The sequence below is a fragment of the Aegilops tauschii genome, chromosome 6 (genome assembly GCF_002575655.3).
Source record: "Aegilops tauschii subsp. strangulata cultivar AL8/78 chromosome 6, Aet v6.0, whole genome shotgun sequence".
Taxonomy (NCBI): domain Eukaryota; kingdom Viridiplantae; phylum Streptophyta; class Magnoliopsida; order Poales; family Poaceae; genus Aegilops; species Aegilops tauschii.
The window spans coordinates 346,008,940-346,081,028 of NC_053040.3; the positions used below are offsets into that span (position 1 = coordinate 346,008,940).

Here is a 72,089-nt window from a genome sequence, read left to right on the forward strand (position 1 = left end):
TATAGTAGTCCCACCGTCAAACTCTTATGGCTAAGTGAAAGTGTTAAAGCAATATAGTCCGATTGCCTCGTTCGCTGCGCCATCACCTCCTTAATGGACCAAGACGTTGGATCAAGTGTGAATACGCATTTTTGCAAACACCCCCGCATTATATGCGTGGGGGCTGAAGCCGACGACTGCAAACTTTCAGGTTATATACATATATACATAAACGGCCGCACAGGAGGCATCATAATACTTTCAGGCAAAAGTATAAACACAACCTTTATAATTTAATAGCATTGTTTTTACAATCGGGATACATGTCACTTGAACATGATACTCTTCGAGCACTGAGCCTCTATAACACGAGCGCCTTCTAGGACTTCTTCAAAATAGTGCTCGGCCGGGCCTCAGGTTGCAATAGCGGTGGCCTCCATCTCTGCCCAGTATGTCTTGACATGGGCAAGAGCCATCCGTGCACCCTCTATGCACGCCGACCTCTTCACGGCGTCGATATGCGGCACAGCACCAAGGAATTGTTGCACTAAGCCAAAATAACTATTCGGCTTTGGTCCCTCTGGCCAAAGGTGATCCACGACTGACCTCATAGCAAGTCCGGACAACCTATGGAGCTTGGCCCACTCGGCCATTTGTTCATTTAACAGCAACAGACGCGTTGGAGTGCTGAACTATGACCAGAACAACCTTTCTACTACATGATCTTTCTGATCTTTGAAAAACTTGGTCGCATCAGCGGCACTCGCTGCTAAATCCAAGTACGCGTCTGCAAAACTCCATAATTTATCCAGAGGGGCATACTTCGGGTCTCCAAACCTCGTCCACAACTAAAAGGGCTTCCCAGCCGCGATATCTCCGGCATGACGGAGTTCCTCCTTCGCTGCTCTGACTTGCGAGCGGGTTTCCTTGGCCGCTTCCATGGCCTCCTTCAGGTCCGCCGCCTTCGCTTGGCTTTCCTTTTCAAGAAGCTCATACCAGCCGGCGGCATCTTTCAGCTCAACAGCCATCTTGGCTATTTTCTCTTTGCTCTGGCAATGCGCAGCCTGTTCGACCCTTAGCTCTTCGACCACCTTCAGGGCGGCCGCATCACTCTTCCTGGCTTGTTCCTTGGCCCGGGCAAGTTCTGCCCGAAGGGTCTCCACGGCGACAGCTCCATCTGCAGTCACAACATATTATAGATACTAGCATCATGCTCCTCTTAATATGGGTTGATCATAGGAGAATACATACCCTGTGCCCCGTCAAGCCGCTTGTTTACAAGCACGATGTCGGCATCTACCGCATCAAGTTGCCACTTCAGTTCGGCAAATTCACCAGTCCGGCTAGCCACCGGACCCTCGGCCGCCTGCACGTCAAGACAGCATGGTTATTACCTGGGACTATGATCCTTTAGTTGCCATCTCGTTCGACAGCAACCAGAGTCTCAGGGGCTACTATCTGCATAGGGCACACCTAGCGTGTGCGGTACCGTCAAAATATATATTACTTTGCGTACCTCAAAGCCCCTCAGCAGGCTCATAAAAGCTTCATGCAACCCGCTTTCGGCGGATGAAATCCTCTCAACCACCATACCCATTAGCGTACGATGCGCTTCTGAGATAGCCGCTCGCTCCAGAAGATTCATCAGTGCGTCTGGTCGCGCACCGGACGGTCCCAGACTCTTTTTGTTGCTCTCCTTAGGAACCGGATACTCCGGACTTCGGGTGGCCGAAGGGTTACCTTCTGGACTTGGCAGATCAGGAGAAACCCTCCGTGACGACACTTCAGGGTCGTCCGCTTCATGAGGCGGGGAGGCATGGGGAGGCGTTTTGCTCTCCATCATCTCCGGAAGAAGATCCCCCGAAGACGAACTCTGTCGAGAAGGGCTACGATCCGGACTGCAAGACATATGTCTCGGTTATCATTCTAAGAAATGAAGCAGGATATATTTATCGAAAGTACTTTTGTTTACTCACAGCTCGATGGAGGGCTGGTCCCCTTGCGGGTACTGTACGGTAAGGATGCCCTCCGGGGTAGGACCCTCTGACAAAGGTTTCTTCCCTCGCTTGGAGACCATTACTTCCAAGTCTTCAGAGGCGGTCCTCTTCCTTCCCTGGGGAGAGGGAATTTTAGATTCTCCCCCCCGGTTATCCTCCTTCGCGGAGGCACTAATTCCCCCGGTTTGGATGAATAGTGAGTGAGGCTCGCTCTCGGCTTCTTTGTTCCTCCCTTTATCTTCCCCCGATGGCGCTTGATAAGGCGCAAGCTCAAGCATCCTGGCTAGTACAGGATCCGGTGAGCCTTCGGGAAGGGGGCCGGACACCTGATCATCTTCGCCTTTTTTATCCAGTCCTGGTCAAAAGGCGACTTTTCAGAATGATGTTATGATAAATTAAAAGACAACGTGTTTGGCTGCGGAATTACTTACTTGAGTGTCTGGACGATTGCAGTTCAGACCCGCATCCTCGGAGGTGTCCGGACACTCTATTTGTGATCCGAAGAACGATCTGTACATCTCTTCGAGCGTCATGCCAAAGAAGTGCTGAATAGTTCGCGGTCCTTCCGGGTTGAACTCCCACATACGGAGAGGTCGACGTTTGCAAGGCAGGGCTCGACGAACTAGCATGACTTGCATTACCTTAACAAGGCTGACATCTCTCTCGAGGAGATCTCGGACGCGACTCTGCAATGTCAGCACATCATTTACTCGCCCCCAGTCCAGCCCCTTGTTGATCCATGACGCCAGTTGTGGCGGGGGGCCCGAGCGGAAGGCAGGGGCGGCTACCCACTTAGTACTCCGGGGAGCTGTGATATAAAACCACTCCCGTTGCCATAAACTGGACACCTCCGGGAAGGAACCCTTTGGCCATGGAACATCGGCGCCTTTGCTTATTACGGCACCTCCGCACTCTGCGTGTCGCCCCTCAATCATCTTCGGCTCCACATTGAAGGTCTTGAGCCATAAGCCGAAGTGTGGGGTAATGCGGAGGAAGGCTTCACACACGACGATGAACGACAAGATGTGAAGGATGGAATCCAGAGCCAGATCATGGAAATCGAGCCCGTAGTAGAACATGAGCCCTCTGACAAAGGGATCTATACTAAAACCTAGCCCTCGGAGGAAGTGAGAGACGAATACGACACTCTCGCCAGGTTCGGGAGTGGGAATGACCTGCCCTCGAGCAGGCAGCCTATGCGAGATTTCGCCGGTCAAATACCTAGCCTCCTTAGCTTCTTGATGTCCTCCTCTGTGACAGAGGAGGGCATCCACCGACCTTGAAGGTTGGATCCGGACATGATTGTAGGTCCGAAGCGCCTGGCCTGAGCCTTGGGTGTTGGAACTCGAGGTGGGGGAAGGATTCGATTGAGCGCGAGAAGAAGGGGACAGGCCTAGGCCCCTTTATAAAGAGGATGAATATCAAGCGTCCTCCGCGTGGCCGTTTGGGACTTGCCTAAAATTGAGGAGTCATACCAACAGGCACGATTGGGTTACCCATACCCGTATGGATGAGAATCCCGTGAAAAAAGGGACACGATCTCTGCTTCGACAGGACGTGCCAATAAAAACCGCCTCGCAACACGTGCAGTGGCAGGCTCGGAAAAATGGTTCGTCATGACCAGACCACGGCAGTACGTCACGTTATGAAAAGCTATCAGCAGATTAGATTTTTGGAAATATTATTCTCTCTACGGTGGTATGTGGAATTTTTTTTTGCAGAGCCGGACACTATCCTTGTGTTCAAAAACTTCTGTGGAGTATTCGAAGGAGGAACCCGCCTTGCAATGCCGAATACAATCTACGTGCCGGACTCATCGTCATTGAAGCCTGGTTCAGGGACTACTGAGGGAGTCCTGGATTAGGGGGTCCTCGGACAGCCGGACTATATCCTTTGGCCGGACTGTTGGACTATGAAGATACAAGATTGAAGACTTCGTCCCGTGTCCGGATGGGACTCTCGTTGGCGTGGAAGGAAAGCTTGGCAATACGGATGTATAGATCTCCTCCCTTGTAACCGACTCTAGGTAACCCTAGCCCCCTCCGGTGTCTATATAAACCGGAGGGTTTAGTCCGTTGGACAACAACAATCATACCATAGGCTAGCTTCTAGGGTTTAGCCTCTACGATCTCGTGGTAGATCAACTCTTGTAATACTCATATCATCAAGATCAATCAAGCAGGAAGTAGGGTATTACCTCCATCGAGGGGGACCGAACCTGGGTAAACGTTGTGTCCCCCGCCTCCTGTTACCATCCGCCTTAGACGCACAGTTAGGGACCCCCTACCCGAGATCCGCCGGTTTTGACACTGACACCTCCTGCTTGGGAGCCTCCTAACTACTCCTGGTCGTCAGCGGTCTCCACGTAGTAGCAGGCATCGGCGGTGGCATCTGGCTCCTGGGCTCCGACATCTGGTTGCATCAACCGGAAAGAAGAAGAAAGGGGGAAAATGGGGAGCAAAGCAACCGCGAGTACTCATCCAAAGTACTCGCAAGCAAGGATCTACACTACATATGCAACATTATCAAAGGGAGGTTGTATATGTGGACTGGGCTGCAGAAATGCCAGAATAGAGAGAAGGCCTAGTCCTATCGAAGACTAGCATCTTCAAGCAGCTCCAAGCATCTTGTAGCATCAGAAGAGATAAGAGTAGCATAAAGTAAAGTAGTAGTAGTGTTATCAACCTCGGCCAGAGATCCTTTCTCGACTCCCTGCGAGAAAGCAATCCCAGAGCCATACTATCCAGTTATCATCACAATCCGTTACTCATCACAAGTATCCAGTTCTAGTTGTATCGACCGGGATACAACTCCAAGTGTCCGTTACCGTAGGCAGGCTATCGATAGATGTTTTCTTCACTGCAGGGGTGCACCAACTTACCCACCACGCTCGATTAACTCCGGCCGGACACACTTTCCTGGGTCATGCCCGGCCTCGGCCAAACAATACGCCGCAACCCGACCTAGGCTTAATAGAGAGGCCGGCACGCCGGACTAAACCTATGCCCCCAGGGGTCATGGGCCATCGCCTCGGGAACTCCTGCACGTTGTGTGGGCGGCCGGTGAGCAGACCTAGCTACCTCCTTCAACAAGGTAGGTGCTTACGCAGTCCAACCCGGCGCGCGCGCTCAGTCGCTGACGTCTATTAAGCTTCGGCTGATGCATACGACGCAGAACGCCCATACTATGCCCACGTGATGGTTAGTGCTATCAGGCCAGAGGCCCCTCGGATCAAATATCCAAATCGTAGTGGATTAGGAACACGCGGTAACAAGCAGAGACTCACGAAAGATGTGACCCCGTCGCGCCGTCTCGAGGACTTGCGGCAAGGGCTAAGAATGCCCGGCCACGACTCATAATTATCTCGCGGGCACCCTCCAGGTCAACCCGACTCCACATCACTCGCAATTAAGCTCGCGCGGGTACCCCTCAGGGCCGACCCGTCTTTAGTAACAGGGTTCAGTGTAAAGTCATAGTAACCAAAGTAACCGTGTGTCTAACACCAAGGGGGGAACCTGAGGAATCACCCTTGACGGATTCCACTTGATGTAATCATCAAGGTGAACGTAAGAGGAACCACCCATGAAGTTCACACTTGAGGGGTTGCACGACAGAGTCGTATCGGAAGTGGTTAAGGCGGAATCACCCCCGATGACCACGGCCGAATAGCTACACTACAGGTTTAACATCAGAAGTGCTGTAGAGGTCTCACCCTCGGCACTCGATAGTAACCTAGTAGTGTCGAGCAACTAAGGAGATAGTGATGTGCGGTGCCGGGGCCTGGTCTTCGATCCCGTTGATCGGGTCTTCAATGATGAAGCAGGGGCAACAAGGACAAGGTGGGGGTCACTGGTGGATAACTAACCAACCTATACTAAGCAGTTTAGGATAAGCAGGTAGGTAACAATGAGCAGGTTACAAAAGCAGGCTATGCATCAGAATAGGAGCAAACAATAACAGTAGCAAAATCTAATGCAAGCATGATAGAATGGAATGGGCGATATCGGGATGATCAAAGGGGGGCTTGCCTGGTAGCTCTGGCAAGGAGGGGTCGTCGGTGACGTAGTCGATCACAGGGGCAGCATCGGTCTCGGGGTCTACCGGAGAGAATAGGGTGAAGAAACAGTAAATATAAGCAAACAGATGCAACGCTAAGCATGACATGACGATAAGCAGAACTAGGGTCGACCTAACGTAGTACTACACGTTGCAGACGGAGGGGATAAACATCTGAGGATGAATTCCCGACGTTAGGTGGATTCCAGAAAAAGGAAAAGAGGGGGAAAGTTCCAAGTTCAGCATGCTAGGGTCATGTGACAGATGAACGGACCACGTATTCGGATTCGTTGGATTTTTCTGAGCAACTTTCATGTAGAAAACATTTTCATCCGAGTTACGGTTTATTTTTTATGAATTTTCAAAGATTAAAACATATTCTGAAATTATTTAAATTAATAGAAAATGAATATGACGTCAGCATTGCGTGGGGATGATGTCAGCGGTCAACAGACTCGCTGACCAGGTCAAAACTGACATGTGGGTCCAAAGGGACCCACATGTGAGCCTCTGTTGGCTTAACGGTGGATTAAACTAACCTAACATGGTTAATTAGGGGTGTGGGCCCCGGGTGTCAGTGCGTGTTTAGGTTAATCTAATTACTTTTATTTACAAATATGTTTTTAGACTAATTAACAGAAAGGGGGCCCACATGTCAGGTCAACCATGCACAGTCAGCACAATCGACCCGGTCAACCAGTCAACTGGGCCCGCGGGACCCAGCTGCCAGTGACCCCGACGCGGCCACGTGGGCGCCATGTTAGCGTCGGTGCCGGAACAGCTCCGGCGAGGCTATCCGCGGCGGCCGAACGCCGGAGACGGATGGAAAACGCGTACGGGGCACGGAAAGAGGTGCCGCTAGGCGCGTTCGAACGGCCACTCGACCGCGCGTCGAGTGGTGGTGGTGGCATCGCCGGACCTGGCCGGAAACGTCGCCGGCGATGAGGTCCGCGGCGGAGCGGCTACGGTCGACGGTAGAAAAGGAGTTGCGGCGCGCTACAGCTCAGGAAAAAGGGCTGGGCGCGTGCTGCGTGACGCGGTGAGGCTAACAAGCATACGCCCGTGACCATTTGGTCACCGGAGACTCGCCGGCGACGAGCTCCGCGGCGCTGCGTTCGGCCAGAGAGATGAGGGAGGAAGAGAGGCTCGTCGAGTGGCTCACACGATGGCCCGTGGTGGTTTAGGAGCTGCAGAGACGTCGCCGAAGCCGAAGAAGGGCGGCGGCGACCGGAGACGTGGACGAAAAGGGATCCGGCGCTTTGGTGCTCCCCAACTCCAGCTGAGGCCACCGGTCAATGGAGAGGACGACGGTGGAGCTCCCCGACAGGTTGGCGAGGCGCGGCGAGGTCGGTAGCCGCGAGGACGGGCGAGGCACGGCAGCGACCGCGTCGGCCTCCTCTCCAAGATGAAGGAGAGGGAGAGGGAGAAGGGGATCTGGATAGCGAGGGGCGAGGTGAGTGGGGTGGCAGACGAGTGGGAGGCGAGGGAGCCGAGGCGTCGGGGCGGTGGAGGCCTTATCCCGTTCGGCGGGGACGGCGAGGTGGTCGGGCGGCGACGAGCCCCTGTAGCGGCGCGCACCGGGAGAACAGAAGGGAAAGGAGAGCGACCGGGGAGGGAAACTGGGCCTAGCCGGCTGGGCCTGTCTCTGTGGCCTTAGGCCCAGGGGCAGGGGGTTCCCTTTTTCTATTTTTTTAGCAGCTTTTGCATTTTATTTTAGCCACTAATGACTTGCAAAATTATGCCACTGGCCAAAACAATTTCAAGAATTAAAGTGCACTGTCACAAAAATATTGTGAGACTTTTGAAATAGTTTTCCAATTTTATAAATTAAAAAGGCATTTAATTTATTGCTTAGGTCAGTGCTTTAAGTAGTTTAGGCCACTCAAACCCTTTGCAAAAATGTTGGTTCACCACCAATATTAGTTGTTGATTATTTGGCACATGATGAACATTTTAGTTTTCATGTTTGAGCATTTTGAATTTTACTCATAATTTGAAATTGAATTCAACTGGAATTTGAAAGAGAGAGGAGACAATGATGATCAAACACTTGTTTAGCAAAATGATTAACTTAACCCCAGGGGTTACTGTAGCATCATTACACCGGGGTGTTACATTGATCCTCTGGCGGCTCGGCCCAAGTAGAGACGAGGCCGTGCGCATTGAACTCCGGCATCATGGCGATGATGTCGTTTTGGCGTGAGTTATTGCTCAGCGGGACCACCCCCGCCGGCAACCCGAACAAGGGCCCCTTGGCAGCCTTGCCGAACCGCTCGACCTTGCCGTGGCGGTTCACGTCAAGCTGGAAGAGCCGCGGGCAGAAGTGGGCGTGCCCCATCACCGTGAGATTGTGGTCGAGGCCGGGGCGAAGCCTCATGATGTCGGCCGCATTCGTAAAGAGCCAGGTCGACCTCCCGTTGTTGTGCAGTGGAGCGATTCGGCGGCGGATGAAATCCTCCCCGATCATCTCAAGGGGGATCCCGGCCTCGGTGAGGCGAAGAATCCTGGTGGTGGCAACCGTGAGCTTCGTGTCATCGGCGTCAACATTGCTCCAGTCATTTCTGCGAACCGGCGGCGCCCGGCGAACCCGGCAGAAATCATGTGGATCATCCTCCTCGATCCAGCACCACCGGCCCCGCCACTCCTCCCACCTCTCCTTCTGGGTGCCCTCCCGGTATGTCCCCTTGGACCTTGGGATCCAGGCGACGCAACCGGGAATGGCGCCCCCCTTTTGGATCCGAGGGAAGAAGTAGTGGCGGAAGATCGCCGTGTTGGCGGCGAAACCCTCGCAGAGGTGCGCGAAAAGATCCATGCACGCCACTGCATTTGGAGTAAAATCCAGAAGGTGGAAGCCGTAGGTGTGCATGATGTCATTGAAGAAATCAGAGAAGGGGGGACTGAGGCCGCAGGAAAAGTAGTCGACGAAGAATGGGTACCGATTCGGGCCGGCTTCGGCGAAAGCGCCGGGATGACGCGCGTGGCTGGATGCCCCGTCGTCTAGCTCCCCGTCTTGCACCCCCACAGGTGTTTGAAGTAGTCCCGGAGTTCGACCGCGTCAACCGTCGACGGAAAGTAGGCGTGCTGCGTTCGCCGCACCGCCAACTCGCTCTCCGGCGACTCCTTCTCCCCGGCATCCTTGGCCGCCCCCTTGCCTCTGCTGGTTTTGGGCGCCATGGCAGTTGAGGAGGACAAAGGCGTGGCGGCGGCGAGCGGGAGCTAGAGCTTGAGAGGGAGGAAGAAGGGGATGGTGGTTCCAAGATTGGAGAGGGCGCAGGGATAAATGAGCAGCGCGCCCGCGGTTATTCCTTTTTACGGGGAAGGCGCGGGCCGCCTCTTTCCCCATTAACCGATGCATGCATGCGGAGACCGCCCCACGCATGACCCCCACGTCACGCACGACCCTCCACGTCGCGCGTTCAACACGGGTCGTGGGGAAGCGCAGCGGACGAAAAGTTACTGCGGTAAAATCCGCCCCACCTGCCCGCGCACCGTTCTGGGCCTGGCCCAACAACGCGTCGTGTTTATGTGTGGCCCAGGCCCGGGGGCTCCTATCGGTGTACAAAAGTAGGGGCTCTCCTTTTGACCCCTTTACTTGTGCACGAGAGTCAGAGCCGCGCCCACGACCACACTGAGTGGGGCAGGGAAGGAGGCCGGAGCACAGGACGATCGAGGCAACCCCAAGACCCAGAAACACTGAAGAGCAAAAGGGCGAGGTGGACTCCCCCGGCAAGGCCCTTGCCGGGGCGGTCTCCGCGGCCCCGGCAAGAGCCTTGCCGGGGCAGCTCGCCGGACACCAGCAGAGCGAGCCACCCTTGAGCCTAAGAGTTCCAAGCACTGCCAACAACTACATTGGGACCAAGGCTCGGGAGGCACCTCTGTGACGGCATGCAGATCTTCGTCAAGATCATAAACACACGAGATCAGATGAGGACCAGAAGACGACGACCCTCGGCGGGATCCCAGCCAAGGAAATCCACAAGACCCCCCGGCAAGCGCCTTGCTGGGGACGACTACAACGCCGCGGCAAGACCCTTGCCGGGCCCCCGGCAAGGCCCTTGCCGAGGGCATCAGCGGGACCATTGTAACGCCCACGATGCGGCTATATCTCCCACGTGTCGAGGCACGACTTAGAGGCATAACCGCATTGTGGTTTTGTCGCAAGAAGGGTCATCTGCACACAATCCCATGTAATGAACAAGAATGGGATAAAGAGTTGGCTTACAATCGCCACTTCACACAATACATAAATAAATCATACATCAATCAGAGTACACACATAGGTCCGACTATGGAACCAAAAGAAAAGAAGACAACCCTAAATGCTAGATCCCCGATCGTCCCAACTAGGCTCTGTTGGGGAACGTAGTAATTTCAAAAAAATTCCTACGCACACGCAAGATCATGGTGATGCATAGCAACGAGAGGGGAGAGTGTTGTCCACGTACCCTCGTAGACCGATAGCGGAAGCGTTAACACAACGCGGTTGATGTAGTCGTACGTCTTCACGATCCGACCGATCAAGTACCGAACGCACGGCACCTCCGAGTTCAGCACACGTTCAGCTCGATGACGTCCCTCGAACTCCGATCCAGCCAAGTGTTGAGGGAGAGTTTCGTCAGCACGACGGCGTGGTGACGATGATGATGTTCTACCGACGCAGGGCTTCGCCTAAGCTCCGCAACAATATTATCGAGGTGTAATATGGTGGAGGGGGGCACCGCACACGGCTAAAAGATCGTTGATCAATTGTGTGTCTATGGGGTGCCCCCCTGCCCCCGTATATAAAGGAGCAAGGGGGAGGCCGCCGGCCAAGGAGGAGGGCGCGCCAAGGGGGGAGTCCTACTCCCACCGGGAGTAGGACTCCTCCTTTCCTTGTTGGAATAGGAGAAGGGAAGGGAGAAGGAGAAAGAAGGAAGGGCCCCCCCCTAGTCCAATTCATACTAGTCCATGGGGAGGGGTGCGCCCACCCTTTGGGGCCTTTCTTTCCTTTCCCATATGGCCCATTAAGGCCCAATACGAATTCCCGTAACTCTCCGGTACTCCGAAAAATACCCGAATCACTCGGAACCTTTCTGAAGTCCGAATATAGTCGTCCAATATATCGATCTTTACGTCTCGTCCATTTCGAGACTCCTCGTCATGTCCCCGATCTCATCCGGGACTCCGAACTCCTTCGGTACATCAAAACACATAAACTCATAATATAACCGTCATCGTAACGTTAAGCTTGCGGACCCTGCGGGTTCGAGAACTATGTAGACATGACCGAGACACCTCTCCGGTCAATAACCAATAGCGGAACCTAGATGCTCATATTGGTTCCCACATATTCTACGAAGATCTTTATCGGTCAGACCGCATAACAACATACGTTGTTCCCTTTGTCATCGGTATGTTACTTGCCCGAGATTCGATCGTCGGTATCTCGATACCTAGTTCAATCTCGTTACCGGCAAGTCTCTTTACTCGTTCCGTAATACATCATCCCGCAACTAACTCATTAGTTACAATGCGTGCAAGACTTATAGTGATATGCATTACTGAGTGGGCCCAGAGATACCTCTCCGACAATCGGAGTGACAAATCCTAATCTCGAAATACGCCAACCCAACAAGTACCTTTGGAGACACCTGTAGAGCACCTTTATAATCACCCAGTTACGTTGTGACGTTTGGTAGCACACAAAGTGTTCCTCCGGTAAACGGGAGTTGCATAGTCTCATAGTCATAGGAACATGTATAAGTCATGAAGAAAGCAATAGGAACATACTAAACGATCGAGTGCTAAGCTAACGGAATGGGTCAAGTCAATCACATCATTCTCCTAATGATGTGATCCCGTTAATCAAATGACAACTCATGTCTATGGCTAGGAAACATAACCATCTTTGATCAACGAGCTAGTCAAGTAGAGGCATACTAGTGACACTCTGTTTGTCTATGTATTCACACATGTATTATGTTTTCGGTTAATACAATTCTAGCATGAATAATAAACATTTATCATGATATAAGGAAATAAATAATAACTTTATTATTGCCTCTAGGGCATATTTCCTTCAGGCTCCACTACTGATCATCAGGAAACGAAACATAGTAACGACCAAGGTCTTCGTCGAACTCCCACTTGAGCTCGATTGCGTCATCTGCACTAGTATCATCGGCACCTGCAACTGTTTGGAAGTATCTGGTGAGTCACGAGGACTCAGCAATCTCACACCCGCGAGATCAAGACTATTTAAGCTTATGGGTAGGAAAGGGTAGTGAGGTGGAGCTGCAGCAAGCACTAGCATGTATGGTGGCTAACATACGCAAATAAGAGCGAGAAGTGGAGCAACGGAACGGTCGTCAACTAGTAATGATCAAGAAGTGATCCTGAACTCCTACTTACGTCAAACATAACCCAAAAAGCCGTGTTCACTTCCCGGACTCCGCCGAAAAGAGACCATCACGGCTACACACGCGGTTGATGTATTTTAATTAAGTCAAGTGACAAATTCTCTATAACCGGACATTAACAAATTCCCATCTGCCACATAACCACGGGCACGGCTTTCGAAAGATAATACCCTGCAGGGGTGTCCCAACTTAGCCCATTATAAGCTCTCACGGTCAACGAAGGATAAACCTTCCACCGGGAAGACCCGATCAGTCTCGGAATCCCGGTTTACAAGACATTTCGACAATGGTAAAACAAGACCAGCAAAGCCACCCGAATGTGCCGACAAATCCCGATAGGAGCTGCACATATCTCGTTCTCAGGGCACACCGGATGAGCAATCCGTACAACTAAAACCAGGCCTCAAGTTTCCCCGAGGTGGCGCTGCAAAGGGCTCGAGTTTGGACCAACATTCGGAGGAGCACTGGCCCGGGGGTTTAAAATAAAGATGACCCTTGAGTCTGCAGAACCCAAGGGAAAAAGGCTTAGGTGGCAAATGTTAAAAACCAAGGTTGGGCCTTGCTGGAGGAGTTTTATTCAAAGCAAACTGTCAAGGGGGTCCCATAAATCACCCAACCGCGTAAGGAACGCAAAATCAAGGAACATTACACCGGTATGACGGAAACTAGGGCGGCAAGAGTGGAACAAAACACCAGGCATAAGGCCGAGCCTTCCACCCTTTACCAAGTATATAGATGCATTAATTAAGATAAGAGATATTGTGAAATCCCAACATATCCATGTTCCAACATGGAACGAACTTCATCTTCACCTGCAACTAACAACGCTATAAGAGGGGCTGAGCAAAAGCGGTAACTTAGCCAAACAACGGTTTGCTAGGAAACGTGGGTTAGAGGCTTGACATGGAAATATGGGAGGCATGATATAGCAAGTGGTAGGTAGCGCGGCATAGCAATAGAGCGAACAACTAGCAAGCAAAGATAGAAGTGATTTCGAGGGTATGGTCATCTTGCCTGAAATCCCGCTAGGAAGAAGAACGAGTCCATGAAGAAGACAAACGGACGTAGTCGAACGAATCCTCACAACTCCGGAATGAAACCGAAGCTAACGAGAGAAGCAAACCGGAAAGAAGCAAACAACATAGTAAACAACCACCACATACACATGGCATGATTCACAAACAAGTATGATGCATGTCCGATTTAATGAGGCATGGCATGGCAAAGTGCACAAACAATACTACAAATTAAGTGCAGCTCAATATGCAACAAATTGCATATTGAAGAAACACCACATCAATTATTTAGTTCTCTCTCGTTTATGTACCCAACAATATTAAATGTTATTAAACATGGCAAGGGGTGAAGCATAAGTAAACTAACTATTTAGGCAAGTTTAAATGAGGCCGGAACAACAAACAACAATTCCGGAAAATCCTCATATGCAAATTTAGCAATTTAATGGAAACAACAAATATAAACATTATAAATGTTGTTATCATGATGCGGATGACATATGCAAGTTTTAAGCAATTTTATGAAAATGTTGACATGAGCATGTTATGAAGCATTTGGTCACCATGGCGGAACGAAAGTGGTGCCACGGCAACGACAACGAAAATGGTGCCACGACAACATTCCGATGATCCGATAACTCATTGAGATACCGGTGCAAAAGAGCAAGTGTGCGGATGTGCGAACCATGCAAAAGATGGTGGGGTGATCCCGATTACCGGGTGTCCCACATGTCGGTGGCATGGAAACAAGGAACGCGCAAGCGACAACTGGGACACGGTGCAAACATACGGTGCATCTCATGCATTACATGCATTCGTCCATGGGCATCGTTCCGGCGGGTATACCTTTGAAGTGTGCGTTTTCGAGGCGGAACGAGTTCGGTGGTAATGGAAGTAGTTGTTCACGGGTCGCCGAGGGAAGTAGTGGTACACGGCGACGGTAGTTGCACACGGGTCTTCGGCGACGGTAGTGGTACACGTTTTCGTAGATGTTCGGGGTCGTCGGTAGAGGTACTTGACGTCCACGGGGTCGACGATAGAGTTACACACGTTGTCGGGGTACTTGTTGTTCTGGTCTTGGCGTCCGTAGATGTACACGGCAATCGTAGTGGTACTTGGCGGTTCCGTGTAGTCGAACTTGACGATCCGAGGGGGTACTTGGCACATCATCGTGTAGTTGTACATGGGTCAAACAGAGGCATTGACACATCTGGAGGGGCATCGAGGGACTTGTCAAGGCCCTGCCTCGGGAGGTCACCGGAGGTGCGTAGAGGCGGCAGAGATGGTGTTGCGCGGACGCGGGCACAAGACGGGTGAAGGGGTGGCGAGGTGACCAGAGGCGCGAGGAGGGGGATCCTGGCCGCGACAAGAGAAGGTAGCGGGGCGACGTCCTTGTCGGACGGAGATGGTGCAGGCGAACCATGGCGAGGCCGAACGTGGGTCTCGGGCAGGAGGTGAAGAAGATGGCAGGGACGCGATCTCCGACGAGAAGGCGAAGCAGAGGAGGCTGGGGTCGAGCACGGGCCTGACAGCGGGTCGACGCGGCTGGAGAGGCGATGGCAGGGATGGCCTGGACAAGGCCGGAGGTCGGGGAGGGAGCGGCCGATGGCGGCCGGACCAGGAGTCGAGGCGGCGGACCTCCTGCTCGGCGACAGACGAAGCAGCAAGGAGGAGGCGAGATGGCGTTACGGTGGAGGGGAACTCACGGGCACACCATCGGGCAGAGGACGGCGTGGGGCTCTGCTCCTCTCTGCGTGTCGTAGCGCAGGAGGAGGACGATGGGGAGAGGGGATCGGGCGTGAGCGAGAGAGGGATGGCGGCGCGCGTGGAAATGAGGAGGAGGAGGAGGAGATGGATCGGGGTGAGGCTAGGGTTATAGGTTTAGGTGGGCTGGCTGGGCTAAAGGGCCGGCTTAGTTGGTCGGGCCTAAGAGGCCAGCTGGGCTGGCTCTCGTCTCTCTCCCTCTAATTTTCTAGCAGAAAAGAAATAGAGAGAGGAAAAGAAAGAGAGGGTTAGGGAAAGATTTTGCGCATGGGGATTATTTTCCCGGACTTATAAAAATGCGCTTGATCCAGGAAAAATAGAAGTGGCACAAATGCAAGATCTAAATTCAAACTCATTTGGATTAAATTCAAATGGTTTGAACTAGGACAAGGTTTAGGAGTGGCCAAAAATATTGAGACTTGAGGAGCCTCAATAAAAGAGATAAGAATTGTTGACAAAGTTTGGGGCAAGGAATTGAGATAGAAAATGCATGTAACTTAAACTGCAGGTGTGTTATGGTGATTCCAAAGTTAATGGAATATTTTAATATAGCTCCCTAAGTATTGGGAGGATATGTTATAAAGAGAAATCACCATGTGAATTCCCTCGATTTAAATAGATCAAAATCTATGCAATTTATTTAGTTGAGTTTTAAAAATTAAATGACATGATGGCATGATGACATGATGTAATGAAAAATAAAAGAGCAAGCACAAAAGAAACACACGGTGATCACGAAAATATGGAAGTCTTCTGAAGCGTCGGTCTCGGGGCGTTACAACACTCCACCACTACGAGAGGATCTCGTCCCGAGATCTAGGATTGCGCCGGAGAGAAAACGAAAAGGGAAGAGGTAAAACAAAGTTGCTTCTTCGACAAACGAGTGAAACCACGAACCTTGAGAGGTTGGACAACTTGAAAGAAAGAATACAACGGAGACAAACAAGATTGCAAACACTCTGTTGGCAAAGAGGAACACGGAACATCACGAGAACCTTGTAGGTTGAAAGACATGAATGGAAAAATCAATGAACGAGAATTACTTTAAAACCACTCCGGTTTAAACGAAATAGAGGAGGAATGAGAGCGAAAAGAATTCAGACAGCACTCCGGTAGAAACTAGAAGGATAACTTGATAAGATCAAAAGAACTTGAAAGATATCACAACACTCCGGTTAAATGGATAAGCACGAAAAGAACCCGATCCTCACAATTTGAGATGATGAGTGAAGAGAGCAACATCACAATGCCTCCGGAAGAAAGAATAGAAGATAGATCATTGGAATAACAGGATGGAGAAGAAAATGCCAACTTCTGCCACAACTAAGCTTGGAAAGCACCCTTCCAAGAAGGTTATAACGGAGTTGATGGAAAACCAACAACGAAACAAGTAAGCTTGTAGTGGACCTATGGAAAACATCTCAAGACTGTGAGGTGACAACCGGCCACTAATGGAAACCATTGATTTGATTGAGAGCACCAAAGAGATGAAAAACTTCTTCACCCAGATGAGAAGGAGAGAATTGGATCATTGATAAGCACCACAAATAGATACATTCCTTAGGGAAGGCTGTAGGTGAAATATAACCCAATATAACTCCAACAAAAAGATTGATTGGTTGAAAAGATCTCTTGAACGAACAGAAAATGATGGATTTAAATATGTCACTCTTGAAAACTTGTGAATCATGAAACGCAAAGGGAAATTATCAAGAATGACATAACACCATCTCAAAAGATAAGATAAAGAGAATTGCACTTCGGAATGCAAGATGAAGAATGCTTGAACTCCTCCAACAAGAATCTTGAAGAACACTTCGAGAATGAATTAAATCCTTGATGAACCACCATGTAGAGCCTCCATGAAGAACTCCGGTAATAAAAGGATGATAAAAAGAAAGAGAAGTTGAAAACACAAGGTGAAACCTTGCGATGATTTAGATGGAGCTTCGTGACGAGATAATGCGGAAAACTTGGAACTCCGGAAAAGAAAAGATGAAGCATCTCGAACCAAGAAAATGACATGATGAACAACTCTGGAAAGAAGAAAACTAGACCACTTGGATGAAACAATAATAAGAATTACGTTATGCTCATCCTTCACCAATTTAGATTGATGACAAGCAACGGATTTGGCATACTACTTATTCTCGTATAAAGGATTAAGAGAGATATAGAGTAAACTTGAGAAAAGTCTTCAACGATCCGCCGGTAGGATTTGGAAAGAACGAATGAATTGATATGATAACAACGGAAGAGAAATCTTGAACAAACCACCGTAAGAATTGAAAATGAAAGTAGCAAAGGCACAATTCGCCGGGAAGAATTGGAAAACGAATGAAGATACTTGAGGGGATTTAGATACATGAGAACGAACAGATCATGAACTGGTTAGAGAATATTTGAACGATGCACTGGTAAGATTTGGAGAATGAGAGCTAAAAGCTGGAATGAATAATTCTGAGATGATGGGCGTCGGAGGAAAGAAATGGAAACAACTCATGAAATGCTCCAGATGGGTATGAAAAGAATTCTCGCAATCGAAAACAATTATGAGAGGATGGCATAAGCTAGAACTATGAATTTTCAAGAGAATGGACAAGATTTAGGAGAAATCCTTCTTCGGTCTTCAAATGTTGAGAATGATGATGAGAAACACCACCATGAATTGTTGAGGCACTCTGGAATGACAATTAGAAAGATTGAACGAACGATGAAAAGAATTTGAAAGATCTTGGAGAAAGACATTTGACTGATGATAATTCATTCTTACGTCAAACTTTGAAAAGAATTTTAGCAGCTCCGGGAAAATTAGAAGAGTCAAGTAAGATCTTGGAAAAAAACCTATGGGTTAGGGCCCACTCAAAAGATACACCGTTGAACGATTTAAAAGAAAGATTGCGCCGGTTGAATTAAATGGCTTGAATAAGGTAAGACCTCGAAATAGCTTGAACGGATCTTGAATGAAAACACGAATCTCCTGAGATATCTTCAATACTCCGGAACACATGGAAAGCGAGAGGTGAATGATTAAGAGATACACCGGCATGAGAAAAACATTTGAAACAAGGAAAGGAATGTGACCAACATTCAAGGCTTGAATTTAGTCCACCGGAGAAGAAAAAGAACGAAGAATAATAAACTTGAAGCTCCGTTAGTATCTTCATGCGAAAATCACCGGATAAGAACATTGAAAGAAAAGAATGAAGAGACTTCGCATCAATAAAAAGGATACTTGATTAAGAAATCTGAGTCCTTGAAGAAAAAGGGTGGGAGGGCGGGAAAACAAAGGCAACTTGGGGCAGATGGAATAAACACCGTTGAGAAAACTTATAATTGATCTTCCGGATGGGAAGAATGATGGGATCATCTCGAAGAGAAACGCACCGGTTGGAAATAGAATTAAGATGGCAATCTCGATGATCAAGAAGGATTAGTATCCACATTGGAATATGAGAACACCACTTAGAAAAGGTATGGAATCCACATTTGACTTCGAAGCAACTCGAATACCACAACTTAAAACAAAACAAAGGATTTGGCTTGCGGAATAAGCCGGAAACAAACATATGATAGAGATTTCGTCCGAAGTTTTCATGGTGGGGCCCACACGGGCTCGATCGTACAGCACCATCATGTACAAGGCAGTGCACATGACATACGAAGCGTCCCCGAGTCGGCATAGCCAAGGACTCTTTAAGACCCTACGAGACCACTGTAAAACCAACCGTGGAAAGGCGGACCACTAGACGTCGAACCCCAATCTCATATCATGCATCTGTCGGAAAGATATCCTAGGAGCTACTTGAATTCCCACTTATAAACTCCCGAAACTTTCTGGTTATGCAATCTGGTGTTGGGGATACAGGGGACACAAAATATATCACCCAAACTAACAATCCCTAGATCCAGCTGTATCCATCCGTCAACACATAACCAAGAAACCTTCGGAAATCGTGTACCTCAACCTTCGAAAAGCATCCGTTATACGAGTTATGGCAATACTCCCGAACTCCCGCCCCAGTACTAGGTGGCGTCGAGGTGATCTCACCAACAACTGCATAAAAGAGATTTTCGATGTCGGCGAAACTCAGGTATTCCAGAACTGCAACGATAAAATTGTGACGACAACACCTCGGAGCTCAACTCCCCGGGACACTGCCACAACCCCTAAATGTCAGGAGGCACCAAGAACAATGTTCTCGTCACAAAACCATTGGAACGATTCCAAGATACCCGCGTGATCCTAAATTTTTTTTAGTGAAATTTGAGGAGAGGAGAGTCAAAACTTCTACGTCAGGGGCCTCACCAGAGCGACGAAGGGACTGAGGAGTAAAAAGAATCCTACTCTCCGATATATATAATCCTAAGACTCAAAACATTTTTTTATTCTAGACTCAACAACGTCAGTGATTCGATCAAGCAGGGGGCTCCTAAGTCGGGGATGGCTCTGATTACCAACTTGTAATGCCCACGATGCGGCTATATCTCCCACGTGTCGAGGCACGACTTAGAGGCATAACCGCATTGTGGTTTTGTCGCAAGAAGGGTCATCTTCACACAATCCCATGTAATGAACAAGAATGGGATAAAGAGTTGGCTTACAATCGCCACTTCACACAATACATAAATAAATCATACATCAATCAGAGTACACACATAGGTCCGACTACGGAACCAAAAGAAAAGAAGACAACCCTAAATGCTAGATCCCTGATCGTCCCAACTGGGCTCCACTACTGATCATCAGGAAACGAAACATAGTAACGACCAAGCTCTTCGTCGAACTCCCACTTGAGCTCGGTTGTGTCATCTGCACTGGTATCATCGGCACATGCAACTGTTTGGAAGTATCTGGTGAGTCACGAGGACTCAGCAATCTCACACCCGTGAGATCAAGACTATTTAAGCTTATGGGTAGGAAAGGGTAGTGAGGTGGACCTGCAGCAAGCACTAGCATGTATGGTGGCTAACATACGCAAATAAGAGCGAGAAGAGGAGCAACGGAACGGTCGTCAACTAGTAATGATCAAGAAGTGATCCTGAACTCCTACTTACGTCAAACATAACCCAAAAAGCCGTGTTCACTTCCCGGACTCCGCCGAAAAGAGACCATCACGGCTACACACGCGGTTGATGTATTTTAATTAAGTCAAGTGACAAATTCTCTACAACCAGACATTTACAAATTCCCATCTGCCACATAACCGCGGGCACGGCTTTCGAAAGATAATACCCTGCAGGGGTGTCCCAACTTAGCCCATTATAAGCTCTCACGGTCAACGAAGGATAAACCTTCTCCCGGGAAGACCCGATCAGTCTCGGAATCCCGGTTTACAAGACATTTCGACAATGGTAAAACAAGACCAGCAAAGCCACCCGAATGTGCCGACAAATCCCGATAGGAGCTGCACATATCTCGTTCTCAGGGCACACCGGATGAGCAATCCGTCCAACTAAAACCAGGCCTCAAGTTTCCCCGAGGTGGCGCTGCAAAGGGCTCTAGTTGGGACCAACACTCGGAGGAGCACTGGCCCGGGGGTTTAAAATAAAGATGACCCTTGAGTCTGCAAAACCCAAGGGAAAAAGGCTTAGGTGGCAAATGGTAAAAACCAAGGTTGGGCCTTGCTGGAGGAGTTTTATTCAAAGCGAACTGTCAAGGGGGTCCCATAAATCACCCAACCACGTAAGGAATGCAAAATCAAGGAACATTACACCGGTATGACGGAAACTAGGGCGGCAAGAGTGGAACAAAACACCAGGCATAAGGCCGAGCCTTCCACCCTTTACCAAGTATATAGATGCATTAATTAAGATAAGAGATATTGTGAAATCCCAACATATCCATGTTCCAACATGGAACAAACTTCATCTTCACCTGCAACTAACAACGCTATAAGAGGGGCTGAGCAAAAGCGGTAACTTAGCCAAACAACGGTTTGCTAGGAAAGGTGGGTTAGAGGCTTGACATGGCAATATGGGAGGCATGATATAGCAAGTGGTAGGTAGCGCGGCATAGCAATAGAGCGAACAACTAGCAAGCAAAGATAGAAGTGATTTCGAGGGTATGGTCATCTTGCCTGAAATCCCGCTAGGAAGAAGAACGAGTCCATGAAGAAGACAAACGGACGTAGTCGAACGAATCCTCACAACTCCGGAATGAAACCGAAGCTAACGAGAGAAGCAAACCGGAAAGAAGCAAACAACATAGTAAACAACCACCACATACACATGGCATGATGCACAAACAAGTATGATGCATGTCTGATTTAATGAGGCATGGCATGGCAAAGTGCACAAACAATACTACAAATTAAGTGAAGCTCAATATGCAACAAGTTGCATATTGAAGAAACACCACATCAATTATTTAGTTCTCTCTCGTTTATGTACCCAACAATATTAAATGTTATTAAACATGGCAAGGGGTGAAGCATAAGTAAACTAACTATTTAGGCAAGTTTAAATGAGGCCGGAACAACAAACAACAATTCTGGAAAATCCTCATATGCAAATTTAGCAATTTAATGGAAACAACAAATATAAACATTATAAATGTTGTTATCATTATGCGGATGACATATGCAGGTTTTAAGCAATTTTATGAAAATGTTGACATGAGCATGTTATGAAGCATTTGGTCACCATGGCGGAACGAAAGGGGTGCCATGGCAACGACAACGAAAATGGTGCCACGACAACATTCCGATGATCTGATAACTCATTGAGATACCGGTGCAAAAGAGCAAGTGTGCGGATGTGCGAAACATGCAAAAGATGGTGGGGTGATCCCGATTACCGGGTGTCCCACATGTCGGTGGCATGGAAACAAGGAATGCGCAAGCAACAACTGGGACACGGTGCAAACATACGGTGCATCTCATGCATTACATGCATTCGTCCATGGGCATCATTCCGGCGGGTATACCTTTGAAGCGTGCGTTTTCGAGGCGGAACGAGTTCGACGGTAATGGAAGTAGTTGTTCACGGGTCGCCGAGGGAAGTAGTGGTACACGGCGACAGTAGTTGCACACGGGTCTTCGGCGACGGTAGTGGTACACGTTTTCGTAGATGTTCGGGGTCGTCGGTAGAGGTACTTGACGTCCACGGGGTCGACGATAGAGTTACACACGTTGTCGGGGTACTTGTTGTTCCGGTCTTCGCGTCCGTAGATGTACAAGGCAATCATAGGGGTACTTGGCGGTTCCGTGTAGTCGAACTTGACGATCCGAGGGGGTACTTGGCGCATCACCGTGTAGTTGTACATGGGTCAAACAGAGGCATTGACACATCTGGAGGGGCATCGAGGGACTTGTCAAGGCCCTGCCTTGGGAGGTCACCGGAGGTGCGTAGAGGCGGCAGAGATGGTGTTGCGCGGACGCGGGCCAAGACGGGTGAAGGGGTGGCGAGGTGACCAGAGGCGCGAGGAGGGGGATCCTGGTCGCGACAAGAGAAGGCAGCGGGGCGACGTCCTTGTCGGACGGAGATGGTGCAGGCGAACCATGGCGAGGCCGAACGTGGGTCTCGGGCAGGAGGTGAAGATGATGGCAGGGACGCGATCTCCGGCGAGAAGGCGAAGCAGAGGAGGCTGGGGTCGAGCACGGGCCTGACAGCGGGTCGACGCGGCTGGAGAGGCGACGGCAGGGATGGCCTGGACAAGGCCGGAGGTCGGGGAGGGAGCGGCCGATGGCGGCCGGACCAGGAGTCGAGGCGGCGGACCTTCTGCTCGGGGATAGACGAAGCAGCAAGGAGGAGGCGAGATGGCGCTGCGGTGGAGGGGAACTCGCGGGCACACCATCGGGCAGAGGACGGCGCGGGGCTCTGCTCCTCTCTGCGTGTCGCAGCGCAGGAGGAGGACGATGGGGAGAGGGGATCGGGCGTGAGCGAGAGAGGGATGGCGGCGCATGTGGAAATGAGGAGGAGGAGGAGATGGATCGGGGTGAGGCTAGGGTTATAGGTTTAGGTGGGCTGGCTGGGCTAAAGGGCCGACTTAGTTGGTCGGGCCTAAGAGGCCGGCTGGGCTGGCTCTCGTCTCTCTCCCTCTAATTTTCTAGCAGAAAAGAAATAGAGAGAGGAATAGAAAGAGAGGGTTAGGGAAAGATTTTGCGCATGGGGATTATTTTCCCGGACTTATAAAAATGCGCTTGATCCAGGAAAAATAGAAGTGGCACAAATGCAAGATCTAAATTCAAACTCATTTGGATTAAATTCAAATGGTTTGAACTAGGACAAGGTTTAGGAGTGGCCAAAAATATTGAGACTTGAGGAGCCTCAATAAAAGAGATAAGAATTGTTGACAATGTTTGAGGGAAGGAATTGAGATAGAAAATGCTTGTAACTTAAACTGCAGGTGTGTTATGGTGATTCCAAAGTTAATGGAATATTTTAATATAGCTCCCTAAGTATTGGGAGGATATGTTATAAAGAGAAATCACCATGTGAATTCCCTCGATTTAAATAGATCAAAATCTATGCAATTTATTTAGTTGAGTTTTAAATATTAAATATTAAATGACATGATGACATGATGACATGATGACATGATGCAATGAAAAATAAAAGAGCAAGCACAAAAGAAACACACGGTGATCATGAAAATATGGAAGTCTTCTGAAGCTTCAGTCTCGGGGGGTTACAACCATGGCCAGGCCCACGCCTGCCAAGACGCCACCGCCGTCCCCATGCAGCTGCTAGCTCAACCAGCTGGGCAGGCACCTGCGTGGCGGCGAGCGGCCTCTACACCGACCCAGCAAGCACCTACGTGGTGACATGCAGATCTTCATGAAGGCTCCACCACCGCGCCAGCCCAGCAGCCAGCCAACGTGGCGCCACGACGCCTCGTCAGCTCAGACGCGTGTCGAAGCCAGGTGAGGCGGTGACAGCTGGGACGTGCTTCCTTGCCATCCCCGATAAAGCGAGAGGGGCACGTGGCCGCGCATTAAATGCGTTTGTCCGCCGGTGCCAGAGGATAGACTCATCACTGTACACCTTTCCACCTCCCGTGTGCCACTGTGGCAACCCCTTTTTGTCTATAAAAGGAGGCCCGTGGCGACCATGAGAAGGATTCGGATCCTTTGGGCAAGTCACACCCCGTAGCTAGATCAAGAACACAAGAACACTCAAATACATCCACCAAAGCAGGACTAGGGTATTACGCGTCTCCGTGGACCGAACCTGGGTAAACGATCTATGTGCTTCCAGTCAGACCCGCTCTTTGCACAACCCCGCGCCCGCCAACCGTAGAAGGGATCCCAGTGATTCCATAGGTGTCGATTTCCCCCGACAATGTGGTTGCAGTCTTCTGGTACCAAACAAATGGGGCAGAGGCCGTCCCCAGGGCCATTACGTTTTTGGACCTCCGTTCCCGAAGGGAGGCGACCTCGGACCCATTGCCAGAGAAATATGTGGATTTTCAAGGGGAGTTTGATCTCCTAAAGCACCGATAGTTCCATCGGGCCAGGGGTGGGAACAATGCCTGGTATAGGGACCTAGTCGAGAATCTGCCGCTTGGTTCGAGATGCCAAGATAGCGAATCGGGCTCAAGGGAGGGGGAGTGGAGGGCAATGCACTCGAGTAATTCATCCATTGCTCGAGCTCCACCATCCCGAAGGTACGGCGGAAGGCAATAGCACCCAAGTTAGCTAAAGCCACAGCCATAGAAAGTTGTGGGCGGACACAGATCGAGAATAACGCATAAAAGCGTTTCGCAGAGGGACGGGTCCCGGCCCACCTATCAAGCCCGAATAGGGTGCCGGACCCGGTGCCCACTCTAATGGAGGTCCCAATGCGCAAGACCGGCATCAGATGGATAACCGATTGCCAGAATTGGGACCCTCCGGATCTAGGGGCGAAGGCCAGCGGGTGCCCGCGAAGGTACTTCGCGCGGATAACCTCCAGCCACAGGCCACCCTCATCAGTCTGAATTCGCCAAAGCCATTTGGAGAGGAGGGCAATATTCATCCGCTTGGATGAAATGACCCCAAGGCCTCCTTGGTCTTTCGGCTTACAGATCTCAGACCACTTCACCATGTGGTACTTCTGTTTATTGTTCTCTCCAACCCAGAAGAATCTGGAGAGGAGTTTGGTGACCTCATGATGAAGGGATTCATGTAGACTATAGAATCCCATGATGTACATCAATAGGCTAATAAGGGAAGAGTTCATCAGAATCACTCGAGCGGCTTTGGAAAGCCATCTCCCCTGCCAAGGCTCTATCCTAGGTTGGAGCTTGGCGATTATTGGGCAGAAGTCCTTCTCCAGTAGAGGCGTGTCACTAATTGGCATGCCTAGGTAAGTAGTCGGGAAGGATCCCAAGCAACAGTTCAAGCGATTGGCAATTCGCTGAGCTTCCGTCTGGGATTACCCAAGGACCATCACCTCACTTTTGGCGAAGTTAATTGTGAGGCCCGATATCTCCTGAAAGCAGAGGAGGAGGAACTTGAGGTTCTGAATATCCTCGTCCAACCCTTCCACCATTATAATGGTGTCATCTGCATACTGGAGGTGGGTCAGACCTCCATTGGCCACAAGATGGGGGCAAATCCCCCTAATGTGGCCGGCCTATTTGGCCAAATCTAGGATCGAAGCTAAAGCATCGACCACAAGGTTGAAAAGAAATGGGGAGATCGGATCTCCTTGCCGTACTCCTTGGCCAATCATGAAGTAAGGCCCGATCTCCCCATTGATGTTCACAGCCGTACGGCCACTCGTCACTAGCTGCATCACCCGGGCAACCCAGTGGGAGTGGAATCCATGCTTGAGCAACACCTCCCAAAGGAAGGACCAATGGACGGTGTCGTATGCTTTATGGAAGTCAATCTTGAAGAACACAACACGAAGATGCTTGCTCTTGACCTCATGGATGACCTCGTAGAGAACGAGGATCCCATCCACAATATACCTGCCTTTTGTGAAGGCCGACTGGTTCGGGTGGTGGATCCGGGGGGCGATTAGGGCCGCCCTAGTGGCGTACCCCTTGGCCAAAATCCGGAATATCACATTGAGGATTGTGATAGGGCGGAACTGCCTAATGTCCGCGGCTCCCGGCACCTTGGGGATCAAGGAGATGATCCCGTAGTTAAGCCGGGACATGTCTAATGTTCCCCTAGAAAACTCACGGAACAGGTCAAGGATGATCTCCTTAACCATCGGCCAGAATGCCTGGAAAAAGTGAACCGGCAGTCCATCGGGGCCCGGGGCCGAGGCCGGGTTCATGGCTTTGACAAAAGCCTCCACCTCCGTGGCATCAAATGGGGCGAGCAGAGCCGCATTCTCCTACGAGGAGATTTGTTGGTCAGGCGACCAAAGATGGTCGGCAAGGACGATACCACCCCGAGGGCGCCCCACAAATAACGACTTGTAGAAGTCGTTAACCAGCGAGCGGATAGCCAGAGGGTCTTGAAACAGCCGACCTCCTTCCGATAAAAGGGGAATGGAGCAGCGTCTCCTACGACCATTAGCGATGGCCTGGAAGTAAGTTGTGTTGGCGTCACCAAACAGCACCCAATTTATAGAGCCTGCTGGCGCCAAAATTCCTCCTCCTTGGAGTAGATCTCCATGAGAGAGTCTTCTAGATTATATCTATGAGCCCATTCTTCAGCGGAGATCCCTAAAATATCTGCGCGAAGGTCAAGGACTCGGATCTCCTCGAGGAGGGAGGCCTTCTGGATCCGAAGGCCCCTCCCAATATTAGCCCCCCAACCTTTCATGAATTGCCTGGACCGCTTGGACAGGTGGTGCCATTCGTCCAGGATCGACATCTACCTATGGGGCTCGGCCAATGATGAGACCCAGTGAGCCTGGACGGCTGCCATAAAGCCTGGCTGCCGGACCCAGAAAGCTTCGAAACGAAACCGCGGGGGGGGGGTCTCTCATCCCTAGATGACAAGAGAAGGGGAACGTGGTCAGATCCAATGCGAGTGATAGCCTGGAGAGAGGCCAAAGGGAACCGAAGCTCCCAGTCAGGGGAGACAAACACCCGGTCAAGTACACTAAGGGTCGGGGAAACCTGTCTATTGGTCCAGGTAAATCTCGCCCCGACCCTGTCCAGCTCTAGAAGGCCTAAGTCTGCAACCCAGTCGTTGCATCGATGTATCTCCGCAAGGTCGACACGTGAGTTGCTCTTTTCCTCAGCGGAGCAGAGGAGGTTGAAGTCTCCTCCTACCACTACAGGCAGGGTCGCGGGGGCGATCTTGGCGAGGAGCTCGGCCAAGAAAGCGGCCGAGCAACTATGGTCGGCCGGGCCGTAAACCACGATGATCTCCCACTTGAAGTTCATATCATGTTCCCAGACCTCAATGCTAACGAAGTGGGATCCACGATCCATGGATCCCACCTGAAAGGTGGCATCCTTCACTCCTAGAAGGATGCCACTGGAGTGACCTGTCACTCCACTAGATGGCAACCAGTGCCATGCGAACAGATGTCTGCTAAGGCGCTCAAGTTCTATGAGAGAGAACTCAGTGTGCATTGTTTCCCGGATTTCTACCACATCTATGGACTCATCGCGCATGTACTCAATGAGCAGCCTGCGGCGGCCATCATGACCGAAGCCCTGTAGGTTCCAAAATAGAGCGCGCATAATCACTCGCCTAACGGGTCCTCCCTGGACCCTACGGTAGTAGTAGCACTAAGGGCCTGATGCAACTAGGCAGTATGAGAGCACGTCCGACCACGGATCTCACCCGGGTCGTCCGCGGGGCAACCCCGACCCCCAGCCCGACGGGGCGTAGGGGGAGGAACCTCCGCAGCTGCTACCGCCTGATGTCTACTACGCAACTTTATTCTCGTAGACATGTGTTGGGCCTCCAAGCGCAGAGTTTTGTAGGACAGTAGCAATTTTCCCTCAAGTGGATGACCTAAGGTTTATCAATCCATGAGAGGTGTAGGATGAAGATGGTCCCTCTCAAACGACCCTGCAACCAAATACAAGAAATCTCTTGTGTCCCCAACACACCCAATATAATGGCAAATTCTATAGGTGCACTAGTTTGGCGAAGAGATGGTGATAAAAGTGTAATATTGATGGTAGAAATATATTTTTATAATCTGAATAAATAAAAACAGCACGGTAGCAAATAGTAAATGGGCACAAAAACGGTGTTGCAATGCTTAAAAATGAGGCCCAGGGTCCGTACTTTCGCTAGTGCAACCTCTCAACAATGCTAACATAGTTGGATCATATGATCATCCCTCAAAGTGCAATAAAGAATCACTCCCGAGTTCCTATTAGTGGAGAACAAAAGATAGGAATTGTTTGTAGGGCACGAAACTACCTCAAAGCTATTCTTTCCGTTCGATCTATTCAAGAGTTCGTACTAAAATAACACAAAGCTATTTTTTCCATTTGATCTATCCTAGAGTTCGTAATAGAATCACACCAAAGCAAATTCATATTCATAATACTCAATCCACACAAAGAACCATAAAGAGAACCCAAAGTTTCCATCAAAGAAAAACGTGCATCAACCCCTATGCATAGATTACCCCAATATCACCACGGGAATCCGCGAGTTGAATGCCATAACACATATCAAGTGAATCAATAGGATACCTCATTGTCACCTCAAGTATTCATATTGCAAGACATATATCATGTGTTCTCATCTCTGAATATTCAATCTGACAAGACAACACTTTGAAGGGTAAAGATTCAATTCATCATAACAAGAGTATAGAGGGGAGAAACATCATATGATCCGACTATATTAACAAAGCACATGATATAGATCACGAGAGAGAGAGAGAGATCAAACACATAGCTACTGGTACAAACCCTCAGCCCTGAGGGTGGACTACTCCCTCCTCATCGTGGTGGCCGCCGGGATGATGAAGATGGCCACCGGAGATGATTCCCCCCCCCCTCTGGCAGGGTGCCAGAACGGGTCTAGATTGGTTTTTGGTGGCTACAGAGCCTTGCGGCGGCGGAGCTTCTGATCTAGGGTAACCCCGATGGGTTTCGGAATATTTGGGAATTTATAGTGCAAAGAGGGGGTGCGGGAGGCCACCGAGGTGGGCACAACCCACCTGGGCGCGCCCTGGTGGGTTGTGCCCCCCTCGGGGCACCCCCCAGGTGCACCTCTGGCCCATTGGGTTCCTTCTGGTCCATAAAAAAATCTCCGTGGAGTTTCGTTGCGTTTGGACTCCGTTTGGTATTGATTTCCTGCGATGTAAAAAACAAGCAAAAAAACAGCAACTGGCACTGGGCACTGGGTCAATAGGTTAGTCCCAAAAATGATATAAAGTTGCTATAAAATGATTGTAAAACATCCAAGAATGATAATATATTGGCATGAATACTTCATAAATTATAGATACGTTGGAGACGTATCAGCATCCCCAAGCTTAATTCCTACTCGTCCTCGAGTAGGTAAATGATAAAAGAAATAATTTATGAAGTGTGAATACTAGCAAAGTGCATAAGTTTGACCAATGACAATTTCAATCACCTTTCCTAGCATCATAACAGCAATTCTTTCTTATAAAACTTCTCATGTTATAGTGGCAACCAATTCACATGTTAAGGTTCAAACAATGAACTCTCTTGAAACTCAACAACCTATGTTCTTAGTCACCAAGCAATTGCAATTCAACTTATTCAACAGAGTTTAAGTAAGAGCTCCACATACTCAACCATCGTATAGTCTTCTATGATTGCTAACACTCACCGCATACACATGAGCAAAACGTTTCAACCGGACACATAGAAAGATAGGGGCTTATTGTTTTGCCTCGCAACGTATTCACCTCAAGGGTGATGTCAACAATAATAACTCATGCTACCCATATTCAACCGGACATATGTGCCTAGATCTTTACTCACCACATGATTCTTGCCAAAAGAGAAAAATAAAAAGGAATAGAGAGAATAACTTTGACTCTTTGCATAAAAATAAATACTGAAAATTTAAAAGATAGGCCCTTCGCAGAGGGAAGCAGGGATTTGTAGAGGTGCCAGAGCTCAAAGCGAAAATTAAGAGATAAAAACATTTTGAGAGGTATACTTTTCCCACCAACGAAAATGACTTAGAGCTCCCAACACTTTCCATGCTAGATATATCATAGGCGGTTCCCAAACAGAAAATAAAGTTTATTCCTTTTTCTACCATACTTTCACTTTCCATGGCTAGCCGTATCCACGGGTGCCCTCCATACCAACACTTTCCAAGGAATTTATTATTTGACAACATAAAGTAAATTATTTTTTCATTTCGGGACTGGGCATCCCTAAAACCTTTGCCTTACTCTCGTGCAATGACAAGTGAATAAACACTCATCATGAGAATAACACATCTAGCATGGAAAATATTGGCCACCCCTCACCGCCTCGCGAGAGGTACAAGCACACAAAAGAGAAATTTATTTTTGAAAATTAGAGATGGCACATACAAATTTGCTTAGAACGGCACGGAAATACCGCATATAGGTAGGTATGGTGGACTCTTGAAAATAAGATTTGGGTTTAAGGGTTTTTGGATGCACAAGTAGTATCCCTACTTGGTGCGGAATTTTTGGCTAGCAAAGATGGGGGCAAGCACCACATGTTAAAGGATCTATGACAATATGACTTCTATGTGAATATGAGCAAACATAAATCATTACATTGTCTTCCTTGTCCAACGTCAACAATTTTGGCATATAATATTTTGATGGGGGCTCACAATCACAAAAGATTTCCATGATAGTGTATTTATATGTGAAAGGTCTCTTCCTTATACTAATTATTTGTGAATTGCTTGTATGACCAAAATTGTGATTGTCAAGCCTCAAAAGGTTTAATTTTCTAAACCCAATGTGAAGCTACCACTAGGCATGATATGATTTCAACTTCATGACATTCAACTTATTCAACAATTTACTCATAGGATATAAGTGAAGCACAGGAGTAAATGACAGCTACTCCAAAAAGATATAAGTGAAGATCAAATGAGTAGTTAAGTAAATAGATAGCTATGTGTGGACTCTCTCTTATTTAAAACTTTCAGATCTAAGTATTTATTAAAACAGCAAGCAAAACAAAAACAAAATGACATTCTAAGAATAGCACAACTCATGTGAAGATGCAAAAACTTAGGCTCAACCGATACTAACCGATAATTGTTGAAGAAGAAAGGTGGGATGCCTACCGGGCCATCCCCAAGCTTAGATGCTTGAGACTTCTTGAAATATTATCTTGGGATGCCTTGGGCATCCCCAAGCTTGAGCTTTTGTGTCTCCTTAATTCTTCTCGTATCACGGTTTTCCTAAATCTCAAAAGCTTCATCCACACAAAACTCAAAAAGAACTCGTGAGATAAGTTAGTGTAAACCAATGCAAAAGCTTTATCATTCTATACTGTAGCAAATCACTAAAATTATTATTCAAAATTTCATACTAAATGCCTCTGCATATTTAATACTCCTATCCTCAAATAGAATCATTAAACAAGCAAGCATATGCAAACAATGCAAACATAACAACAATCTGCCAAAACAGTATAGTCTGTAAAGAATGCATGATTATCAATACTTATTCAACTCCAAACATTATGAAATTCTACCACACTGTAGAAAATTTATCAGAGCTTATTATGCAAAAAATTTCAACATTTTATCACATTCTGGCTTTTCTAGGGAATTTTTGCAACATCGGTAAACTTTCTGTTTTCAAACAGCAACATGTAGGCTTGCAAAATAAGCATAGTAAAGGCTATCATTGCCACTTTTATTGAAATAAATTATGCAAAACATTATTATAAATAACAGTAAGAAATTCCTAACAAAATAAAATAACGCTCCAAGTAAAACTTATATCATGTGATGAATGAAAACATAGCTCCAAGTGAGGTTACCGATAATGTTGGAGACGAAAGAGGGGATGCCTTCCGGGGCATCCCCAAGCTTAGTTGCTTGGATATTCCTTGGATATTATCTTGGGGTGCCTTAGGCATCCCAAAGCTTAGGGTCTTGTCACTCCTTATTCTCCTCATATCGATATCTCACCCAAAACTTGAAAACTTCAATCACACAAAACTTAACGGAACTTCGTGAGATAGATTGGTATGATAAAGAGCAAACCATTTCACTTTTGGTACTGTCAAATACAAGATTCATAATTGTTCTCACACAATTCCTACTGTAGCATATCATTTCCACAATTTATATTGAGCAATATAAGCCATAGAAACTAGAAAACAAGCAAACTATGCATTGAAAACAGAATCTGCCAAAAACAGAACAGTCTGTAGTAATCTGTACTCAAACCATACTTCTGCTACTCAAAAAATTATGAAACAATTAGGACCACGTGAGAAATTTGTATATTGAACTTCTGCAAAAATAATCAACTCAAAAGCACTCTTCTGTTAAAAATGAGACTTATTTTCATGAGCGCAAAAGTTTCTGTTTTTCAGCAGGGTCAAATCAACCATCACCCAACATGATCCCAAAGGCTTTCCTTGGTACTTTATTGAAACAAAAGCAATAAAAAATGATTACTACAGTATCATAATCATGTGAACACACAAAAACAGTAGGTAAAAGTGTTGGGTTGTCTCAACAAGCGCTTTTATTTAATGCCTTTTAGCTAGGCATGATGATTTCAATGATGCTCGCATAAAAGATAAGAATTGAAACACAAAAAGAGCATCATGAAGCATATGACTAGCACATTAAGCCTAACACACTTCCTATGCATAGGGATTTTGTGAGCAAATAATTCATGGGAACAAGAATCATCTAGCATAGGAAGGCAAAACAAACATAACTCCAAGATTTTCAACACATAGAGAGGAAACTTGATATTATTGCAATTCCTACAAGCATATGTTCCTCCCGCATAATAATTTTCAGTAGCATCATGAATGAATTCAACAATATAGCTATCAAATAAAGCATTCTTTTCATGATCCACAAGCATAGAAATTTTATTACTCTCCACATAAGAAAATTTCTTCTCATCAATAGTAGTGGGAGCAAACTCAACAAAATAACTATCATGAGAGTGAAAATTAAAATCATGACGAAAAGTTTCATGGTTATCATTATTCAATATAGCATACATGTCATCACCATAATCATCATAGATAGCAACTTTGTTGTCATAATCAATTGCAACCTCTTCCAAAATAGTGGATTCATCATCAAATAAAGTCATGACCTCTCCAAATCCACTTTCATCAATATAATCATCATAAATAGGAGGCATGCAATCATCATAATAAATTTTTTCATCAAAACTTGGGGGACTAAAAATATCATATTCATCAAATATAGCATCCCCAAGCTTATGGCTTTGCACATCATTAGCATCATGGATATTCAAAGAATTCATAGTAACAACATTGCAATCATGCTCTTCATTCAAATATTTTGTGCCAAACATTTTATTGACTTCTTCTTCTAAAAATTGAGCACAATTTTCCGATCCATCATTTTCAAGAAAGATATTATAAAGATGATCAATAATATGATGCAACCTCAATTCCAATTTTTTATGTAGTTTTCTTTTATAAACCAAACTAGTGATAAAACAAGAAACTAAAAGATTCAATTGCAAGATCTAAAGATATACCTTCATGCACTCACCTCTACGGCAACGGCGCCAGAAAAGAGCTTGATGTCTACTACGCAACTTTATTCTTGTAGACACGTGTTGGGCCTCCAAGCGCAGAGTTTTGTAGGACAGTAGCAATTTTCCCTCAAGTGGATGACCTAAGGTTTATCAATCCGTGAGAGGTGTAGGATGAAGATGGTCTCTCTCAAATGACCCTGCAACCAAATACAAGAAGTCTCTTGTGTCCCCAACACACCCAATATAATGGCAAATTGTATAGGTGCACTAGTTTGGCGAAGAGATGGTGATAAAAGTGTAATATTGATGGTAGAAATTTATTTTTATAATCTAAATAAATAAAAAACAGCAAGGTAGCAAATAGTAAATGGGCAAAAAAACAGTGTTGCAATGCTTAAAAATGAGGCCCAGGGTCCGTACTTTCGCCAGTGCAACCTCTCAACAATGCTAACATAGTTGGATCATATGATTATCCCTCAAAGTGCAATAAAGAATCACTCCCGAGTTCCTATTAACGGAGAACAAAAGATAGGAATTGTTTGTAGGGCACGAAACTACCTCAAAGCTATTCTTTCCGTTCGATCTATTCAAGAGTCCGTACTAAAATAACACAAAACTATTTTTTTCCGTTCGATCTATCCTAGAGTTCGTACTAACTTCCTCGAGGAGGGAGGCTTTCTGGATCCGAAGGTCCCTCCCACTATTAGCCCCCAACCTTTCATGAATTGCCTGGACCGCTTGGACAGGTGGTGCCATTCGTCTAGGATCGACATCTGCCTATGGGGCTCACCAATGCCGAGACCCAGTGAGCCTGGATGGCTGCCATAAAGCCTGGCTGCCGGAGCCAGAAAGCTTTGAAATGAAACCGGGGGGGTCTCTCATCCCTAGATGACAAGAGAAGGGGAACGTGGTCGGATCCAATGCGAGTGATAGCCTGGAGAGAGGCCAAAGGGAACCGAAGCTCCCAGTCAGGGGAGACAAACACCCGGTCAAGTACACTAAGGGTCGGGGAAACCTGTCTATTGGTCCAGGTAAATCTCGCCCCGACCCTGTCCAGCTCTAGAAGGCCTAAGTCTGCAACCCAGTCGTTGAATCGACGTATCTCCGCAAGGTCGACACGCGAGTTGCTCTTTTCCTCAGCGGAGCGGAGGAGGTTGAAGTCTCCTCCTACCACTATAGGCAGGGTCGCGGAGGCGATCTTGGCGTGGAGCTCGGCCAAGAAAGCGGTCGAGCGACTATGGTCGGCCAGGCCGTAAACCACGATGATCTCCCACTTGAAGTTCATATCACGTTCCCAGACCTCAATGTTGACGAAGTGGGATCCACGATCCATGGATCCCACCTGAAAGGTGGCATCCTTCACTCCTAGAAGGATGCCACCGGAGTGACCCGTCACTCCACTAGATGGCAACCAGTGCCATACGAACAGATGTCTGCTAAGGCGCTCAAGTTCTACGAGAGAGAACTCAGTGCGCACTATTTCCTGGATTTCTACCACATCTATGGACTCATCGCGCATGTACTCAGTGAGCAGCCTGCGGCGGCCATCGTGACCGAAGCCCTGTAGGTTTCAAAATAGAGCGCGCATAATCACTCGCCTAACGGGTCCTCCCTGGACCCTATGGTAGTAGTAGCACTAAGGGCCCGACGCAACTGGGCAGTACGAGAGCGCGTCCGACCATGGATCTCACCCGGGTCATCCGCGGGGCGACCCCAACCCCCAGCGCGGCGGAGCGTAGGGGAAGGAACATCCGCAGCTGCTACCGCATGATGTCTACAATGCAACTTTATTCTTGTAGACACGTGTTGCCTCCAAGCGCAGAGTTTTGTAGGACAGTAACAATTTTCCCTCAAGTGGATGACCTAAGGTTTATCAATCTGTGAGAGGTGTAGGATGAAGATGGTCTCTCTCAAATGACCCTCCAACCAAATACAAGAAATCTCTTATGTCCCCAACACACCCAATATAATGGCAAATTCTATAGGTGCACTAGTTCGGCGAAGAGATGGTGATAAAAGTGTAATATTGATGGTAGAAATATAATTTTATAATATGAATAAATAAAAACAACAAGGTAGCAACTAGTAAACGGGCACAAAAACGGTGTTGCAATGCTTAAAAATGAGGCCCAGGGTCCGTACTTTTGCTAGTGCAACCTCTCAACAATGCTAACATAGTTGGATCATACGATTATCCCTCAAAGTGCAATAAAGAATCACTCCCGAGTTCCTATTAGCGGAGAACAAAAGATAGGAATTGTTTGTAGGGCACGAAACTACCTCAAAGCTATTCTTTCCGTTCGATCTATTCAAGAGTTCGTACTAAAATAACACAAAGCTATTTTTCCGTTCGATCTATCCTAGAGTTCGTAATAGAATAACACCAAAGCAAATTCATATTCATAATACTCAATCCACACAAAGAACCATAAAGAGGCCCCAAAGTTTCTGTCGGGGAAAAACGTGCATCAACCCCTATGCATAGATTACCCCAATATCACCGCAGGAATCCGCGAGTTGAATGCCATAACACATATCAAGTGAATCAATAGGATACCTCATTGTCACCTCAAGTATTCATATTGCAAGACATATATCATGTGTTCTCGTCTCAGAATATTCAATCCGACAAGACAAAACTTTGAAGGGTAAAGATTCAATTCATCATAACAAGAGTATAGAGGGGAGAAACATCATATGATCCGACTATATTAACAAAGCACATGATATAGATCACGAGAGAGAGAGAGAGAGATCAAACACATAGCTAATGGTACAAACCCTCGGCCCCGAGGGTGGACTACTCCCTCCTCATCATGGTGGCCGCCGGGATGATGAAGATGGCCACCGGAGATGATCCCCCCCCCCTCCGGCAGGGTGCTGGAACGGGTCTAGATTAGTTTTCGGTGGCTACAGAGCCTTGCGGCGGTGGAACTTCTAGTCTAGGGTAACCTCGATGGGTTTTGGAATATTTGGGAATTTATAGTGCAAAGAGGGGGTGCGGGAGGCCACCGAGGTGGGCACAACCCGCCTGGGTGGGCAAGGGGGCCCTGGCGTGCCCTGGTGGGTTGTGCCCCCCTCGGGGCACCCCCCAGGTGCAGCTCTGGCCCATTGGGTTCTTTCTGGTCCATAAAAAATCTCCGTGGAGTTTCGTTGCGTTTGGACTCTGTTTGGTATTGATTTCCTGCGATGTAAAAAACAACAAAAACAGCAACTCGCACTGGGCACTGGGTCAATAGGTTAGTCCCAAAAAACTGATATAAAGTTGCTATAAAATGATTGTAAAACATCCAAGAATGATAATATATTGGCATGAATACTTCATAAATTATAGATATGTTGGAGACGTATCACCGCCTCGCGAGCCAAGCCCCAAGCAATGGGTAGACGATGGGTGGGAGGAGCCGGCTGGGGAGTGATTGTCCCGAGGATCTGTCGAGTCATCGTGGGAGGCCTCAGAGCGGGGTGAGCGGCTGCGAGGGCGACGGGGGAGTGAAGGAAATATGACCTAGAGCAATAATAAAGATGTTATTTATATTTCCTTATATCATGATAAATGTTTATTATTCATGCTAGAATTTTATGAACCGGAAACTTGATACATGTGTGAATACATAGACAAAACAAAGTGTCCCTAGTATGCCTCTACTTGACTAGCTCGTTAATCAAAGATGGTTAAGTTTCCTGACCATAGACATGTGTTGTCATTTGATGAACGGGATCACATCATTAGGAGAATGATGTGATGGGAAAGACCCATCCGTTAGCTTGGCATGTTGATCGTTAAGTTTTATTGCTATTGCTTTCTCAATGACTTATACATATTCCTTTGACTATGAGATTATGCAACTCCCGAATATTGGAGGAACACCTTGTGTGCTATCAAACATCACAACGTAACTGGGTGATTATAAAGATGATCTACAGGTGTCTCCGAAGGTGTTTGTTGGGTTTGCATAGATCGAGATTAGGATTTGTCACTCCGAGTATCGGAGAGGTATCTCTGGGCCCTCTCGGTAATGCACATCACTATAAGCCTTGCAAGCAATGTGACTAATGAGTTAGTTGCGGGATGATGCATTACGGAACGAGTAAAGAGACTTGCCGGAAACGAGATTGAACTAGGTATGAGGATACCGACGATCGAATCTCAGGCAAGTAACATACCGATGACAAAGGGAACAATGTATGTTGTTATGCGGTTTGATCGATAAATATCTTCGTAGAATATGTAGGAGCCAATATGAGCATCCAGGTTCCGCTATTGGTTATTGACCGGAGATGTGTCTCGGTAATGTCTACATAGTTCTCGAACTCGTAGGGTCCGCACGCTTAACGTTCGATGACGATTTGTATTATGAGTTATGTGATTTAATGACCGAAGTTTGTTCGGAGTTCCGGATGAGATCACGGACATGACGAGGAGTCTCGAAATGGTCGAGAGGTAAAGATTCATATATTGGAAGGCTATATTCGGACATCGGAAAGGTTCCGAGTGATTCGGGTGTTTTTCGGAGTACCGGGGAGTTACGGGAATTCACCGGGAGAAGTAATGGGCCTTATTGGGCCATACGGGAAAAGACGAGGCAGGCCAAGGGGAGGTGGCGCACCCCCCCCCCATTTGTCCAAATTGTACTAGGGGAAGGTGGCGGCGCCCCCCCCCCCTTGCCTTTTCCTACTCCCTCTCTCTTTCCCTCTTTCCTTCTCTCCTACTCCGAAAAGGAAAGGGACTCCATACTCTTGGCGCGTCCCTAGAGGGCCGGCCTCTCTCCCTCCCTCCTTTATATACGTGGGCAGGGGGAACCCCAAAGGCACACCAAGTCTTCTCTTAGCCGTGTGCGGTGCCCCCCTCCACAATTACACACCTCGGTCATATCGTCGTAGTGCTTAGGCGAAGCCCTGCACCGGTAACATCATCATCACCGTCGCCACGCTGTCGTGCTGATGGAACTCTCCCTTGTCCTCAGCTGGATTAAGAGCTCGAGGGACGTCATCGTGCTAAACGTGTGCTGAACACGGAGGTGTCGTACGTTCGGTACTTGGATTGGTTGGATCGCGAAGACGTTCGACTACATCAACCGCGTTACTAAACGCTTCCGCTTTCGGTCTACGAGGGTACGTGGACACACTCTCCCCGCTCGTTGTTATGCTTCTTCTAGATAGATCTTGCATGATCGTAGGAAATTTTTGAAATACTACGTTCCCCAACAGTGGCATCCGAGCCAGGTCTATCCGTAGATGTTATATGCATGAGTAGAACACAAAGAGTTGTGGGCGATAATAGTCATACTGCTCACCAGCAACATCTTACTTTGATTCGACGGTATTGTTGGATGAAGCGGCTCGGACTGACATTACATGACCGCGTACATGAGACTGGTTCTACCGACGTGCTTCGCACACAGGTGGCTCGCGGGTGTCTGTTTCTCCAACTTTAGTTGAATCGAGTTTGACAATGCCCGGTCCTTGTTGAAGGTTAAAACATCACACTTGACGAAAAATCGTTGTGGTTTTGATGCGTACATAAGAACGGTTCTTGCTAGAAGCCCGTAGCAGCCACGTAAAACTTGCAACAACAAAGTAGAGGACGTCTAACTTGTTTTTGCAGGGCATGTTTTGATGTGATAAGCTCAAGACGTGACGAGATATAAATTGTTGTATGAGATGATCATGTTTTGTAACCGTTATCGGCAACTGGCAGGAGCCTTATGGTTGTCGCTTTATTCTATGAAATGGAATCGCCATGTAATTGCTTTATCACTACGTGGTAGCGATAGTCGTTGAAGCAATAGTTGGCGAGACGACAACGATGCTATGATGGAGATCAAGGTGTCAAGCCGGTGACGATGGTGATCATGACGGTGCTTTGGAGATGGAGATCAAAGGCACAAGATGATGATGGCCATATCATATCACTTATTTTGATTGCATGTGTCGGGGGAAACGACACCTATGGAATCACTGGGATCCCTTTTACGGTTGGCGAGCGCGGGGTTGTGCAAAGAGCGGGTCTGGTAGCCAGCACAAAGATCGTTTACCTAGGTTCGGGCCGCAAGGATGCGTAATACCCTAGTCCTGCTTAGGTGTATATTTGAGTGTTCTTGAGCTTTCGAACTAGCTGTGGTGCGTGCGTAGTCCAAAAGATCCGAATACTTCTCCAGTACGCCTCGGGCCTCCTTTTATAGTCAAAAGGGGCTGCCACAGTGGCATACAGGAGGTGGGAAGGTATACAGTGGTTAAGTTTATCCTTTGGCACCGCCGGACAAACACATTTAATGCGCTGCCGACGTGCCCTTCTTGCTTTATCGGGGACGGCGGGGAAGCTCGTCCCAGCTGTCGCCGCCTCGCCTGGCTCCAACGCGCGTCTGAGCTGATGAGGCGTTGTAGTGCCATGTTGCCTGGCTGCTGGGCTGGCGTGGTGGCAGAGTCTTCACGAAGATCTGCATGCCACCACGCAGGTGCTTGCTGAGTTGGCCTGGAGGCCGCGCGCCGCCATGCAGGTGCCTGCCCAGCTGGTTGGGCTGGCAGATGTATGGGAACGGCGGTGGAGTCTTGGCAGACGTGGGCCTGGCCGTGGCCCCGCAGGTGTCCTCGGCAAGGGTCTTGTCGTGGCATCGCGGTCGTCCCCGGCAAGGATCTTGCCGGGGGTCTCGTGGATTTCCTCGACCAGGATCTTGCCGAGGATCGTCGTCTTCTGGTCCTCATCTGATCTTGTGTGCTTATGATCTTCACAAAGATCTGCATGCCACCATGGAGGTGCCTCCCGAGCCTTGGTTCCAATGTGGTTGATGGCGTTGGAACCCTTGGGCTCAAGGGTGGCGTGCTCTGTTGGCGTCGGGCAAGTTGCCCCGGCAAGGCTCTTGCCGGGGCTGCGGAGGCCGCCCCGGCAAGGGTCTTGCCGGGGGAGTCTACCTCGCCCTCTTGCTCTTTATGTCTTTGGTCTTGGCGTTGCTCTGCTTGTCTTGTGCTCCCTGGCTGGAGCACTGCTCTGGTATTCTTGCGCTTCTGCTTCCTCCCTTTGCCCTGCTAAGTGTGGCCGCAGGCGCGACTCCGACTGCCCGTGCACAAGTAGAGGGGTCAAAAGGAGAGCCCCTACTTTTGTACACCGACAGGAGCCCCCGGGCCTGGGTCACACATAAGCGCAACGCGTTGTTGGGCTAGGCCCAGAACGGTGCGCGGGCAGGCGGGGCGGATTTTTACCGCAGTAACTCCTTCGCTCGTTGCGCTTCCCCATGACCCGCGTTGAATGCGCGACATGGAGGGTCGTGCGTGACGTGGGGGTCATGCGTGGGGCGGCCACTGCCCTCATGCGTCACATCATGGTAAAGAGGCAGCTCTCGCCTTCCCCACAAAAAGAGGAAAACACAGGGGCGCGGCTCATTTACTGGGTGGACTCGGGTCGTGGCCTTTGAGGCGCCCGTGCCCTACGATCACGGGGTGGAAAACAGCCGCCTCACTCGCCCCCTCGATTTCTGTTTGCTCTCCACGTGTCCTCCATTCCTTGAAGATGGTAGGCGGTGGGCGCGGGCCTTGAATGACGAGGCGGAAAACCGGGCCGCTGCTAATTGGAGCAGCGGGTCGGTCTTGATTCCCTGCGCTCCTGATGGCCAGATTGGTCGAGTGGGGCGGCCGAGCCCCGACCCCGCCCCTTTATAAGAAGGGGAGGGGGATGGCACCCCTCAATCTTTCACCATCCGCCTCCTTCCACCTCGGCTTCTTTCTTTCTTCTACTATGGCGAGAGGACACGTCGGTGCTTCGACGGTGGCGACGAGGGTCTCCGTTCGACAGCGCGCTCCTCCTTCCCAAGAGCTCGTCGCGGCAGAGCCGGCCACGAGGGGAAGGGGGAGGGGGCGAGGCCGAGGTCGCCATGGCGCTCGGGGAAGAGGAGGACGGGGCGGCGCACCGGCCTCGCCTCCACCGGCGGTCCCTCCCCCAATGGAGGGCCACGTCGGGGACCAGCCTTGTGAGTTCTTCATCAGGCTGCATCGGCCAGCGCGCCGTCGTCTTCGTCTGCCTACTCCAATTGCTTGGGAGATGGAGCTCGACCCGCCACAGACTCTGAGATTGCATATGAGGGGCTGCGGGAATGGAGGCACGCGGGTTGATGTCGTTTTTCCCGCCCCTCACATCATGTATCTTCGCCGCGGATGGAAGACCTTCTCTCCTATCCACAGCTTGACGGCGGGGCTCGTTCTCTATTTCAAATTAATGGAGAATGGTCTGCTCTCTGTCAAGGTCTTTGGAGACTTTGGAACTCGCCTAAAGTGCTGTGTGGAGAGCTCCTCCGATGACGAAGACTCTTCCTCAAGCGGGAGTGACGAGGAGGACAGCGACAGCGACGATGAGGGTAGCGGGCGGGAGGATGACGGGTCCGACTAGGCGTCGGGCACACCGTTCCTGGGCGACACCGGCAGCACCATCATCTGCATCGCCAAATCCTTGAACTTTTCGGGGTCGTCGCCTTGGGCGGCTGGCGTTGGAGGGACGGGGAAGACGAAGAAGGCGGGTGGCGGGCCATCAAGTCGGAGTACGATGGCCCCGGCGCCTTCGTCGCGTATTGCCGGGCCGCTGCCTCGTCTTCCAGCTCTTCCTCCGGCACCGTCATCACCGGCCTCCTTCCGGACGATCGCCCATATGTTCTCTTGGCGTCTTCCGCTCCTCGTACCTCGCCTAGGCGCTCCCTTTGCCCTTCCGCCATCTCGTTCCGTTTCCTGAGGCGAGGGACAAGAAAGGGATTACGGGCATCTTATCTCTTTTTAGTTTGTAAGCCTTCGGGCCTTAGTAGAATTTAGACCTTGTAATCCCCTAGCTCGGGCATACGTTCCGTATGAATTGTACTTGTTAACAATGTATGAATGAAAAGAAGGGAGTTTGCCGGGTCTCTTTTGTGTGTGGGCGGGGGCCACACCAAGGAATGAGTCCTTGTTATCTTAAGATAAACATTGTAATCCGGCAACAGTCCTTGCCGTCCTCCTGCTCTATAGCTCGACTACACTCACGCCCATGGCGGAGGTAGGGGCAAAGCAGGATTGGGCCCTTCGGCCATCCCCTTCCCACCGCGCTACGACCAAGTCCCGACCCAAAGTAAGGTTTTTCTTTGGACATGGGAAAGAGGGAGCATGATGGTATAAGAGTGAGCGAAGTCTTGTACGTTCAAGTTTCATACGGAAGTAGAGAGTGGGGAATGAAAAACTTATCTGATGTTGCAGCCCCAGGCAGTCTTGGCTTTCCGCGGACGGATCTTCGGACCCGCAGCCCCCGGCAACCTTGGCTTGTCGGGGTCGGGGCGCCGGCCTGTTCTCTTTCCTCCAAACAGCTCAGCAGAAATGTCCATGCACCCTGCGAAGCTAAAAAGGATGGGAAGGAACAGAGAGATGCACACTCGACCTCTATGCTAGGGGTTAGTCGCCGCTAAGCACTATCAACCCTAACCGAGGAAGAGACTCAACCTAGCATGCATGCTAAAACTTAGGGCGCCAGCGCTTCATTTATTTATGCTCAGGGTCTGCGCCTGGCTTTGTACAAAGGGTTACATGCCTTGCCGGCAAAGCTTGCACAAAAGGTGGTTTGCCGGGGGGCTCGGCAACCGCGCCTCATGGGTAAAACTTGCGAAGATGTTCGATGTTCCAGGAATTGCTCACTGGAATACCATCTTCGGTCTCCAGGCGGACTATGCCAGGCCTGGTGACTCGTATTACCAGATAAGGGCCTTCCCACTTTGGCGTCAACTTGTTGGAATTCTTGGCCGACTGAACGTGTCGAAGAACAAGGTCGCCCTCCTCAAAGCTTCGGGCATGAACCTTGTGGCTATGATAGCGGCGCAAGGCTTGCTGGTAGCGCGCTGCTCGCACAGCCGCCCGAAGACGATCTTACTCAAGGAGTGTTGCGTCATCTTGCCGCAACTGCTCTTGCTCAAGCTCATCATAAGCGAGCACTCGAGGTGACCCGTACGTGAGTTCCGTGGGGAGAACTGCTTCTGCCCCGTAAACGAGGGAGAAAGGTGTCTGGCCGGTGGCTCGATTTGGCATCGTTCTGATCAACCAAAGAACCCCCGGCAACTCATCAATCCAGCGCCTTCCACTCTTGTGCAGCCTGTCAAAAGTCTTTGTCCTCAGGCCTCGCAGTACTTCAGCATTTGCCCTCTTCGCCTGGCCGTTGCACCGTGGGTGTGCCACGGAAGCGAAACAGACCTTGCTACTGAGATCTTGGATGTACTGCATGAAGGTGCGGCTTGTAAACTGCGTGCCATTGTCGGTGATGACTCTGTTTGGCACACCGATATGGCATACTAGCCCCTTGAAGAACTTGATGGCCGACTGTGTTGTCACCTTCCTCACTGCTTCCACCTTCGGCCACTTTGTGAACTTGTCGATTGCAACGTACAAGTACTCAAAGCACCCGACAGCATGGGGGAAGGGGCCCAGTATGTCGAGCCCCCAGACCGAAAATGGCCAGGAGAGAGGGATTGTTTGAAGGGCTTGAGCTGGTTGATGAAGCTTCTTCGAATGGAACTGACACGCTTCACACTTGGTTACTAGTGCCGGGCGGCCGAGGATCCCGTTGTATGGCAAGGGGATCTAGGCTACATCGAAAACAATCCTCTCTGTCCTATAGTTCAACTCGCCTCCAAACATCACGGGCAGCGTGACCTTACCCTTCGGCTGACTCATGCTCGCCGGACTCGTCGTCCTCGTCATGATCATCGTCTTCCTGCTTCTTGTCGCGGCCCCGAGCGGGCCTCTCTTGCTGGTTATCCTTGCCGTGGCGACCTCCTTGGCCGCCACGCTTCTTGTCGGATCCCTCGGCACCATCCTGACCCTTCTCCTTGTCCCGCCTCTCATACTCAGCTTTTTGCTTCTCAGCAAGCAGCTCAACTTGCCCGCAGTTCTGGAGGTCATGGCCCTTGGTGCGGTGGATCTTGCAGTACTGCTTGTCGGAGCCTCCCGGCTTGTCGGCAGTCGCCAAGGCCCGGCAAGCGGCACACCCAGCAATTTCTTTGCCGGGTTCGTCCGCCTTAGCCTTCTTGCCAGCGCCGGTATCGTCAGATCCCTCGACAGCAAGCACGGTTTTGCCCTTGCGCTTCCTGTTGCGGCGCCGGCCCTTCTTCGTCGGGGCGGTGGTATCTTTGTCTGTGGAGTCGGTTTCCACACCGGCATCCTCGCCGGGGTACTTCCTCCCCTCTTCAGCTCGGGCGCACCTATCGGCCAGAACATACAGTTCGGCCACATCTTTGACCTTGTTCATCGCCAGCTCGTCACGCATCTTGCGGTTGCGCACATTCTGATGGAATGTGTTGATCACGGCGGCGGGATGAACATCTGGGATGTTGTACTGCACCCGGCTGAACCTCTGTATGTACTTGCGCAGGGTTTCACCTTCGTTCTGGGGAATGATATGCAAATCGCTTGCCTGGCCATGAGCTTGGTGGCCTCCAGTGAAGGCGCCAACGAACTCATGACAAAAATCCGACCAAGAAGAAATGGAATCCGCCGGCAAGTGCATTAACCATGACATGACATTGGGTTTAAACGCCAACGGGAAGTAATTGGCAAGCACCTTGTCATCGCGAGCTCCAGCAGCTTGCATCGTGATGGTGTAGATGCTGAGGAACTCCGACAGGTGGGTCTTACCGTTGTACTTCTCGCCAACGTCGGGTTTGAATGTGCGGTGGGAGGGCTACTGGAACTGCCGCAGCTCACGGGTAAAGGCTGGGCAACCCACCTCGTAGATTAGGCCGCCAGAGCCTCCCGGTGCTGGGTGGTCCATAGTGGGCCCCGCTCGCCTGTCTGACTGGTGGCGTGCTTCGCACCGGCACTCGATGGTGGTTCGAGCGTCTTCGTGGGCTCGCTCCCGAAGAACTTGGCGCTGATCGCGGTGGGTCCGTGGGTCGGACGACGCTATGGAAATATTATCACATGCGTCATCACGAGGGACCGACACCAGCAGTGGCTGGCGTGGGGGAGGAGAGTGCACCGTGGCCGCAGCACCTCCAGTCCTTCCACCACTGGCGTGCGGTGGCTCGACGGAGCGTCGGCCTGAGGGCCCTGCTGGTCGCGGCTCATCTTTGTTGGCAACGCCGACGAGGCTCAGGATGGTGGCTCTCCACTCGTCGAGCTTTTCTGCAGCAGGAGGAAAGTCGAGGAGCAACTGCGCGCGCTAAAGCTTTTGCTGGCGTGGGTGGCGGCGAAAGCTGCATGGACCGTGACGCGCTCCGACTTCTAACCATGTTAGAAGGAGCTCGATCATGGCCCTGCGGCTGTGCGCCATTTTCGCCAGTGCCTCGGCGTGCATGTTGGCCTTCTACGTCCCGTGAATGAGGCACAAGACTCTTCCCACGGCGGCGCCCGGGGTCACCAGTGTGGTGGCGCTGCTCGTCGCGCACAACCTGGGAAGAGCGTGTTGTGGGCGCCGGCGTAGGTGCCTTGGAAGCCGCCGCGCCACCGATGGGTGGCACTACATCGCCCTTGGAGGGCCCCGCGCCGCCTGCGGGGGGCCCGGCTCCGTCTTTGGATTTGGCGGCGCGCGACCCGTCGTCTCGCGCACGAACGACGCTGCTCGCCAGGCTTTGACTGCCAGAGCGATGTGGGTGGTCGTGGGCCGCGCCTCGGCTTCCGCCCGCGACCGCCTCACCACTCGCCCGCACTGGTACGGGCCGTTCGGCCCCTGATGAACCGATCACCGTGATCGTCTTCTTCTTGGGAGCCATGGTGATGAAGAACTGCTAAACCAACTACTAGACCGGATTTTCACAACTGTGCCCCCCTGCCTGGCGCGCCAAAGATGTCGGGGGAAACGACACCTATGGAATCACTGGGATCCCTTTTACGGTTGGCGAGCGCGGGGTTGTGCAAAGAGTGGGTCTGGTAGCCAGCACAAAGATCGTTTACCCAGGTTCGGGCCGCAAGGATGCGTAATACCCTAGTCCTGCTTAGGTGTATATTTGAGTGTTCTTGAGCTTTCGAACTAGCTGTGGTGCATGCGTAGTCCAAAAGATCCGAATCCTTCTCCAGTATGCCTCGGGCCTCCTTTTATAGTCAAAAGGGGCTGCCATAGTGGCATACATGAGGTGGAAAGGTATACGGTGGTTAAGTCTATCCTTTGGCACCGCCGGACAAACACATTTAATGCGCTGCCGACGTGCCCTTCTTGCTTTATCGGGGACGGCGGGGAAGCTCGTCCCAGCTGTCGCCGCCTCGCCTGGCTCCGACGCGCGTCCGAGCTGATGAGGCGTTGTAGCACCACGTTGGCTGGCTGCTGGGCTAGCGCGGTGGCAGAGTCTTCACGAAGATCTGCATGCCACCACGCAGGTGCTTGCTGAGTTGGCCTAGAGGCCGCGCGTCGCCATGTAGGTGCCTGCCCAGCTGGTTGGGCTGGCAGCTGTATGGGAACGGCGATGGAGTCTTGGCAGACGTGGGCCTGGTCGTGGCCCTGCAGGTGTCCTCAGCAAGGGTCTTGCCGGGGCCCCGGCAAGGGTCTTGCCGTGGCATCGCGGTCGTCCCCGGCAAGGATCTTGCCGGGGGTCTTGTGGATTTCCTCGGCCAGGATCTTGCCGAGGATCGTCGTCTTCTGGTCCTCATCTGATCTTGTGTGCTTATGATCTTCACAAAGATCTGCATGCCACCATGGAGGTGCCTCCCGAGCCTTGGTTCCAATGTGGTTGATGGCGTTGGAACCCTTGGGCTCAAGGGTGGCGTGCTCTGCTAGCGTCGGGCAAGTTGCCCCGGCAAGGCTCTTGCTGGGGCTGCGGAGGCCGCCCCGGCAAGGGTCTTGCCGGGGGAGTCTACCTCGCCCTCTTGCTCTTTGTGTCTTTGGTCTTGGCATTGCTCTGCTTGTCTTGTGCTCCCTGGCTGGAGCGCCGCTCTAGTATTCTTGTGCTTCTGCTTCCTCCCTTTGCCCTGCTAAGTGTGGCCGCAGGCGCGACTCTGACTGCCCGTGCACAAGTAGAGGGGTCAAAAGGAGAGCCCCTACTTTTGTACACCGACAGCATGTGATGTATATCCTTTATGCATCTTATTTTTCTTAGTATGGCGGTAGCATTATAAGATGACCCCTCACTAAATTTCAAGGTATAAGTGTTCTCCCTGAGTATGCACTGTTGCTACAGTTCGTCGTGCCAAGACACCACATGATGACCGGGTGTGATAAGCTCTACGTTCACATACAACGGGTGCAAGCCAGTTTTGCACATGCAGAATACTTGGGTTAAACTTGACGAGCCTAGCATATGCAGATATGGCCTCGGAACACTAAGACCGAAAGGTCGAGCGTGAATCATATAGTAGATATGATCAACATAGTGATGTTCACCATTGAAAACTACTCCATCTCACGTGATGATCGGACATGGTTTAGTTGATATGGATCACGTGATCATTTAGATGTCTAGAGGGATGTCTATCTAAGTGGGAGTTCTTAAGTAATATGATTAATTGAACTTTAATTTATCATGAACTTAGTCATGATAGTTTTTGCATATCTATGTTGTAGATCAATAGCTCGCGTATAGCTCCCCTGTTTTATTTTTGATATGTTCCTAGAGAAAAATAAGTTGAAAGATGATAGTAGCAATGATGTAGACTGAGACCGTGATCTGAGGATTATCCTCATTGCTGCACAGAAGAATTATGTCCTTGATGCACCGCTAGGTGACAGACCTGTTGCAGGAGCTGATGCGGATGTTATGAACGTTTGACAAGCTCAACATGATGACTACTTGATAGTTTAGTGCGCCATGCTTTACGGCTTAGAATCGGGGCTTCAAAGACGTTTTGAACGCCGCGGAACATATGAGATGTCCTTGATGCACCGCTAGGTGACGGACCTATTATAGGAGCAGATGCAGACGTTATGAACGTTTGGCAAGCTCGGTACAATGACTACTTGATAGTTTAGTGCGCCATGCTTTACGGCTTAGAACCGGGACTTCAAAAACGTTTTGAACACCACAGAGCATATAAGATGTTCCAAGAGCTGAAATTGGTATTTCAGACTCATCCCCGAGTCGAGAGGTATGAGACCTCTGACAAGTACTTTGCCTACAAGATGGAGGAGAATATCTCAACCAGTGAGCATTGCTCAGAATGTCTGAGTACTATAATCGCTTGAATCAAGTGGGAGTTAATCTTCCAGATAAGATAGTGATTGACAGAGTTCTCTAGTCACTATCACCAAGTTACTGGAACTTTGTGATGAACTATAATATGCAAGGGATGACGAAAACGATTCCCGAGCTCTTCGTGATGCTAAAATCGACGAAGGTAGAAATCAAGAAAAGCATCAAATGTTGATGGTTGAGAAGACCACTAGTTTCAAGTAAAAGGGCAAGGGAAAGAAAGGGAACTTCAAGAAGAATGGCAAGCAAGTTGCCACTCCCATGAAGAAGCCCAAAGCTAGACCCAAGCCTAAAACTGAGTGCTTCTACTGCAAAGGAAATGGTCACTGAAAGCGGAACTGCCCCAAATACTTGGCGGATAAGAAGGATGGAAAAGTGAACAAAAGTATATATGATATACATGTTATTGATGTGTACTTTACTAGTGTTCATAATAGCCCTTGGGTATTTGATACTGGTTCAGTTGCTATGATTAGTAACTCGAAACAGGAGTTACAAAATGAACAGGGACTAGTTGAGGGCGAGGTGACGATGTGTGTTGGAAGTGATTCCAAGGTTGATAAGATCACCATCGCATACTCTCTCTACCTTCGGGATTAGTATTGGACCTAAATAAATGTTATTTGGTTTTTGCGTTGAGCATGAATATGATTGGATCATGTTTATTGCGATACGGTTATTCATTTAAGTCAAGAATAAATTGTTGTTATGTTTACATGAATAAAACCTTCTATGGTCTTACATCCAATATAAATGGTTTACTAAATCTCGATCGCAGTGATACACATATTCATAATATTGATGCCAAAAGATGCAAAGTTAATAATGATAGTGCTACATATTTGTGGCACTGCCGTTTAGGTCATATTGGTGTAAAGCGCATGAAGAAACTCCATGCGGATGGACTTTTGGAATCACTTGATTATGAATCATTTGATGCTTGTGAACCATGCCTCATGGGCAAGATGACTAAGACTCCGTTCTTCAGAACAATGGAGCGAGCCACTGACTTACTGGAAATAATACATACTGATGTATGCAGTCCGATGAGTGTTTGAGGCTCGCGGCGGGTATCGTTATTTTCTGACCTTCACAGATGATTTGAGCAGATATGGGTATATCTACTTAATGAAACACAAGTCTGAAACATTTGAAAAGTTCAAAGAATTTCAGAGTGATGTGGTGAATCATCGTAACAAAGAAAATAAATTTTCTATGATCTGATCGCGAGGCGACTATTTGAGTTACGAGTTTGGCCTTCATCTAAAACAATGTGGAATAAGTTTCACAACTCACGCCACCTGAAACACCACAGCATAATGGTATGTCCGAACATCGTAACCATACTTTATAAGATATGGTGCGATCTATGATGTCTCTTACCGATTTAGCACTATCGTTTTGGGTTTATGCATTAGAGACAGTTGCATTCACGTTAAATAGGGCACCATCTAAATCCGTTGAGACGACACCATATGAACTGTGGTTTAGCAAGAAACCTAAGTTGTCATTTCTTAAAGTTTGGGGCTGTGATGCTTATGTGAAAAACCTTCAACCTGATAAGCTCGAACCCAAACCAGAGAAATGTGTCTTCATACAATACCCAAAGGAAACTTTGGGTACACCTTCTATCATAGATCCAAAGGCAAGATATTCTTTGCTAAGAATGGATCCTTTCTAGAGAAGGAGTTTCTCTCGAAAGAAGTGAGTGGGAGGAAAGTAGAACTTGATGAGGTAATTGTACCTTCTCCCGAATTGGAAAGTAGTTCATCACAGAAATCAGTTCGAGTGATTCCTACACCAATTAGTGAGGAAGCTAATGATGATGATCACGAAACTTCAGATCAAGTTACTACCGAACCTCGTAGGTCAACCAGAGTACGTTCCGCGCCAGAGTGGTACGGTAATCCTGTTCTGGAAGCCATGTTACTAGACCATGACGAACCTATGAACTATGAGGAAGCGATGATGAGCCCAGATTCCGCAAAATGGCTTGAGCCATGAAATCTGAGATGGGATCCATGTATGAGAACAAAGTGTGGACTTTGGTTGACTTACCCGATGATTGGCAAAGCCATCGAGAATAAATGGATCTTCAAGAGGAAGACGGACACTGGTAGTAGTGTTACTATCTACAAAGCTCGAATTGTCGCAGAAAAGGTTTTCGACAAGTTCAAGGTGTTGACTATGATGAGATTTTCTCACTCGTAGCGATGCTTAAGTCTGTCCGAATCATGTTAGCAATTGCCACATTTTATGAAATCTGGCAAATGGATGTCAAAATTGCATTCCTTAATGGATTTCTTAAAGAAGAGTTGTATATAATGCAACAACAAGGTTTTGTCAATCCTAAAGGTGCTAACAAAGTGTGCAAGCTCCAGCGATCCATCTATGGACTGGTGCAAGCATCTCGGAGTTGGAATATACGCTTTGATGAGTTGATCAAAGCATATAGTTTTATACAGACTTGCGGTGAAGCCTGTATTTACAAGAAAGTGAGTGGGAGCACTACAGCATTTCTGATAAGTATATGTGAATGACATATTGTTGATCGGAAATAATGTAGAATTTTTCTGGAAAGCATAAAAGAGTGTTTGAAAGGAGTTTTTCAAAGAAAGACCTCGGTGAAGCTGCTTACATATTGAGCATCAAAATCTATAGAGATAGATCAAGACGGTTGATAAGTTTTTTCAATGAGTACATACCTTGACAATATTTTGAAGTAGTTCAAAATGGAACAGTCAAAGAAGGAGTTCTTGCCTGTGTTGCAAGGTGTGAAGTTGAGTAAAGACTCAAAACCCGACCATGGTAGAAAATAGAAAGAGAATGAAAAGTCATTCCCTATGCCTCAGTCATAGGTTCTATAAAGTATGCTATGCTGTGTACCAGACCTACTGTGTACCTCACCATGAGTTTGGCAAGAGGGTACAATAGTGATCCAGGAGTGGATCACTGGACAGCAGTCAAAATTATCCTTAGTGGAATAAGGATATGTTTCTCAGTTATGGAGGTGACAAAAAGTTCATCATAAAGGGTTACATCGATGCAAGCTTTGACACTGATCCAGATGACTCTAAGTCTCAATCTGGATACATATTGAAAATGGGAGCAATTAGCTAGAGTAGCTCCATGCAGAGCATTGTAGACATAGAAATTTGCAAATACATACGGATCTGAATGTGGCAGACCCGTTGACTAAACTTCTCTCACAAGCAAAACATGATCACACCTTAGTACTCTTTGGGTGTTAAACACATGGTGATGTGAACTAGATTATTGACTCTAGTCAACCCTTTGGGTATTGGTCACATGGCAATGTGAACTATAGAGTGTTTAATCACATGACAATGTGAACTATTGGTGTTAAATCACATGCCGATGTGAACTAGATTATTGACTCTAGTGCAAGTGGGAGACTGAAGGAAATATGCCCTAGAGGCAATAATAAAGATGTTATTTAGATTTCCTTATATCATGATAAATGTTTATTATTCATGCTATAATTGTATTAACCGGAACTTAATACATGTGTGAATACATAGACAAAACAAAGTGTCCCTAGTATGCCTCTACTTGACTAGCTCGTTAATCAAAGATGGTTAAGTTTCCAGACCATAGACATGTGTTGTCATTTGATGAACGGGATCACATCATTAGGAGAATGATGTGATGGACAAGACCCATCCATTAGCTTAGCATGTTGATCATTAAGTTTTATTGCTATTGCTTTCTTCATGACTTATACATATTCCTTTGACTATGAGATTATGCAACTCCCGAATACCGGAGGAACACCTTGTGTGCTATCAAACATCACAACGTAACTGGGTGATTATAAAGATGCTCTACAGGTGTCTCCGAAGGTGTTTGTTGGGTTGGCATAGATCGAGATTAGGATTTGTCACTCCGAGTATCGGAGAGGTATCTATCGGCCCTCTCGGTAATGCACATCACTGTAAGGCTTGCAAGCAATGTGACTAATGAGTTAGTTGTGGGATGGTGCATTACGGAACGAGTAAAGAGACTTGCCGGAAACGAGATTGAACTGGGTATGAGGATACCGACGATCGAATCTCGGACAAGTAACATACCGATGACAAAGGCAACAACGTATGTTGTTATGCGGTTTGACCGATAAAGATCTTCGTAAAATATGTAGGAGCCAATATGATCATCCAGGTTCCGCTATTGGTTATTGACCGGAGATGTGTCTAGGTCATGTCTACATAGTTCTCGAACCCGTAGGGTCCGCACGCTTAACGTTTGATGACGATTTGTATTATGAGTTATGTGATTTGATGACCGAAGTTTGTTCGGAGTTCCGGATGAGATCACGGACATGACGAGGAGTCTCAAAATGGTCGAGAGGTAAATATTCATATATTGGAAGGCTATATTCAGACATCGGAAAGGTTCCGAGTGATTCGGGTGTTTTTCGGAGTACTGGGGAGTTACGGGAATTCACCGGGAGAAGTAATGGGCCTTATTGGGCCATACGGGAACATCATCATCACCGTCGCCATGCCGTCATGCTGACGGAACTCCCCCTTGTCCTCAACTAGATCAAGAGCTCGAGGGACGTCATCATGTTGAACGTGTGCTGAACACGGAGGTGCCGTACGTTCGGTACTTGGATCGGTTGGATTGCGAAGACGTTCGACTACATAAACCGCGTTACTAAACGCTTCCGCTTTCGGTCTACGAGGGTACGTGTACACACTCTCCCCACTCGTTGCTATGCTTCTCCTAGATAGATCTTGCATGAATGTATGATTTTTTTGAAATAATACGTTCCCCAACAGGGAGCCCTGAGAGGCAGCCCCCCCACCAGGCCGCGGCTCGGGGTTGGCTCCACCCCCATCATCCGGGCTGAGGGGATCGGTGGGAGTCCTACCCTCAACCGGGATGCGCAGGTCGTAACCGACGTCGTTGAAGAACATCCTGATCGTCATCTTGAGCTTGGCGGGGTCTGGAGACTTGATCTGCATCCGCACAGCCGGGCCCTTGGGCAGAGAGGCGTCGTCGACCGCCACAAACTTGCCCAACAAACGGGACAAGCCACGGATGATACCCTCGTCCCTAGCAGGTGGGGGATGCTCATGGATCTGCACCCACACCGTGGACAGGGTGGCCACCGCAAGCGGGTCCACAGACGGGACCAAGATGCGGACGGAGAGCTGGTTGAGGGCGAGCGTGAGTCTGGCATTGTGGGTGCCGTAACGGAGACCAACCGGGTCGGGGAAGATCGTGGTGAACTCCCGGTCTGAGATCGGGGTCACCTCCCAATCCCAGTCCGGGTTGAACAGGTGGCGAAGCTCCTCAGAGATGATGGCTGGAGACGTCGTCTTGCCATCCAAGACCAAGATGAGTGCAGTCATGGGTGGGGTGGCCCGGGCCTCGGGGAGGTCCATCTGAAAGAATCCCAGGTCGTCGAGCGCATAGCCAAACAGACCAAGAGCACCAACGGGCTGGTGACCGGCGCAGAGCAGCACGGGATGGTCCGTCCTCTTGCAGCGGAAGCAGGCCGGGGGCTGAGTGCAGTCCACCTGGCAGTGGCCGATGATACGTCTCCGTCGTATCTACTTTTCCAAACACTTTTGCCCTTGTTTTGGACTCTAACTTGCATGATTTGAATGGAACTAACCCGGACTGACGCTGTTTTCAGCAGACTTTCCATGGTGTTATTTATGTGCAGAAACAAAAGTTCTCGGAATGACCTAAAACTCCACGGAACATATTTTTGGAAAATATTAAAAAATACTGGAAGAAGAATCCACGTCAGGGGGCCCACACCCTGTCCACGAGGGTGGGGGCGCGCCCCCTGCCTCGTGGGCCCCCTGACGCTCCACCGACCTCAACTCCAACTCCATATATTCACTTTCGGGGAGAGAAAAATCAGAGAGAAGGATTCATCGCGTTTTACGATACGGAGCCGCCGCCAAGCCCTAAAACCTCTCGGGAGGGCTGATCTGGAGTCCGTTCGGGGCTTCGGAGAGGGGGATTCGTCGCCATCTTCATCATCAACCATCCTCCATCACCAATTTCATGATGCTCACCGCCGTGCGTGAGTAATTCCATCGTAGGCTTGCTGGACGGTGATGGGTTGGATGAGATCTATCATGTAATCGAGTTAGTTTTGTTAGGGTTTGATCCCTAGTATCCACTATGTTCTGAGATTGATGTTGCTATGACTTTGTTATGCTTAATGCTTGTCACTAGGGCCCGAGTGCCATGATTTCAGATCTGAACCTATTATGTTTTCATGAATATATGTGAGTTCTTGATCCTATCTTGCAAGTCTATAGTCACCTACTATGTGTTATGATCCGGCAACCCTGAAGTGACAATAATCGGGACCACTCCCGGTGATGACCGTAGTTTGAGGAGTTCATGTATTCACTATGTGTTAATGCTTTGGTCCGGTACTCTATTAAAAGGAGGCCTTAATATCCCTTAGTTTCCGTTAGGACCCCGCTGCCACGGGAGGGTAGGACAAAAGATGGCATGCAAGTTCTTTTCCATAAGCACGTATGACTATATTCGGAATACATGCCTACATTACATTGATGAATTGGAGCTAGTTCTGTGTCACCCTATGTTAAGATTGTTACATGATGAACCACATCCGGCATAATTCTCCATCACCGATCCAATGCCTACGAGCTTTTCACATATTGTTCTTCGCTTATTTACTTTTTCCGTTGCTACTGTTACAATCACTACAAAACCCAAAAATATTACTTTTGCTACCATTACCGTTACTTCCATATTACTTTGCTACTAAATACTTTGTTGTAGATACTAAGTTATCCAGGTGTGGTTGAATTGACAACTCAAGTGCTAATACTTGAGAATATTCTTTGGCTCCCCTTGTGTCGAATCAATAAATTTGGGTTGAATACTCTACCCTCGAAAACTGTTGTGATCCCCTATACTTGTGGGTTATCAGCCGACGACCCCACAGTTGAAGCAGGTGGCCGCCGCCGCCGATGACGGTGCATCCACCACCATGGGGTTGGAGACCGAGGAAGCTGGGCCACCCGGTTGAGCTTGGGCACCATGCTTCTTCTTCCTCTTGGCAAAAACCCCCTGGCCGTTGCGGTTGTTGTTGTTGGGACCGGCCGGGGGAACTGCGCCTGACGCCGAGGGGGATTGACGGGCTTTCCAAGCTTCCATACGAGTGAGGAAGCAGCGGGAAATCGATCGTGGCCGGGATCGGCGCGGCATTAGACGACCTCCAAAGTGACCGTGTTGCGGGACTTTTTGAGCACAGAATCCTCGTTATACGCGTCGAGATCGGTGCGGGCCATCATGTCAAGGTCATTTCCGAAATCGACATGGTCCAACCCTATTGTCGGCCCCGCTTCTCTTTCTCCTAGATGCCGACAACCAATTCCCGCGTGACCTCCTCATCCAACTGTCATGCCTCCTCTTCCTCTATGAGCCCGACCTAGTCCGGCCTTGGGCGAGGCGGCATGCTGAGGATGAGAGAATGCAAAAGAAGAGGGAGAAGGCGTGGAGTGGCCGAAGAGGTGAGCGAAGAAGCGGGTAGAGACAGCGAGATGTCGCCTCTTTATAGGCATGTGTAGCGGGTGATGGAAAATTGTGGCAGGTACGGGAACAAACCGTTGGGCAATCGACAATGGGCGTTAATGAGTGCATTTGCTGATGAGATAAGTGAATGTGAGATTAGTATGGCGACTACATCATTGGCAGGGAGATGAAGATAGATGAGGTAGGAGATGAGAGAGATGAAGAGGCACATGAGCGGATGGAGAGAGAGGGGGGTGTGCAACATCCATCCTATGTGGTGGTTGGTTTGGAACGCGGTTCAGAACAACGCTCCATATGACCTCACTTTTAAAAGCGGTCCATACACTTTTGGCGTCTCAGATCCATACGATGACCTTGATTGAATGTTATTACCACATTTAATAATAATATTAATAATAGTAATAATAATAATAATATCGAGTTTTCTTTTGATGGAATGGATTGAGCGGAAGTGTCCTCGCGATAACAATAAAGTGAGACTTCTTTTAAGGAAATATGATATTTTTTGTAACAAACATTGTTGAATGTCTCATATGCATGCACAGTTCCGTGATGGAATGACATTAGTCCTGGCCATCTCACGCCCGGCCCTGTCGGCCCACCCAGGCCCGGCCCTAAAATCCAGGGCCTAGGCCCGATGGGCTTGCCCATGGGCCGGGCTTGGGCTTGAGTTTTGAGCCCACCAGCAGGGCCTGGACGGGCTTGGGCTTGGCATATTGGCATTTTAAGGATGAGTCTTGGCCCACGGCCCTAAGCCTTAAGGGCTTTTCAGGGCTTTTTACCAGATGGGCCGGGCTTGGGCTTGAAAAGTAGGCCCGGTGGTAGGGCCTGGGAGGGCCTGGGCCTCAGTTTTCTGTCGTGGGCTTTTTCAGGCCCGACCCAAGCCCGGCCCGGCCCGGCCCATGGCCAGATATAAATGACATACATGGAGGACTGGTGAAAAAAACCAATGCTTCAAAATATTTTCAAAAATAGAAATTTTGGAGCTTCGATTTTGCTTTTTTTATCTAGAGCATTGAACATATTTTTTATCATGAACTTTGCACACATGTGAAACATTCAATAAATGTATGCCACAGAAAAGTTCAGTTTTTCTTTTGCTGTTTTCTTTTTCATATTTGGCTGTTCATACGGGTGCATGTGCACCCGAGAGTAGAAACTCCGCATCTAGATTAAATTCTTTTGACGACTCTACTAGACGTGTGGGCCTTCTATGTCAGTCGGCAGTGAGTCTTCGCTTCGGTGCCAGGCCTGCGTGCAAGTACACATGTCACGCGGTCCATCGTGTCGTCGATACATGTGGGACCCTAGTTCATTATACAATAAGAAATTGCCACTGACACAGATATGGATTATCTACGCGAACCGAAATACACCCACGTGAACAATAAATCTGAAAAATAGTAAACACAATTAAAAGATCTAAATACTTTTATGTCAGCGTATGTTCTAACATCCTGTAAAAGTTCACATAGAAAAGACATCCGTGCAGGGTTGTAAAGAAAAAGAAGCGCGACTCAAGAACGCCCATTTTGAGTACTTGTTTTCTGTTTTTTGGTGGCGAAATTTTGTAGGATGCTACAGATTAGGTTTCATAAAAACCGCATGGAACATGTGGTTAGCAAAATCAAAATTCATATAAAGATGTTCATAAAAGGAAAATTCAAAATTATATATATATATATATTTTTGTTACTGTACAGTTGTTTCGGAATTTAGTGCATTTGTGTAGGGACTCGGGTGACACTTTCAAGTGTACGCAACCTTCCAACGCTGTAGTAGGCGACCACAAGGCGATTTCTGGGCAACTTTCTCTACATTTTGTGTAGGCAACTTTCTGTTCGAACCGCTTCGCTCTTGTAACCGCTCCAGAGGGCGATCACAAGGCGATTTCTGGGCGATCCTTCTCTACCTGCAACTTCGCCGGCCAAGCCGTCCCCGTTGGTCCCTGCCTCCTCTGTCCGTTGCTCCGGCGACGGGAGGGGGTGGGGACCCTGGTGCTTCGGCTCCGGCTTTAGTTAGGGTTGGCTTAGTGCTTTTTTGGGGCACTGCTTTCATGGAGGAGACGGCGCCACGTCGGAATAATTTGCCTCTGCTCTTCCTCCATCTCGGCGTCGCTTCAACCGGTGGCGTCGGGGGGCAGGTGGCCCAGTCGTCTCGTCGATCTTTGGATCCGACGAGATTCGTGTCTGGTGGTCGGCCGTCGACACTCTCATGGGTGGCGGTCGTGTCGGTTGTTGTAGTTGCGTTTGCTGTCTTGCAGCAGGCGGCGACGTTCCTCTTCTTCGACTACATCGGATGAAGTTAACGGCGTCGAGATCTGGTGACCACGGGGAAGATCCCCGACCGACGTGCCACAAAGTTTCGGTCTCGTCACTTGCGGCGGCTCGGTTCATCAGCTCAAAAAACATTTTTGTACGTGATGGTGCTCTCCCGGATCTTGGTATGGCGGTTGTTCTTCTCTTTTTCGGCGTTGTCATGGTGGCGGTGGGGGACGTTTATGGACTATGTTCCGGCGAGGCACAAGTTTTTTCAAGGGTGAAATAGTAATTTTACTTCTTGCGGAATTTTTTGTGCAAAGTTGCTTGACAAGTATGTTTGTCTTTTATGATGATCATATGTGTAATCTCTGTAAACATATTGTCTAATGAAATACTCCCTTCATAAAGGAATATAAGAATGTTTAGATAACTAAAGTAGTGATGTTGTTTAAAAAAAACGCTGTAGTAGGCAGGGCGGTTGCTGGTGCGGAAGCTCCGTCCAAATCCGAACCTCCTCCATAGTCCAAACCCCAACCTAAGAAATGGAGGCGCTCGTGGTGCGGAAGCTCGGCGATCCCACGCTGCCGCCCGGCGGCGAGGACTCGCCGTTTGCGGCGGTCTCGGGTGACCGACCAATTCCGGAGCTGTCCTCGCCGACCTCCGTGCGGGTGCGCGTGGCGGCAACCAGCCTCAATTTCGCGACGTTCCTGCAAGTGCAGGGCAAGTACCAGGAGCGCCCCCTGCTGCCCTACGTCCCGGGGTCCGACTACGCCGGCGTCGTCGACGCCGTCGGCCCCGGCGTGCGCAGATTCCGCCCCGGCGACCGCGTCTGCTCCCTCGCTAGCGTCGGGTCCTTCGCCGAGTTTGTCGTCGCCGACGAGAAGGCACTGTGAGTTTGTTCTCCCTCTCCTGGTTGGCAATTTCTGTAGCTAGTTACTCTGTGTTAGCTTCCGGTTGTTTGATCTACACAGATATTTTCTTCTTAGATGGACGCTCGAAGTATTTTGGTTTAGTGCGTTAGCATTTGGTGCGAATCAGATAGCATAGACTTAGCAAAGGACCAAATGTATTACAATCTATGGAAAAATCAGCTTAAAACGAGGCAACTTTAAAATAGCAAAACCTTCTAGTTATTGTGGTGAGTTTTACTGTTAAGTCGGTACCATTTTATGGTGTTCCAGATACGCAGTCCCTGATCGATGTGACCTCGTCGCTGCTGGAGCATTACCTGTTGCATTTGGTACATCACATTTGGCCCTTGCCCACAGAGCTCAACTAAAGGCTGGTCAGGTGGGCTCCCCATTTGCTTCTGACATTATTTATGTGTCATTCTATCTGATATCTATCGAACATTTTTTATATGTAATTCTATATGTATATGATATGCACTGCACATTATTTTATGTGGCATTCTTAATTGGTCATTTATTTGAAGATGTACTGAATTAAATTTTAACCATGCATTCACATTGGTTCAAATTCTACTCGGATCACGAATTATAAACATTGGTGCATCTGAATATGAATTGAGTCGGGTAACACTCCAATTCCTAGGAAGTTGCGATGTGTGGACTCCCAGATTCTGCTCGTACGTTAGTCCTAATCCTAGCCGTTGTAAGAGGCCAACGTCATTTCTTGGTCTTCAACTTTGGAAGTCGTTCCCTTTAAGCCTTAAGTTTTTAAAGTTCCATTTGAAAGTTTTCAACTTCCATGATTGGTCACTTTTAAGCCTCAAATTGGTGTAAATGGGGTGATGTGTTCTCTTCAAATGACTTTGTATTTTTGGTATCACTTTGTACAGACTATGTTATGGGATAAACAGTAATATCTCTGATGGCCTATGCAAAAGATCAATTTTGCTCACACGTTTATTTAGGGACTATTCCGTATAGGCTCCGAATCCTCATTTTGCAGCTCCATGCTCTTGACTCTTCAAGGATCCACTTAACTAGGGATCTGCTCTAATTAATGATTCATGAAAGCTGTTAGATAGCAGGTCTGTTCCCAAAACACAAACAGTGTAGTATGGAAGCAAACATACCATACTGCCTCTGGTTGTAACACAAACATAGCAACTCTAGGATTGCAGCATTCCAGTGGGCAAAAATAGATTCAGCAACTAGATACACTTCTGAAAGTTCAATCATACATTCATCAACCAGATCATAACTGTACATGGTTACGTTGCATTGTCTCGTATTGTGATGGCAAGGGGAGAAGGGAAGTTGCACGGTGGTAGGAGATATTATTATTATTATTATTTGCGGGGGGATTCTGCATTCTAGTTGATGGAACTACTATATTGCCTACTGTTAGTATGCACATATATAAAGGCCTGCAGTGAAGGATGTTAATTGTATATGCAGGTTCTCTTAATATTTAGGGGAAAATTATATATTAAGCATGTATATACCCCAACAAATAAAAAAAATAAGTACAGTATGTGTTATGCATTTATCTGTTGTACCCCTAGGCTTTGGTGATTCACACTAATCTAAGTTGTAATCTCAGGTGCTACTTGTACTTGGTGCTGCCGGCGGTGTTGGGGTATCAGCTGTACAGATAGGAAAAGTTTGCGGTGCTATTGTCATTGCAGTTGCCAGGTGATTATTAGCTGTTTAGCACAACAAATTAAATTCTTGGATCCTTGTTATGTATTCTGGGTCAACATAGGTTGTTGTTATGTTACTTCATATTTGACTATTTTTTCCGGTCCATAAATATTATTCGTATTGAGTTCAGGGGAGTTGAGAAATTGCAGTATCTCAAGTCAATAGGAGCCGATCATGTGATTGACTCAAGCAAGGAGAATGCTATTGAGAGTGCCAAGTCCTTTTTAAAGGCTAGTGGTCTCAAAGGTGTCGATGTTTTATATGACCCTGTTGGTGGCAAGCTTACTCAAGATAGCTTGAAACTTCTCAATTGGGGTGCACATATTCTGCTCATTGGATTTGCTAGTGGGGATGTTCCAGTTATTCGAGCCAACATTGCACTTATTAAGGTATACTGGTGTATTGAGACATGAAGGTTAAGGTCTTCTGCTTTATATGTGGAATTGACTCAATGTTGGCTTTCAGTATTTATCTTAACTGCTCTGTGTATTGGTCTTTTTACTGCATTGCTAGAATCAGAAGAGCCTACTACATATACCTAGAATAGGCATTCGCCATGACAAACTTTAGCTTGCTAAAGAAGAGACACACCACTCAGGTCTGTTGATTCCTGCAACATCATATTGAAAATAATTTGAGAATCCATCAGTCAGTACCATGGATGCAATCCTATAAGTTCATATCAAAATCATACATGCAAGATATTGCAATACGATCAGTCAATGTGAAGTTGTATTTATTTCAGTAAGTTAGTTGATAACACTAGATTATAAGATGGCAATATTTGGAATTCAGTATATTTAGACGTTACAACACTAGAAAGGAGCTTACGTAGTAAGGATACTGAATAGTGATAGAACTGCTTTCTACTAGCTAATTGTGGTGTGATGTTTCAGAACTGGACAATTCATGGTCTGTACTGGGGAAGCTACTTAACTCACCGGCCAGCAGTACTCATTGACTCACTTAACGAACTCCTGTCATGGCTTTCAAAGGGTTTGATAACAGTTAAACTTTCACACACCTACAGGCTCGCTGAGGTAAGCGACATTAATAAACATCACAATCGTTGCAGCAGGCTGGTATTTCCCGTTTAGTCATGTATTACATGAACTACCTGTGGTGCTTGCCTCTGCATACCTTAACATATCCTCATGTCAGAATTTTATGGTGTCTAAGGACGTTTTGTGAACTATGGTTGGGTAAATTGTAATTGCATTGTTTACACCATTTGACTGCCATGTCGCCTATCTATATTCATTACATTGGTATAATTTTGGTGCTTACCAATTCATAGTATTTTCTGTTTGTGTTTGTGAGTATTGCTAGGCTGCTGGAGAATACTATCTAAGAGAACACCACTTCTCCGTGTCTATGCGTCAACATTAGTGTTTTGTTTCTAACATGAAAATTTCTACCAGCATAATTTGACCTAACGTTGTGGTTTTCATCGCTTTATTTCTGGTAAATGTATATCAGGCCATCCTTACCAGAAATGTAGGTGGTCGGTGGTCATGCTCTATTGCTAGTGTGGATGAAATATGTAGGCTGACATCATTAATGTAGTAGTTATACTCATATGTTGAAGCTCTTAAACAGTTCTTGGATCGAATCCAAGATTGCGTGTACCATCTTCCCATATGTGGAGATTTACCCGTATAATTTTTGAAAATTTTACAGGCCCATCTCGCTTTTGCTGACTTGAGAGATAGGAAAGCGGTCGGTAAAGTGATGATCGTTATGGGCTCCTCAGCAAAATCAAGACTCTGATGGATGAGTTCCTTGGTTTATCGGCTAGTTCTTTTTAGCTGCCGATTTGGAGAATCTGATTCTGAGAAACTGCCCCAGAGTTAGCTGTGTGTAGAATCAGTTGTCCAATTCTTTTCAGCTGTTGCAGTCTGAGATTGCTGTATAAGTTGTGTGCTGAAAGCCGTCGGATTGTTGTATAAGTATGCCAGGCTAACATAAATTTCATACAGGAGGGTGGCTGAATAATCCTCTGGGTGAATAAAAGCTTTGGGTGCTATGTAAAGTTTCCGCAAATTCTCTTATATTAATAACAGCATGATAGACTACCGAGATACAGTACTCCCTCCGTAAACTAATATAAGAGCATTTAGATCACTACTTAGTGAATGCTCCCTTAGTGAATGCTCTTATATTAGTTTATCGAGGGAGTACTAGCTACGCGAGCATGAACCTGGGAGTGCACCCAAATTGAAAATAAAAATAAAATAAGTCAAATATTTTTGAAACGTTTTGGCAACATACATGGTCTGGCAGAATACTCATGTTTAAAGTTTTTCGGGACAAAATGATTTATGTTGTATTCCAAGCAAATACGACAGAATCAATACTATGTAAGCACTACTCCCTTTGTCTAGGTGCATAAGTCATCTTAAGTTGTGCACCACGACCAAGGTAGAGGTAAAAATGAGAGAACATAATGTTTATTTGCTAATTAATAGCATTGCATGCAATGAACTGAACACTGCATATCGTGTTTGATAGTCTCAAGTCATTAAAAGCATACATTCCCACATATCTTATTGGTTAATTCTTTTATTTATGTCAAGAAACAAGAAATGAGGTGAGAGTTAACGTATCGTGTCTAAGTGTTTTGAGATTATTTGGTTTTCGTAAGGTCACTTATACACCTAGACGAGAAAGTACTGTTCATGACTTCCGTAGGTGTAATTCTTTTGAACGGCATAACTCATTTTGTCCTGAAATTTTAAACATGTGTATTATGCTAGACTATGTCACAAAAATGTTTTGAACTTTTGTTTTGTTTATTTCTTTCATTTCTATTTTGCTGAATTAGCGGCGTGTAGGATTTCCGGTGATGCGCGTTTAGTGGGAGGAGGACTACGAGGCGTCTGTGGTGACTTCGTCAATCTCAAGATAATATGCCGGCTCAGTCTCTCGAAGATGCTCATAAGAATAGGGTCTGCGTGTGCATTTATGGGATGAGTGTATGTGCATATATTTGAGCATCTGCATTTATACCGTGTTCTAAAAAACTGTTCAAAACTCTAACATGCATGAAGTTTACAAAAATATCTCTTACAAATATGCATTTTAACTGTGCAAAGTTCTACTCCCTCCGTTCCTAAATATAAGTCTTTTTAGACATTTCAAATAGACTACAACATATGGATGTATGTAGACATATTTTAGAGTGTATATTCACTCATTTTGCTTCGAATGTAGTCACTTGTTGAAATCTCTAAAAAGACTTATATTTGAAAACGGAGGGAGTAACATGCATGAACTGTGCAAAATATCTTTTACAAATATGTGTTTTTAGTATTTGAAAAATGCATAAGGGATCAATCTATTGAAGTACTGTGTCATTGCAAAAGTACTACGGTGGAAGGGCCCTTGCACGGTCGCAATATCACTTTAATGTTTTTTTAGAATAATACAAACGCGGAGGCTCATATATACACGCACACATTCATCCATATAAACACATATATAGACCTATCTCTATAAGCACCCCCGAGAGACCTTCAAATAAATGGCACAATTATATCTTAAAATAAAAGATTCTTTAACTGGCCATTTCTAAAAACAACCATTGTCATCTTCTAAAAGTTGTCTATGCGTCCTTGCTCCGCTCATATCCACTTCTCCAGGGTGCGCCTAGAAGAAGAAAAAAAAGAGGCCAATGGTAGCCAGTAAGAGCAACTATAATCAGACCCCATACCCATCCCAAACACCCGGGTGCGCTGCCCGGTCACTGCCTGGACGCAAAAATCATATCCAACCGCGCTGCTCAAATTCGGCCCAAACGCCTAGATTGACCGACAGTCCCCATATCCTGTCCATATCTGGGACGGATATGGGACACCCAAACGCGCTCAGCATGTAGGACTGACCGCAAGGCCCATACGATCACAGGCAAAGACCGACGCCTCCTTAGGTTCTCGTTGCGAACGCATCCATGGCTGGCGGCTACGGGGCGGATGGAAGTTGGTGGCGCGGGTGGGAGGGAGAGTGAAGGAATGGGACGGGCTAGGGTTGGGTTGCCGTCGTCCGGCTTAAATAGCCGGACTTGCTCCCTCAGGCGACACCCTGGAGCGGATATGGGGACCTGTTGGGAAACGTAGCATGCAATTTTAAAAAAAATTCCTACGCTCACGTAAGATCTATCTAGGAGATGCATAGCAGCGAGAGGGGGAGAGTGTGTCTACGTACCCTCGTAGACCGAAAGCGGAAGCGTTAGACAACGCGGTTGATGTAGTCGAACTACTTCTAGCTCCGACCGATCAAGCACCGAACGTACGACACCTCCGAGTTCTGCACAAGTTCAGCGCGATGACGTCCCTCGCCTTCTTGATCCAGCAAGGTGTCGAGGAAGTAGATGAGTTCCATCAACACGATGGCGTGATGGCGGTGATGGTGAAGTGATCCGCGCATGGCTTCGCCTAAGCACCGCGAGAATATGACCGGGGTGTAAACTGTGGAGTGGGGCGCCGCACACGGCTAACAATTGATGTTATGTGTTCTAGGCGCCCCTCCCCACGTATATATAGGTGAGAGGGGAGGAGAGGCAGCCATGGGGCGCCCCAAGTAGGAGGAATCCTACTTGGGGTCCTCCCCAATTCGGCCTCCCCCTTCCCTTATTTTCGGAGGGGGGGAGGGAAGAGGAAGGAGAGAAGGAAGGGGGGGGGGGGGCGAACCCCCCTCATTCCCTTCTCCAATTCGGCCTCCATCCTTGGGGGGGGCACCCCTTGTGGGCTGGTGTGTTCCCCTCCTATGGCCCATATCTTTCCCTCGGGGGTTCCGGTAACCCCCCTGGTACTCCGATAAATACCCGATACTATCTGGAACACTTCCGGTGTCCGAATACTATCATCCTATATATCAATCTTTACCACTCGACCATTTCGAGACTCCTCGTCATGTCCCTGATCTCATCCGGGACTCCGAACAACATTCGGTCACCAAATCACATAACTCATATAATATTAAATCATCATCAAACGTTAAGCGTGCGGACCCTACGGGTTCGAGAACTATGTAGACATGAATGAGACACCTCTCCGGTCAATAAACAATAGCGGAACCTGGATGCTCATATTGGCTCCTACATATTCTTAGAAGATCTTTATCGGTCGAACCGTTATGACAACATACATTATTCCCTTTGTCATCAGTGTGTTACTTGCCCGAGATTCGATCGTCGGTATCTTCATACCTAGTTCAATCTCGTTACCGGCAAGTCTCTTTACTCGTTCCGTAATACATCATCCCGCAACTAACTCATTAGTTACTTTTCTTGCAAGCCTTCTTATGACGTGTATTACCGAGAGGGTCCGGAGATACCTCTCCGATACTCGGAGTGACAAATCCTAATCTCGATCTATGCCAACCCAACAAACACCTTCGGAGATACATGTAGAGCATCTTTATAATCACACAGTTATGTTGTGAAGTTTGATAGCACACAAGGTATTCCTCCGGTATCCGGGAGTTGCATAATCTCATAATCGAAGGAATTTGTATTAGATAAGAAGAAAGAAATAGCAATACAACTAAACGATCAATATGCTAAGCTAACGGATGGGTCTTGTCCATCACATCATTCTCCTAATGATGTGATCCCGTTCATCAAATGACAACACATGTCTATGGTTAGGAAACTTAATCATCTTTGATTAACGAGCTAGTCTAGTAGAGGCTTACTAGGGACACGATGTATTGTCTTTGTATCCACATGTATCAAGTTTCCGGTTAATACAATTGTAGCATGAATAATAAACATTTATCATGATATAAGGAAATATAAAATAACAACTTTATTATTGCCTCTAGGGCATATTTCCTTCAGTCTCCCACTTGCACTAGAGTCAATAATCTAGTTGACATGGCCATGTGATTTAACACCAATAGTTCACATCTTTATGTGATTAACACCCATAGTTCACATCGCCATGTGACCAACACCCAAAGGGTTACTAGAGTCAATAATCTAGTTCACATTGCTATGTGATTAACAGCCAAAGAGTACTAAGGTGTGATCATGTTTTGCTTGTGAGAGAGGTTTAGTCAACGGGTCTGCTACATTCAGATCTGTATGTATTTGAAAATTTCTATGTCTATGATGCTCAGTACGGAGCTACTCTAGCTAATTGCTCCCACTTTCAATACGTATCCAGATTGAGACTCAGAGTCATCTGGATCGGTGTAAAAGCTTGCATCAACGTAACTCTTTACGACGAACTCTTTTATCACCTCCATAACCGAGAAATATTTCCTTAGTCCTCTTAGGTAACTAAGGATAACTTTGACCACTGTCTAGTGATCCACTCCTGGATCATATCGTACTCCCTTGACAAACTCATGGCAAGGGATACAATAGGTTTGTTACAGAGCATGACATACTTTATAGAACCTATGGCTGAGGCATAGGGAATGACTTTCATTCTCTCACTATCTTATGACGTGGTCGGGCTTTGAGTCTTACTCAACTTCACACCTTACAATACACGCTAGAACTCCTTTGTCTGATCCATTTTGAACTCCTTCAAAATCTCGTCAAGGTATGTACTCATTGAAAATCTTATCAAGCGTCTTGATCTATCTCTATAGATCTTGATGCCCAATATGTAAGCAGCTTCACTGAGGTCTTTCATTGAAAAATTCTTATTCAAGTATCCTTTTATGCTATCTAGAAATTCTATATCATTTCCAATCAGCAATATGTCATCCACATACAATATCAGAAATACTATAGAGCTCACACTCACTTTCTTGTAAATACAGGTTTCACCGTAAGTCTGTATAAAATCATATGCTTTGATCACCTCATCAAAGCGTATATTCCAACTCCGAGATGCTTGCACCAGTCCATAGATGGATCGCTGGAGCTTGCACACTTTGTTAGCACCTTTAGGATTGACAAAACCTTCTGGTTGCATCACATACAACTCTTCTTTGAGATATCCATTAAGGAATGTAGTTTTGACATCCATTTGCCAGATTTCACAATCATAAAATGTGGCAATTGCTAACTTGATTCGGACAGACTTAAGCATCGCTATGGGTGAGAAAGTCTCATTGTAGTCAACTCCTTGAACTTGTCGAAAACCTTTTGCGACAATTCGAGCTTTGTAGACAGTAACATTACCATCAGCGTCAGTCTTGAAGATCCATTTATTCTCTATGGCTTGCCGATCATCGGGCAAGTCCACCAAAGTCCACACTTTGTTCTCATACATGGATTCTATCTCAGATTTCATGGCCTCAAGCCATTTGTCGGAATCTGGGCTCATCATAGCTTCTTCATAGTTTGTAGGTTCGTCATGGTCTAGTAACATGACTTGCAGAACATGATTACCATACCACTCTGGTGCAGAACGTACGTGCTCTGTTCGACCTACGAGGTCCAGTAGTAACTTGATCTGAAGTTTCATGATCATCATCATTAGCTTCCTCTCTAGTTGGTGTAGGGATCACGGGAACGGATTTCTCTGATGAGCTATTTTCCAATTCGAGAGAAGGTACAATTACCTCATCAAGTTCTACTTTCCTCCCACTCACTTCTTTCGAGAGAAACTCCTGCTCTAGAAAGGATCCATTCTTAGCAATAAAGATCTTGCCTTCCGGATCTGTGGTAGAAGGTGCACCCAATGGTTTCCTCAGGGTATCCTATGAATATGCACTTCTCCGCTTTGGGTTCGAGCTTATCAGGCTGAAGCCTTTTAACATAAGCGTCACATCCCCAAACTTTTAAGAAATGTCAGCTTAGGTTTCTTGCCAAACCATAGTTCATACGGTGTCATCTCAATGGATTTAGACAGTGCCCTATTTAATGTGAATGCAGCTGTCTCTAATGCATAACCCCAAAACAAAAGTGGTAAATCGGTAAGAGACATCATAGATCGCACCATATCTAATAAAGTATGGTTACGACGTTCGGACACACCATTACGCTATGGTGTTCCAGGTGGCATGAGTTGTGAAACTATTTCACATTGTTTTATATGAAGGCCAAACTCGTAACTCAAATATTTGCCTCCGCGATCAGATCGTAGAAACTTTATTTTTCTTGTTACAGTGATTCTCCACTTTACTCTGAAATTCTTTGAACTTTTCAAATGTTCCAGACTTGTGTTTTATTAAGTAGATATACCCATATCTGCTTAAATCATCTGTGAAGGTCAGAAAATAATGATACCTGCCGCGTGCTTCAATACTCATCGGACCGCATACATCGGTATGTATTATTTCCAATAAGTCATTAGCTTGCTCCATTGTTCCGGGGAACAGAGTTTCAGTCATCCTGCTCATGAGGCATGGTTTGCAAGTATCAAATGATTCATAATCAAGTGATTCCAAAAATCCATCTGCATGGTGTTTCTTCATGCGCTTTACACCAATATAACCTAAACGACAGTGCCACAAGTATGTTGCACTATCATTATCAACTTTGCATTTTTTGGCATCAATATTATGAATATGTGTATTACTACGATCGAGATTCAATAAACCATTCACCTTGGGTGTATGACCACAGAAGGTTTTATTCATGTAAACAGAACAAGAATTATTCTCTGACTTAAATGAATAGATGTATTGCAATAAACATGATCTAATCATATTCATGCTTAATGCAAACACCAAATAACATTTATTTTAGGTTCAACACTAATCCTGAAGGTAGAGGGAGTGTGCGATGGTGATCTTATCAACCTTGGAATCACTTCCAACACACATCGCCACCTCGCCCTCAACTAGTCTCTATTCATTTTGTAACTCCTGTTTCGAGTTACTAATCTTAGCAATGAAACCGGTATCAAATACCCAAGGGCTAGTATGAACACTACTAGAGTACACATCAATAACATGTATATCAAATATACCTTTGTTCACTTTGCCATCCTTCTTATCCACCAAGTATTTGGGGCAGTTTCGTTTCCAGTGACCATTTCCTTTGCAGTAGAAGCACTCAATTTCAGGCTTGGGTCTAGCTTTGGGCTTCTTCATGGGAGCGGCAACTTGTTTGCTGTTCTTCTTGAAGTTCCCTTTCTGTCCCTTACCCTTTTTTCTTGAAACTAGTGGTCTTGTTAACCATCAACACTTGACGCTCTTTCTTGATTTCTACCTTCACTGATTTCAGCATTGCGAAGAGCTTGGGAATCATTTTCGTCATCCCTTGCATATTATAGTTCATCACAAAGTTCTAGTAGCTTGGTGATAGTGACTAGAGAACTCTGTCAATCACTATTTTATCTGGAAGATTAACTCCCACTTGATTCCCCAGACATTCTGAGCACATGCTCACTGGCTGAGCATTCTCCTCCATGTTGTAGGCAAAGTACTTGTCAGAGGTCCCATACCTCTCGACACGGGCATGAGTCTGAAATACCAATTTTGGCTCTTGGAACATCTCATATGTTCCGCGGCGTTCAAAACGTCTTTGAAGCCCCGATTCTAAGCCGTAAAGCATGGCGCACTAAACTATCAAGTAGTCATCATGTTGAGCTTGTCAAACGTTCATAACATCCGCATCAGCTCCTGCAACAGGTCTGTCACCTAGCGGTGCATCAAGGACATAATTCTTCTGTGCAGCAATGAGGATAAACCTCATATCACGGACCCAGTCCACATCATTGCTAGTATCATCTTTCAACTTATTTTTCTCTAGGAACATATAAAAAATAAACGGGGAGCAACATCGTGAGCTATTGATCTACAACATAATTTGCAAATACTATCAGGACTAAGTTCATGATAAATTAAGTTCAATTAATCAAATTACTTAAGAACTCTCACTTAGATAGACATCCCTCAAGTCATCTAAATGATACGTGATCCAAATCAACTAGACCATGTCCGATCATCACGTGAGATGGAGTAGTCATCAATGGTGAACATCTCTATGTTGATCATATCTACTATATGATTCACGTTCACCTTTCGGTCTCTAGTGTTCCGAGGCCATGTCTGTACATGCCAGGCTCGTCAAGTTTAACCCGAGTATTCTGCATGTGCAAAACTGTCTTGCACCCGTTGTATTTGAACGTAGAGTCTATCACACCCGATCATCACGTGGTGTCTCAACACGACGAACCGTCGCAACGGTGCATACTCAGGGAGAACTCTTATACCTTGAAATTTAGTGAAGGGGTCATCTTATAATGCTACTGTTGTACTAAGCAAAATAAGATGCATAAAAGATAAACATCACATGCAATGAAAATATGTGACATGATATGGCCATCATCATCTTGTGCTTTTGATCTCCATCTCCAATGATCCATCGTCACCGGCTCGACACCTTGATCTTCATCGTTGCATCGTGGTCGTCTCGCCAACTATTGCTTCTACAACTATCGCTAACGTATAGTGATAAAGTAAAGCAATTACATGGCGTTTGCATTTCATACAATAAAGAGACAACCATAAGGCTCCTGCCGGTTGCCGATAACTTTTACAAAACATGATCATCTCATACAATAACGTATATCACATCATGTCTTGACCATATCATATCACAACATGCCCTGCAAACACAAGTTAGACGTCCTCTACTTTGTTGTTGCAAGTTTTACGTGGCTGCTACGGGCTTCTAGCAAGAACCGTTCTTACCTACGCATCAAAACCACAACGGTGATTTATCAAGTTTTTTGTTTTAACCTTCAACAAGGACCGGCCGCAGTCAAATTCGATCCAACTAAAGTAGGAGAAACAGACACCCGCCACCCACCTTTATGCAAAACTAGTTGCATGCCTGTCGGTGGAACCAGTCGCATGAACATGTTCATGTAAGGTTGGTC

General features: G+C 47.6%; 2 protein-coding genes across 2 annotated transcripts; one reads left to right on the forward strand and one right to left on the reverse strand.

Moving 5' to 3' along the window:
* Positions 1-25,569: 25,569 nt before the first annotated feature.
* Positions 25,570-54,250, reverse strand: LOC141026078 (uncharacterized). The gene is made up of 5 exons (XM_073502042.1): positions 53,774-54,250; positions 34,775-35,320; positions 27,218-27,763; positions 25,855-26,484; positions 25,570-25,770 (listed from the first exon to the last, which is right to left on the reverse strand). Exons 1-5 carry the CDS (start codon positions 54,248-54,250, stop codon positions 25,570-25,572), a joined length of 2,400 nt encoding a protein of 799 aa, XP_073358143.1.
* A 4,877-nt stretch (positions 54,251-59,127) lies between these two features.
* LOC109748449 (uncharacterized) lies at positions 59,128-63,359 on the forward strand. Its single transcript, XM_020307475.4, has 6 exons — positions 59,128-59,576; positions 59,869-59,977; positions 61,199-61,290; positions 61,430-61,688; positions 62,196-62,339; positions 62,980-63,359. Exons 1-6 carry the CDS (start codon positions 59,230-59,232, stop codon positions 63,067-63,069), a joined length of 1,041 nt encoding a protein of 346 aa, XP_020163064.1. The 5' UTR covers positions 59,128-59,229; the 3' UTR covers positions 63,070-63,359.
* The last annotated feature ends 8,730 nt before the right edge of the window (positions 63,360-72,089 follow it).

Coding starts and splice junctions, on each gene's coding strand:
- LOC141026078 (XM_073502042.1), bottom strand. CDS start 54,250: ATGACTGCACTCATCTTGGTCTTGGATGGCAAGACGACGTCTCCAGCC. Junction 26,485..27,217: donor TTACCTGGACCAATAGACAG/GTTTCCCCGACC, acceptor ATCTCCTCGTAG/GAGAATGCGGCTCTGCTCGC. Junction 25,771..25,854: donor ACTTCATGATTGGCCAAGGA/GTACGGCAAGGA, acceptor TTGGCCAAATAG/GCCGGCCACATTAGGGGGAT.
- LOC109748449 (XM_020307475.4), top strand. CDS start 59,230: ATGGAGGCGCTCGTGGTGCGGAAGCTCGGCGATCCCACGCTGCCGCCC. Junction 59,978..61,198: donor CTCAACTAAAGGCTGGTCAG/GTGGGCTCCCCA, acceptor TTGTAATCTCAG/GTGCTACTTGTACTTGGTGC. Junction 61,689..62,195: donor CCAACATTGCACTTATTAAG/GTATACTGGTGT, acceptor GTGATGTTTCAG/AACTGGACAATTCATGGTCT.